The sequence below is a fragment of the Oryza glaberrima genome, chromosome 6 (genome assembly GCF_000147395.1).
Source record: "Oryza glaberrima chromosome 6, OglaRS2, whole genome shotgun sequence".
NCBI classification, from domain to species: domain Eukaryota; kingdom Viridiplantae; phylum Streptophyta; class Magnoliopsida; order Poales; family Poaceae; genus Oryza; species Oryza glaberrima.
The window spans coordinates 9,026,174-9,095,590 of record NC_068331.1 but is presented as its reverse complement, the minus strand read 5'-3'; the positions used below and the strand labels follow the sequence as shown (position 1 = coordinate 9,095,590).

General features: G+C 41.8%; 8 protein-coding genes across 9 annotated transcripts in view; 2 read left to right on the top strand and 6 right to left on the bottom strand.

Annotated features, from left to right (window-relative positions):
• The window catches only part of LOC127776562 (LRR receptor kinase SERL2-like), a 2,271-nt gene extending 2,015 nt beyond the window's left edge, over positions 1–256 (bottom strand). For both annotated transcript variants that reach the window (XM_052302978.1, XM_052302979.1), the window contains exon 1: positions 52–256. In XM_052302978.1, the coding sequence (XP_052158938.1) occupies positions 52–145 (94 nt within the window). In that variant the 5' untranslated portion in view covers positions 146–256. The remainder of the gene's footprint in view (positions 1–51) is intronic.
• Positions 257–7,583: 7,327 nt separating this feature from the next.
• On the bottom strand, positions 7,584–9,754 carry LOC127775664 (H/ACA ribonucleoprotein complex subunit 2-like protein). Its single transcript, XM_052301941.1, has 4 exons — positions 9,532–9,754; positions 9,360–9,429; positions 8,989–9,094; positions 7,584–8,012 (listed from the first exon to the last, which is right to left on the bottom strand). Exons 1-4 carry the CDS (start codon positions 9,644–9,646, stop codon positions 7,851–7,853), a joined length of 453 nt encoding a protein of 150 aa, XP_052157901.1. The 5' UTR covers positions 9,647–9,754; the 3' UTR covers positions 7,584–7,850.
• A 1,564-nt stretch (positions 9,755–11,318) lies between these two features.
• Positions 11,319–26,159, top strand: LOC127775772 (uncharacterized). The gene is made up of 33 exons (XM_052302068.1): positions 11,319–11,666; positions 13,916–13,977; positions 14,106–14,198; positions 14,913–15,084; positions 15,989–16,104; positions 16,194–16,280; positions 16,360–16,476; positions 16,561–16,624; positions 16,699–16,841; positions 17,289–17,336; positions 17,637–17,705; positions 17,814–17,889; positions 18,709–18,839; positions 19,139–19,198; positions 20,274–20,334; positions 20,403–20,467; positions 20,537–20,598; positions 20,676–20,799; positions 20,875–20,932; positions 21,032–21,144; positions 21,612–21,689; positions 21,780–21,842; positions 21,944–22,039; positions 22,134–22,243; positions 22,841–23,030; positions 24,071–24,185; positions 24,279–24,391; positions 24,475–24,552; positions 24,925–24,999; positions 25,077–25,208; positions 25,291–25,344; positions 25,431–25,511; positions 25,663–26,159. Exons 1-33 carry the CDS (start codon positions 11,540–11,542, stop codon positions 25,711–25,713), a joined length of 3,084 nt encoding a protein of 1,027 aa, XP_052158028.1. The 5' UTR covers positions 11,319–11,539; the 3' UTR covers positions 25,714–26,159.
• Positions 26,160–26,944: 785 nt separating this feature from the next.
• LOC127775773 (heat shock factor-binding protein) lies at positions 26,945–28,859 on the bottom strand. The gene is made up of 5 exons (XM_052302069.1): positions 28,721–28,859; positions 28,193–28,246; positions 28,023–28,046; positions 27,903–27,945; positions 26,945–27,442 (listed from the first exon to the last, which is right to left on the bottom strand). Exons 1-5 carry the CDS (start codon positions 28,754–28,756, stop codon positions 27,306–27,308), a joined length of 294 nt encoding a protein of 97 aa, XP_052158029.1. The 5' UTR covers positions 28,757–28,859; the 3' UTR covers positions 26,945–27,305.
• A 2,035-nt stretch (positions 28,860–30,894) lies between these two features.
• Positions 30,895–35,714, top strand: LOC127777998 (uncharacterized). The gene is made up of 9 exons (XM_052304632.1): positions 30,895–31,115; positions 32,009–32,141; positions 33,869–33,981; positions 34,423–34,494; positions 34,585–34,620; positions 34,717–34,762; positions 34,917–35,004; positions 35,096–35,153; positions 35,364–35,714. Exons 2-9 carry the CDS (start codon positions 32,063–32,065, stop codon positions 35,412–35,414), a joined length of 543 nt encoding a protein of 180 aa, XP_052160592.1. The 5' UTR covers positions 30,895–31,115; positions 32,009–32,062; the 3' UTR covers positions 35,415–35,714.
• Positions 35,715–43,429: 7,715 nt separating this feature from the next.
• LOC127777422 (protein trichome birefringence-like 19) lies at positions 43,430–45,257 on the bottom strand. The gene has a single exon (XM_052304010.1). The coding sequence runs from the start codon at positions 45,240–45,242 to the stop codon at positions 43,740–43,742; it is 1,503 nt and encodes a 500-aa protein (XP_052159970.1). The 5' UTR covers positions 45,243–45,257; the 3' UTR covers positions 43,430–43,739.
• A 5,542-nt stretch (positions 45,258–50,799) lies between these two features.
• Positions 50,800–52,508, bottom strand: LOC127775756 (protein trichome birefringence-like 19). The gene is made up of 2 exons (XM_052302046.1): positions 51,852–52,508; positions 50,800–51,773 (listed from the first exon to the last, which is right to left on the bottom strand). The coding sequence occupies exons 1-2, from the start codon at positions 52,302–52,304 to the stop codon at positions 51,006–51,008; spliced, it is 1,221 nt and encodes a 406-aa protein (XP_052158006.1). The 5' UTR covers positions 52,305–52,508; the 3' UTR covers positions 50,800–51,005.
• Positions 52,509–62,361: 9,853 nt separating this feature from the next.
• On the bottom strand, positions 62,362–64,948 carry LOC127775962 (protein trichome birefringence-like 21). Its single transcript, XM_052302279.1, has 2 exons — positions 64,258–64,948; positions 62,362–63,724 (listed from the first exon to the last, which is right to left on the bottom strand). Exons 1-2 carry the CDS (start codon positions 64,780–64,782, stop codon positions 62,930–62,932), a joined length of 1,320 nt encoding a protein of 439 aa, XP_052158239.1. The 5' UTR covers positions 64,783–64,948; the 3' UTR covers positions 62,362–62,929.
• Between the last annotated feature and the right edge of the window lie 4,469 nt (positions 64,949–69,417).

Sequence of the window (69,417 nt, the reverse complement as noted above, 5' to 3'; positions counted from 1 at the left end):
CTCATACCAAACCAAATGCAAGAATTGGAGCAGAGACAATCGCCAACTGGCCTTCGGTGTTGACGCCGTAGGAGGAGAGGCGGGCGGTGGAAGGGGAGGAAGAGACTAGGAGGAGGAGGAGGAAGAAGAAGAAAGGCGCCTCCATTGCTGATGAAGGTAGCTAGAAGACGAGCTAGCAAATTAGCGTGATTAGTGGGAGGAGGGTAAGGGTAATCAAGGTGAGCTCTTTCTTGGGGGTGGAAGAGGAGAGGACTGCCTGTTCTGTGCGTGCGTTTCATATTATAAGTCGTTTGACTTTTTGTCTAATCAAATTTTATTAAGTTTGGCTAATTTTATAGAAAACTTTAACAACATATCAAGTTAGTTTCATTCAACATTAAATATATTTTGATAATATGTTTGTTTTGTATTGAAAATACAAATACATTTTATATATATTTGGTCAAACTTAAAGTTTGACTAGGAAAAAAGTAAAACGATTTAAAATATAAAACGGAGGGAATAGTAAAATTTGATATCTTAGTACTCCCTCTGTCCAGCAATATACGGGATTATTCCCAATTAAGCACAAATTAAGGAAGAGAAGAGAGTACATACATTAGATCTGATTGTGTGAAAAAATGTCTATTTGACACATTGAATATTCTGCATAGAGTACACAATAGAAAATAAACTGGTAAAGTTTGGCATGAAGGAACGAATTTAAAAATGCACCCACAGGTTAGCATTAATGAGTTTGTCAGGGCCTTATTCTTATTTGCTGAAATAAGGGCATGTTTAGTTCGCGAAAAGAAAATTTTTAGGTGTCACGTCGGATGTTTGACTGGATGTCGGAAGGGGTTTTTCGTACGCGAATGAAAAAACTAATTTCATAACTTGACTGAAAACCGCGAGACAAATCTTTTGAGCCTAATTAATCTGTCATTAGCACATGTGGGTTACTGTAGCACTTATGACTAATCATGGACTAATTAGGCTCAAAAGATTCGTCTCGCAATTTCCCTCCCTAACTATGCAATTAGTTTTTTTGGGGAGAATAGCCACTTTAGTCCCTAAAGTTTCTCTATAGGATCAGTTTAGTCTCTAACCTTTTAAATGGTCCAAAGAAATCCTTAAACTTTGTCATAAGGCCTAGAATATTCCTTGGGTCTACCAAAATCATCATATGGATATGCTATGTCATCATTCATGCAAAATCTATGATGAATTGTCCAAATTACCCTTACTTATATCATAGGAAAATAAATATAAGGATGAATTAGACATAACCATAGGAAAAAAATACTTCTCTTTTTTTTCACCCTTTTAAGGTATATTTTTGCTCTTACATTTTTCCTTTTGTTTATTATTTTCTTATGATATATGTAAGGGTAAATTGGACAAATCATATATAGATTTTGCATAGGAAGGTGACATGGCATGTCCATATGGCGATTTTGGTAGGACCACGGACTATATCAGCCCACATGACAAATTTAAAGGACTTGTTTGGACAATATGAAAGATTAAGGACTAAAATGATCCATGAGTGAAAAATTTTTTAATATATATTTAATACTCCATGCATGTGTCCAAAAATTCGATGTGATGTTTTTGGGAAAAAAAATTTTGGGGAACTAAACCAGGCCTCAATTTGTTGTTGTCCTTTTTGCCTTGGTACAAGCAAAACCCTCTATATTCTTGGACAAATGAAGAGGAGATTATCCCATATATTTCTGAACAGAGGGATTACTTTATAAACTTGGGTTCGATTATTTGACATTCTAACCAAGCTGGCATTGACTCAGCTGGTTCCAAGTGTCCATGTAATCGAAGTGACAACAAATAGAGTGTCAAAATATCAAATCTCTCGTCAAAGAAATCCACAGCTTTATTAGATAGTGTCCTTTCTTAATTAGCATTTCTAGGTTGTTCGGTAAAGATTAAGTTTAAATTAGCATTTCTAGGTTGTTTGGTAAGATTAAATTTAAGGGAGGAAAGGTTTCTTTTCATTCCTCTTATTAGTTACAATTTAAAATTTAAATTGCTCGAGTTCCCTTTTAAGCATCTGATTGATATCTATATTACGTGAGATTGTTCAAAACAGGAAAGTATTTGCTATAGATCTATATCTATGCTTCTAAACATGAATTTTAGTTTTTTATATAATTGTAGCTATTGATCTTTGATCCCATCCATCTATTAGGTGATGACCCAGAAAGGCTGGTGGCTTAGGCCCTGTTTAGGGAGCTGAAAATTCTAATTAGTATAGTTGGTGAGAATTTAAAGAAGCTAGAGCTTGTGTATTAATTGGTCCATTTCTTAATTCTATAGCTGCCAAGTCTCAAGATTTGGAGTGAGAATGTCAACTGTTTAGAAGAAATGGAGTTTCTGACTGTAACTGTAGCATTATTAGTATGTGTTTATTTTCTTTATTTTGCAACTTGGCTCCCATGATCCAGCTTCTGAGTTCTGACCCCTCTATCACGGACACCAGCACTCCTGCTGCCAATAATTAACAATTTGCCACTCTTACACGAGTGGTTCTAAATAATTTGTCACTGGACCCATATGTCATAGACACATGAGAATTCACATATCATAAACGGCAAGTGACAAATTATTAATTGACACATCTTAAAAGTGCCAGATAATTAAATGTCCCACTAGCACTAGTACTGCAAAATATGTTCAGTTCTTGTGAAGCATATAATGATTAATTTGTCCAGATGCTCTACACTTGAGTTGGTGGTTTTGCTTTTCTTTTTTAATTATTATTCTCTCTATGCGAGCTCGCTGAATTTGATTCTGCAAGGTCAAGGTCATGTTCATCTTTTAAAAAAAAAGGACTGGAATTTTTTTTTAACCAAAGTGCCTGTAGCTATTGTGATTTGTCAGTTGTCTCAGAATCACAGAATAATATGGATGGACCGTAAAGGAAATAGCTCAATTCTCATAGTAAACTTATGCTTTTCAAAGGGTTCTTTAGTAAAGTTTAGAGGCAACTAACTTAAGGACTCTTTTGTAACACAATATTTCAAAAACATAGAAATAGAAAAAAAAACATAATCCTCATCCCAAAATATAACAATATAGTATTATCTGTCTAGATTCGTAATATTATAATGTGTCTAATCCGGTACTATATTGTTACTCCCTCCATTCCAAAATATAAGGCACAACCACCCTTAATCCAAAGACCAAGAAATAATTAATATCTTATAGTTATCATGAATCACCCCAATTAATACAATACATGTACTACCTTCGTCCTATAAAAATTGTATTTCTAGCTAATTTAGGACAAAATAGTAGGATTGAAAAATGACACAATAACCTTATTTAATGAACCCACTGCATGCAAACATTTCATATATACAAATGATTAAAAGGAAGTTTGAGAGAATTAACCCATATAATTAGCATACTTAATAAAATTATAAGCATTAGCAGCCCAAATTACGTGGGATGGAAGGAAACTTATATAGATGAATCAATTGGTTGGGCCCCACATGGCTAGAAACACAATTTTTGTGGGACAAAGCCTTGGAGCTAGAAATGCAATTTTTATGGGACGGAGGGAGTAACCAATAGAATTAAAGATCTTGTAAGTATAGGATTTAAAATAATAATAATTTAGGAGAGAGAATGTGATAATTAATTAATTGCATGCATGCATACCTTATATTATGAAACCACTTTAAAAAGTAGTTGTACCCTATATTTTGGAATGGAGGGAGTATATTTTAGAATAGTGAGAGTAGTAGAATGTTGCACCTTGTGTAGCTGTGTATTCCTACAGAACCTTTTTTTTTTCTGAGAGAGGTTCCTACGAGACAAAGGAAACACATGAAAGCTCCAAATAGCTATTTCCATGGCATACATGATACATGACACTAAAAGAGAAAAACATGAGACCTTAACTTATTCATTGTTTCAAAGGGCTCTAAAAAGGAATTCTATCCATATGATTCAAATCCTACAGAAACCCTTAACTTTTGCTTTGTTCCAAAATCCTATTCTTTCACTACCAAAGGGACCAGCTTCCTTGACTTTGTGCAATTTGCAGTTGGGTTGACATGTGGACCATAGCAAAGTGAGTCTCATATAATCAGTGTCTCAGCTGCAAACTGCACAAAGTCAAAGAATCCATTTCCCCCACCAAAGGCCTCAAATAATTCAATATTAGATTTCTCGCTTTTAGTTTATTGTAGGACACTTTTTGCAACAGTTGAATATGATTAGGGTCGCACGATATGGAACTTTCTTTTATTTCTCTTCTTGAATCAGAACCTAAAATTTTCCTTTCGGAGTTATTTGTCCTTATTTGACAAATGGTTCCCCTCATTTTAAAACACTAGTTTATATCTCATGTTTTGCTGTGGAATATGTGGATTAATAGATGCCATACAATGTAGGAATGATAGATGTACATGTTTAAATAATATAAAAATGATATGGTGATAATGATTTGATATTGCTTGCATATTGAGTCCTGACAAAATTATAAATGATATGTCATTTTTGCATGATATTAAAAACTCTAGATAATAATTGCTAGTGGGTGATGATGTGCCATACTTGCATGTTAAGCTTTAGGAGTTAGTCAACATCAACTTTATAGTAAGATACGATTTTATAATAAGATAGGATAAGCTAACGTATATTAGCGACAAAAGCTAATTTATGGGTAAAACTTTTTTACATATGTACTTTTAGCGGCTCAAAAGCCAATGTTGAAAACAAACTACGATTAAAAAAACATCAAATTAGCTGCGTCTAATAAGATGTAGAACAAACAATGGAGCTATAGAAAAAATGTAAATTTGTCGAATCTAGTAAGAGTAACATTTTTATTCAAAGAGAGTTGTTGATTCAGAATTGATTTTAACATTGCCAGCATTTTTATATACTAATTTCTATTGTACTTCCCATGGTAAAAAGATCAATTGCAAGTGATCTTCGATATCTTATCTTCTAAAGCCGTCAGAACCGCCATAATTTGATTGGTACATGTGGTGCAGTAATTTACGATTGATTTAGCGCGACTCTCGTGAAGTAAGGGCACCCGCAATTGTTATTTATAGGCTCTCTACAAGAGATCCATGTCAGTATATTTTCCTACTTGGAACAGATTAAATGAAGAGAGAGAGTAAAGCTACCTACTAACCTGGAGATAGTCTATAGAGAAAAACGAGGCAATGGATGAGAGAGCTATAGATACCCGTGCAGACATACTATTGAGGTGGTTTACTATTAATCTAGTCTATTGCTGAGATGTACATGTTTTATAGAGAGCACCTTACTTTACCATTGCGGGTGCTCTAATCATCGCACCTGGTTCGGCTTCTCAATTAATCTGGAGTTCTGGATAGTACGCCAAAAAAAGAATAGATAGAAAGGAAAACGTACTCTGATACATGCGCTGGTTCCTACATCTAGCTAATGTTTAGGGCAACATATTGGCTTCGACTGTGGGCTCAACTACAAAAGTGTGAGGAAGATGAAAAATTCATGTCTGTTGCATGTCGTAACCTTAAGTCAACGGTTATGCAACTTTTTGCCAACTATGGATGGAGATTCACCAATAGACTGGAATAATGTTTTCCTTGTCATGTTAGGATTTCTTTTAATTTTGGTTGGTGTGCTTGTTTTATTTTGGACTGCGCCTTTTTAATGTGCTACTTCTTGTAATAATTGACTGTAGCTCTCCTAAGCAAAGGCCGGATGTTCCATTGAATTATCTAAAAGCCCTCGTTAGGCACAAAGCTGGGCTGTATAGCTCAATTACGGGCCCTTCGGCCAAACAGACAAGGAGGAAATGGATATATAAGAAAGAAGTAGAAATAATTTTAAAATATCTTCAGACAAATACAATACGTTATGATTGAACCAGATATTGAAACAATGCAAGTATCCTGGCCACATTGATGTCCTATATTACTATATAAAAATATTAATTAGAGAAAACTGAATGTACTCCCACCATCGAAAAATATAAGAAATATTTAATTTGCTTCGTTGGGACAAGCCTTTGATCAAGAATTATTCTATGAGGATATAATTTTCTGACACAAATTGACGTCATTATTTTGATATTTAAAAATACTTATAGTCATGATTATGTTTTTTTATCACCTAAATAAGTATATTAATAAAGTAATTATTGGTCAAAATCTTGTCCTAAGAGTACAAAATATTGGATCAAACTTTGTAATCCTCACAAAGATTTTTTTTTTAGAATATATACTTTTTGCTAATATTGCAATTTCTAAGTAATCATATGCAAAACTTTTAGGTTTTATAAAATCATTGCAATTTTCCCCAAAAATACCCCTTTTTTCTTTTTTTTCATAATAGAATCCACAATCATTTGTCAAAGTTAAATAATGCAGCTTCCACTCAACAAAATTATTTACAAATAATAAATTACCATCCTACTGCGATTTGTCTAAAAACTCGAGAAGCACAAAATTAAAATCCACTAATACGTCCCTGTGAAAGTATAATTTCTATTGGCATTAAATTAACTTGTGTAAAAATTATAAAAGTATTTTAATCTCCTATATATGAGCACTAAAGAATATGCATAGGCTATAAACTAGCTGCGTGCCAAGTGGCGAGTTTGTTTTCTACTTTATACCAAATAACACACCAAACTTACAGCTGGCTTCCGGACTAGGCCTGGTTTAGTTCTAATTTTTTCTTCAAACTTTCAACTTTTTTATCACATCAAAACTTTTCTACACACATAATGACACAAACTTTCAATTTTTCCGTCACATCGTTCCAATTTCAATCAAACTTCCAATTCTGGCATAAACTAAACACACCCTAAACAAACTGAAGATCTTACCAGCATAGTAATCAAATTCATAATCAATCAAAAGGTGAATTCAGAATCTGTATTTACTTGGCAATTCGCAATGCCAACTTCCAAGAACAGGCATCGATATACGTTCCCAGTATCGACATACCATCAGAGTATCGATGTACGACAAAAGTCAGAAGCAATTGCTGAAGTATGCATCAGACAGATTGCAGATTACTCCCTCTGTCCCATAATAGGTGACGTTTTTGACTTTTTATTTACAACGTTTGACCATTCGTTTTATTTGAAAAACTAGTGCAAATATAAAAAAAGATAAGTCATATGTAAAGTACTTTTGACAATAAAGCAAATGACACGAAAAATAAATAATTATTCCAAAAAATTTTAAATAAGACGAATGATCAAACATTGACAAACAAAGACGGAGGTAGCATCAAACATCCAAAGACAGCTTGCACGACCAGATGCAAAATCTGAACCATTTGCTGCCTGCACGTACGAATTCGGACATATTCCTGCAAGGACAAGCACCTGAAGACAAGGTACTAGGCAAACAAGAACAAAGAACACGTAAGCAGGCAAAACAGCCTCTCCATAAGAGGATAAATTCAGTCGCAGTGCAGCCTTGACAAGTCCCAATCAAACACGCTGCAAATTTCGCATTCAGTGCTTTGATCTGCACCTCTCAGCTGCTGCACCTGCGCAGGACCGACCCATCGATCCATGATCTGTGAGCGCGCCCACCAAATACAGGAATACAGCATATTTTCGTTAGAAACAAATGCAACATGCCAAGATCTGGTTGTTTCGCACAAAATGATTTATAGAGGAGCTAATTATAAATGATCCAGGTAAGGAATCAATTAGTCCAAAAAGACAACATCCGATAGATAATCTAGCAGAGGAACTATTGTCTCCTACAGGCACTCGAAAAACATCCGCCATAGGTTGATGTCATGCTGACACAGTACAAAACAGGGCTGTGTGCTGGAAGTGGATGTTGATTCTGATTTTGTAGCTACAAGTACAGGTAGGAACTTCAGAACATTGAAGACGTGACCTCAGCAACTTCAGACATAACTTGATCGTAGTCCGTCTTAAGTTTCTCCTTGACATCTTCCTCAAGCTCGCCCTTGGCTGGCTTGGTCAGAACCAATACACAACAGGTAGGCCTCTTGGTAATCCCAGCTGTTGCGAGATCCTAACACAATGAGGGGATAAAAACATCAGTATCTCAAGTTACTCCTTGGCTTCGTGAGCATCGTTGGTGGTCACTAACTATAGCAGTGCAAACATAACAAAAGGCATTACAAATTTCTACTTTATTTAATTCATTTCCCATTTTTGGTGATTTGTGGCACAAGATGTTGTTGGCTTTATTGGACAATACAGGTCTTATTAGGAGCTGCATTGATCAAATTAATCAACATTTCTATTTTTCACAGGGACGCTTGAAGCAGCACATGCTTTTAATCTTGGGTTGATATCAGAATAATTTTGTTCCAGACCTTCTCAGGAAGGGATCTTGGTGTCAGTGCAGGGAGGGAGCAAATATATTATTGTTTTAAAAGTAGATAATTTCAAAAGAATACTTCACGATACTCTAGATAATCACATTAGAAACTAGTCAGAATGTAAATCCAATACTCACAGAAGTCTTTTCTAACTACCTTTCATGGTGGTTGGTTTGTTTTTGGAGATCCCATGTATCCAAAACACTTCTCAACTCCTATCTATCAATCCCTACATGGTGTCTTGTGCTACATGTAGTGATTACAGTAATAATGTTTTTTATTCTTAAAAGAAAAGAAGAATTTTAGAACATGATATGTGCGAATGGGCAACAAGGTGAGACTTCACTCATTCCTAGGTGTTCATGGAAATAACTCTAATTTCACGAAGTACTGTTTCATTTCAAGCTAAGCACACTCAAGGTAGCTCACTCACTGTAAAGCACCAGCAAATGCATATTCCCCATTGCTCATTCAATAATCAACATGTGAAAGTCTGAAGCACAGTAGTCTTAATATAATTGAACATGACTTGTTTCATTTAGTCTATACAACATAACCAATGGGAAATATGCTGCTGCTAGGGCCATCTGTGCTGTTCCCTGCCAATAGATTACAAGGGATTGATGTCGAGAAGTCTGAAGTTAAAGGGCAGCATAAAAATACCTCTTTCGACGGAACATATACATAAGGAATGTTGGCTTCTTCGCAAAGGATGGGAACATGTGTTATCACATCAATGGGAGAAATGTTGCCAGCAATGATGCACAATCTGCAAACCCAAGCCATAAACAAAGTGGTTAGTGAACTTGCCGATAAAACTAATGATATAGTCCATTCATACCGACCAACTGAACTTGCGGGAAACAAACAACATCAGAGTGCATTCATATCGATAATTCGATTAACAGCAAGGTTCCTCTGCGATTACATTTCACCCATCGTATATTTAGCCAAACTACTCGCTCTATTGTACCATTAAGCTACAAATCGATGAGTAAAAAACGAGATGAATAGCACAATCGGAGAACACGCACCCTTTCTGCCCACGGCGGATGCTCTTGACGACCTCCTTGACTCCTCGCTTCAAGCATTTGGCCTCAGACGCTGCAAATCGAAAGGAAATAAATTGTAAAAAAAAAAACCGCAGAATCGTTCGAAACCAACAGCAGGCGCAAACGGAGCCGGGAAAGGAGAAGGATTCGGGACCTCGGCGAACGAGCTTGAGGGTTCGCTTGCAGAGCTTCTTGCCGGCGAGCGGCTTCGCGATGGGAGCCAGCGCCACGGGCGTCTTCTTCTTCTCAGACTCCGTGTCGCTCCCCATCTCCCTCCTCTCCGGCTACTTCCTCCTCCTCGCCGCCGCCGCCCGAGATGCCGGCTCGCGCGCTTCTCCGCAAGCTGGAACGGCGGCTAGGGTTTTTTACGGCTCGAGCAAGCTGGGGGGGGGTTTAAGGCCGAGGGTTTATAAAGCAAGACACCGCTCTGACCGACTTGTGGGGGCCACAGTTTGGGCCTTGTATAGATGGGCCTCATTTCAGGCTGATTAGCAGTCGTAAAATGTCCACTTGGGGTCCCTTCTGTATAGATTCGATCTAATTTGTATCCACAACCATAAAACCGGTATAGTGACTCCTCCCACTATTAAAACTGTACAAAATAACTTTTAGGACAGTATTGATGGTGGTATTAAATGACATGGCAATTGATCAATTCCTTCTCTTAACAACCCCCTCCTCTTGACGACAACAAGGCGACAATAAGGCTGCGGGAGGTTGAGTAGAGGCAACGGAGTGGTGGCGGGGTGACAGTATGGCGATGACGAGTGGCGCACATATTAACAGTAGAGGGGTAGTGGTACAGGTGTACAGCTTTCATTGAGGGAGAATGACCCACGGCTAGTAGCGAGCGCGAAGGAGGCCCATGGGATGGAGGTCGAGGTAAGCCGACCATCGGCATATGGAGATTGCCCTAGGGGGTCGGTGGTCGCTAGCCATGGGTCATCGATTTTCCAAATTGTTCGAGCTTCTCCCTCTCACTATTGTTGACATCCTAGCTCGTCTCCGTGCAGCTTTTTCTCCGCAGCCAACCCCCCTGACGACGGGCGACAAGATCGAGACGGCTACCTTCCCGATGATAGGACAAATCGAGGGGCTGAACCATAGAGGTGGAGCTGCTGCTCGTTGTGTTAGATCGAGCACCTTCTTCCTTGGCGAGGCCTTGGGTGAGGCGGAGATGGTTCGATTGAGCCACCGTGTCGCGTCACCTAAAGCCCATCCCCTCCAATTATCATCTCTGTCGTGGCACACTAGTGCTCTTCATCTCTTTCGCTCAACTAAAACATCATTAGAGCTCGCACAGCCGTGTGCAACACCACCTCCTTCCATTGTTCGTTGTTGCCAGAGCTATTCGATCCATGGTTGAGTGGTCGAGAGAGACAGGGGAGAAGGAGGGAGGCGGGTGAGCTCGAGCTCGAAGGGGCTTGTTGGCCACCACCGTGTGCCAAGCGAATACGAGCACGAAATCACCATGGTTGGCAGGCTGGGGAAAGAAAGATAAGGGAGGAATATGTGGGTCCCTGCTGTTCTTATTTTTTCCTCTTATCACTAACATGTGGGTCACATAACTGTTTTTTTAGTTTTTTTCTCATATAGCTGCCACGTCCACGTAAGAGAATTAAGTCAATGTGACAATGTCAGTAAAACCATCCTCAAAATAGTCGAGAGAGTCATTTTGCAATACTTTGAGGAGTTGATATACCCGGTTTTGTGATTAAGAGACATGAATTAAATGGACTAAAACCGACAAAAACAGGGACTATAACTGGACTTTTTCCTTTAGCAGTCCTACCCGTATGGTGCCTAGGCCCATTAAGGCTGTACCTGACCTGCCGCCAGCCTGTCATGGGCCCCACCAGCCATGGAACACCGAGCGGTGGGCCCACACTAAACCTTCTTTCCTCCCGACACTTGACTCTCTCGCTACCCCCTCTTCTTCTCGGCCGCCACCACCTCGTTTCCCCCTTCTCCTATAAAAACCCTAGCCAAAACCCGCGCGGATCCCGCCGCCTCGCCGCGTGATCCCTCCCCATCCGAAACCAAAATCCATCCCCGTGAAGGTTGCGCGGGAAGCCAGCGAAACGGGGGAGCGCGCGCGCGCGCGCGCGGGAGGAGGGAGCTCGAATCCTAGGCGGCGGCGGGCAGGTGGGTCGGTGGGCGATATGGCGGCGGGCGCGGGGGACGGCGACCAGAGGTGGCTGGTGGAGTGCCTGACGGCGACGCTCGACACCGCCCGCGACGTCCGGGCCTTCGCCGAGGAGTCGCTCCGCCAGGCCTCACTGCTCCCCGGTTCGCCACCTCTCCCCCCCTACTCCCCTCTCCGTGTGTGTCCGGGCGTTTGATTATCGGGCTGAAGATGAGTTTTGTTTCGGCCATTCCCTAATCTTGAACTGTTAGCGCCTAATGGGATGCTTTGGTAGACGATTATTTAGTCTGTAAAACGTTGGCTGGCGTCCTTGGGCGCCGGCTGCGTGGTTGACGCCACTATTGCTCCAAAAATTCTGTTGGCAGATTGACATGCCCATAAAAAAAAGGGAGCTGAGCTCAATTTTAACTGTGACCGTTGTAGCTGTCCGCGCCATGATGTTTGCGGGCCTTAATTGCTTAAGAGGATGTCAAAATGTTGTTTCTTTGTGGCAACGTGAAGGAATACATCCGCCTTCCTTTTTAAACCTGAAATGATTAGTGGTGTTCTTGTTGCTCTGTTGTCCTGGTTAGTCTTCACTCTCTTTAGTGAAATAACTATAGAGAACTTCTGTTTTCCTTGCTGGATAAACAGAACATTTTTTTAACATAAACATTGTAAACTTGTTGCCTTGCTGTACATATTAAAAGATTCATGCAACTTAATTGCACTAAACATCAATCTCATTGTAGCCTTTTAACTATTTAGTACCCAATGCCAGATTTTTTTTTTTGCTGGCCCGGCGAATATGCCAGCCGAACTTTTACTAAGAAGGAAGAGATAGTTTACAACAGGCTATCATACACACGCCAGGGTAAAGGAGCCCCTCGCGCCCACTACTGCTACAGGGGCCGAGTTACACGGACAGAAACGTCGATACTCACAATGAACTTAGCAACTCTGCCGACTTCCATGAACTTAGCCACCATTCCTCTTCAATGGCTGTGCACAGGCGCACGAAGTGATTGATGCTATTTTAGTTTTGGCGAAATTGGTTCTAGAGAAAGTTCACGTTTTTGGTTCTATAGCACCAAAAGTTACCGGTTCACTTTAATAGTACCGTAAGTTTTCGCTGTTTCCGTTTTTAGCACTTCCGTCAATTTTGTGCCATTCTGCTATTTGCTTTGACCGGGATTGATTCTGCAAACTGCGCCAATTGAACTCCTTGCCCTTATGTGTGGCCTTCTTCCCTCCCAGTCCCAGCCTGTCCCCTCTGCTTGCTGCGATGCAGCCCTCGCCTATGTTGCCACTGCCGCCGCTGCTCTATCACGCAGAAGCCGTGGACGGCGGGAGGGTGTCTCTGGCGGCCTCACTCGTCCCGTCGACTCTACTGCCCCGTTCGTCGCTTCAGCCTCACGCTGTTGCCGCCACCCAGTCCATCAGCAGCACCTACGTCTCCAGCAACCTTGCCCTATCAACATGGCTCCTACGTCCATGCCTAGCATGAGCCCCTCTTCCAACCAACAGCAATCTGGCGACATCATCCGTCAGTCGACAACGTGCACCTCCTGCTAGCTAGCACCCCATCGATCACCAAACTCTTTTTTGAAATGTTTATTTCCTTCCTGCAACAGAATATAATTGCTGTTCAAATTGATAATTTGCTGGCTGCAAAAGAATGCCTTTATCGATTTTCCATGTGAGAGGAGATTAGACTAACTAGCAGATTAAGCTTCTTTGTGTTGCCGATTGTTCATGTGCCAAGACTTGAAAGTTGAAACAGCACCGACGATTCAGGCGTATGGGCAGGCAGCGGTGCACAAAGCAATGCCAGAATGAACAGATGGTGATAGAAACATAAGCTTTCTCGATTAACTCCCTCCGTTTTCCGCTTGCATGCGTGGCTGAGTCAATCGTGGTCAAAGTGAATGGCAAACGACAGAAAAGTGACGAAAGTGCTAAAAGAGGAACGAAGGGAACTTTCGGTGCTATTAAAGTGAACTGGTAACTTTCGGTGCTAGAGAACCAAAAACGTGAACCTTCGGTGCTCTGAAACCAATTTTTCCTAGTTTTGGCCACATCAGAAGTGATTGATCAGACCATTTTTTGGCCACATCAGAAGTGATTGATCAGACCATTTTATTACATGTATGACAAAAACAGAACCATATTGTCTGGCTCTATAGCATCCAGTCCACGTGCTCAATCTTGGTAGCGTCTTATGGGTTTTGCTCTATTGGTAATTGGCCTATCAGTTTAAAGCAAGTAAACTTGTGACCACCCAGCTGTTGGAGCAAATGCTTTAAATTGTTTGTTATTTTTCCATTTTTTTAATGGATAAAGTGCTTATTCCCACAGATTAATCTTATACAGTCAGTTAACAAGGCCTGCTTTTATTGTAATTTTTACTCAGGATATGGAGCTGCCCTCACAAAAGTCACAACCAACAAGGAAATCCCATTTGGATTACGTCAGATATCCTTAAACCATTTAATGAAGTTATTTTATGCCCAAAATTTGTAGCACATACCCTTTCTCTGTTAGACTTGGCTTTTGCACATTCTACTTCAATTGTTGTTTGTTCGTCCTTTACTCCTCGGTACCTTGCTGCTGTCTTGCTAAAGCAGTTCATCAAACAGCACTGGCAGGAAGACGAAGAGAATTTCATGCCTCCTGTTGTTTCTGCCTTGGAAAAGGTACCATCATGCACTTTCAATCCTCTGGATAATACTAATTAGACTCAGTCCGTAACAGGCCCATGGTGCCATTCTTTTCTTTTCTCCCTTGGATTGTCAATACAAATTATAATTGATGGGCGTGGTGTTATCTTCTCGCAGCAAGCACTATTTTCATGTCAGAAGATTGTGAGTAATGATTAATGAGACAAGAGGTCCACATTAGTACTACAAATATTCCACATGCATAGCTTGAATTGCTCATATGTTTTCATGCATGGTATTCCTTCTGTTCTAATCAATGAAAAAAATTTAAAAAATGGTATAAATTGCAAGGACCATGGTGTCATGGCAATAGGGTGCCGCATGTCATGGTACAGCCAGCCTGCATGTCAGGCCCAGCAGCTTGTGGACAGGGAAGCTCCTACTTGCTATCTGTTTAGTTTGTTTCTTAGGCCTTGAGCCATTTCTGGATATGATCAGTTATTTGATTAATTAAGCATAATACTGTTTGGTAGGGCCATTCCATCTCTATTTCAGGTTGCTGACAGATCATTGTATGACAAACAAGAATTAACCAAAGACACATTAATCTGGCTATTTCCCTACCCTAGTAGTTCACTGCAATCTAATTCTAGCATGCGGCACTGACACATGGGCTTACTATGTAAATTATTGTTTTCTAATATGATATATTCTTATCGCATTATTTTGCTTCTAATTATTTATCATTAGGTGATTATACGGCAACTCCTCCTTACATCGTTGGATGATTCTCACGGGAAGATTCGTACTGCTATTGGCATGGCTGTAGCAGCTATTGGGCAGCAAGATTGGCCTGAAGACTGGCCTGAGTTACTTCCCTATCTCTTAAAGTTAATTTCTGATCAAAGCAATGGTTGTGGAGGTATAGAGAATTCTTTTGCTTCCCAATATTTTTGAAACCAGGGTGTGCAGCTATTTTAGAGGCCTTTTTAGAGTCATTGAGCTTAAACTTAGAGCTGCTGGATTCCTTCCAGCATAGCTCTTCCAAATAGGCTGTTTTTGTCACAATTTCCTGGACAAGCTGTAGGCCCTGGCTGAGATTTCAGCAGGTTTAATTTCTTTAAATAGCTAGCTTCTAAGAGAAACTGGTGGAGAGGTGTAAGATTCCTTAAGAAACTGCCCCTTTTGTGAGGGTTTTGTCTTGCTATGTCTTTCATCTGAAGCTTAAGCAATAGGAAACAACCACAAACTTATTTGTCTAAAGAAGTTCAAATGGCATCCCTTAAAGCGAACTATTCTATGTTGCAACAGGCTATATGTAGGATTGACAATAGTATGAGAATTCTTGTTTCTGGATTGACTTATATAAATGGTGTTCTATTCAACACTATTAGGAAAAGTTGTAATTTTTTAACGGTTTTGTCCCTCCACCAAAAACTACAGGTGTTTAATAAAATGAAAATTGCACTCGTCTACTTGTTTTGTTGTTGTTATAGTGTTTCCTTCCTTTGAAAAGGATGGTTACGAATCGAACAAAAAGATCCACTTCTGGCATCTCCTTTAAGCTCTCCTGTTTTATGCTTCACCATGTTGGTGGCTGTGTCAGCGTCTGACACTAGTACCTAGTTTACACTACTAGAATTCTAGTTTTAGTGCTATATAGTCTAAATAAGAAAAAAATATCTTAGGATATGGCCCTAACACTGACTACAAAGATGATGAAAATATTCTAATTTTGGAATTTGTACATTCTTTCTCTCTCTCTCTGAAATCAGTTACATGAATTTAGTAATTACCTATTATAACTTTCAAATTACTGTCTGTAGTTCGTGGAGCATTAAGATGTCTAGCTCTTTTATCGGATGATTTGGATGATACATGCATTCCAAAATTGGTGCCAGAACTTTTCCCTTCATTGTACAGTATAATATCATCTCCTCATGTAAGTCTCATACTGTTTAATGTCTGTTAAATTTCTTTTATCTAACTGCTATGGATGCATTTATTTGTTTATCCAATTCTGAAAAGCAGCTGTACGAAAATTCTCTTCGTGCGAAGGCCCTTGCAATAGTCCATTCATGTATTTCCATGCTTGGATCAATGACCGGTGTATATAAGGTGGATTGTCTTGTTTATTACTCTTTCTGCTTTTTCTACATATTAGTAGGAAGCAAACTAAGGTGATCTGTTGGTGCAGAGAGAAACAGTGAGTTTGATAAGTTCGATGCTTGATCCACTCATGGAGCAATTCTCTGCAATTTTGAATTCACCGGTGCTGTCCCATAATCCTGATGACTGGAACATGCAGATGGAGGTATACGTCATATAATCTGTGTTGTGAGGTTGTAAGCATGCATTGTTAATAGTTGCTGAAGCTTTTTGCTTGTCTTGTGACCAGGTGCTTAAATGTTTACTTCAGCTTGTCCAGAACTTTCCTGGGCTGCCTGAAGCCAAAATTTCTGGCAAGTGCAAATGACTTGTTATGATTTGTTACTCCCTCTCCCTTTTTTATGACGAATGGGGCAATTTTTTGCAGCTGTTCTTGCCCCATTATGGCAGACCTTTGTCTCATCCTTCAAGGTCTATCAATTGTCAATGATTCAAGCCTCAGAAGATGTGGATTCTGTTGGGTATGATTCTGATGGTAGTGAAAGAAGTCTGGAGTCTTTTGGGATTCAGGTAATATCTTGCATTTCCGTTTTGTTGATACTTCCTTTTCCTGTTGTTACGTTTTTTAGATAATGGATAATCCAGCCTTTACTTCAAAAGAAGCTACAACCACTTATTACAATGTTCATAACTGAACCAAAAGCAAATGTGCATACTAATAATGAAAGGTGACAATAAGACAATAAGACAATCCTGTTATTACTTATCACCGAATTTCAGATTCTAGATTTCTTTCACCGCCATCATTCCTGTTATTTTAGGGAATACGCAAAAGACTTGCACACCTTTGTATTAAGATAGAAAAAAAAAGCCAGATGCGACGGTCGAACTTATGGGGATTGATCCGCCCAATAGTTATTACAGACTATGCATCACGGCAACAATGACATAATTCCCTTTATTGTACTCCATTGTTTCATTTGCTTTCATATCTCAATATGTTCTTGTCCTTTTCAGTTATTTGAGCTATGGATATCAATTGTGGGGAATTCACGGTTAGCAAAGGTATGCCATTTCAATGAATATTATGTTCATTTTTATAAAAAAAAACAAATACTGCCTCTGTCCCAAAATATAAGGAGTTTTAGGGTTGTACACGGGTATTAAGAAAGTAGGTGAAATTAAATGTGTGAAGGTTGTGATTGGTTGAGAAGAGAAGGTAGGTAAGAAAATTAAGAGGTGGAAGGTTGTGATTGGTTGAGAAGAGAATAAGTTGTTATATTTTGGGACAAATGTTGAAGGCTAAAAGTTATATTTTTGGACGGAGGGAGGGAGTACTAACTATTTTTTGTGCTGTTCTACTAGGTCATCGCTGGGAACATTAAAGAGCTAGCATATTATACTATAGCGTATCAACAGATAACTGAAGAACAGGTACGAGCTGGCTGAATCATCATTAATTCATCTTACTTTTGGCAAATTGTGTTTTTGGTTGTTTTTGCTTGCAAACGTTTATGTGTTTTCTATTCTTTTTGTTTCTAGTTGCAAAACTGGTCACGTGATGCTAACCGATATGTTGCTGATGAGGACGATGTGACTTATAGCTGCCGCGTGTCTGGTATGAACTATAACATTGTTTAATTTTTCTTAACTTGGTTGGATGGATTTTAACAGTGTGATGTGCCGACCGGTATGTTGCTGTGTAAAGTCTAAAGGAACATAAGATTCATAAACAGAACAGGTTAAACTAAGCAAATAACAAAATAGAGTATCATTACTGTAGTACTCCCTCCGTCCCAAATTATAGGGCGCCCCCTTTTTAAGGAAAATCAAACTCGGTAGCTTTTGACTAATAATCATACTAACTATATAGACTGCCTAAGTATTATGCATGTTATATCACTAGATTCATATTTTGAAGTACTTTCATGTTATGCTAATTTCATATTTGTTGGGATCATAAAATGGAACAAAATACTGGTCAAAGTATGTTATTAAAGACTGTGTAAAAAATATATGCCTTATAATTTGGGACAGAGGGAGTACTGCATATATTCCCTCAGTCCCAAAATAAGTTCATTTTCACCTATCTCACACATACAAATACAAACCAAAAAGACTAGAATACCCCTATTTATCAAACCCAATGCAATTATTCTCCATTTTATCTACTCCCAATGCAATTTTTCCCTATTTTTACAAACTCCGATGCAATGATTACTTAAAAATGAACTTATTTTGGAACAAATGGGAGGAGCCAAAAATGAACTTATTATGAGACGGAGGGAGTATTAAGCTATATGCTCTGAGCCTCCGATCAGGTACTCGGGAAATATTCTCTTGATGTATTTGCAAGACTCGCATTCTTCTTTACAGTTTACTCTTCAACAGATATTTTTTTCGAAATGTAACATGTTTTCCTCGTCTTGGTTTTCAGGATCTCTTTTACTGGAAGAGATAGTTACCGCTTATGATGAATACGGAATAGAGTCAGTTTTGGAGGCTTCACAGATGCGTTTTCATGAATCGCGTGAACTAAAGAAAGCAGGTTCTACTGACTGGTGGAGAGTAAGTTTTTGATTTTTTAAATTATTAAGAAATCAAAACTTTGGACTTGCTGCTTATAAACAATGTTACTCTGCTTATCATGTTCCTCGGTACTTTTACCTTCTGGGTTATGTGCCTTGATTTTAGATTATTGCACTTTCAAAAAACAGAAGAAGCACCTTCAATGATTCTTCTTTAATTATTTCTTGTTTGGCAATAGGCCATATTTGAATTTATTTCCTAACAAATATTAAATCCCAAGTATGTTCATAGTGTCCTTAATTGACTTATCTGATTTACCCTTTTCTTTTTTGTTCCAGCTGCATGAAGCATCATTTTTTGCTCTAGGTTCACTTTCCGAACAGCTCTGTGAAGCACAGGTTGGATTTTAATTTTATAATAATGAGCAATTTCATTGACTCACACCTTTTCTTTTGGCAAACGTGCCCTATAATTTTCTCTAGTTTGCATATATAAAGAATTGTGCCATTTGGACCAGGCATCACATTACTACTTGTTATCTAAGAGCTTAACATATCGTAATTCAGCTATTCCATCAGTTTGACTACTGTACGTATGATTTGGATTTTGGAGTGTTCCAATGTGGTATGATGGTATTGTTTGCACTAGAGCTGAAAAAAAGAGAGGGGGCAGACATCCTGAATCTGAGGGAAATACTAACAAATCACTTGATTCAGTTCAGTATATACTGCCAACTTTAAATATCCTATCGCATCGTCATGCTAACTAACATCAAGCCAAAGTTAATACACAGTAGACAACCTCAGATCTGACTGTATTTAAGAAAAGCAACTTGTGCTCATGGCAGATAGTTGATAGGGTTGGAGGACGAAGAGAAACTATGCACCATATGTCCATGCTCCTTTAGTTCACGCGAGCGGGTTGTTTTCTATATGATTATCTTTTTGTTGGAATCGTTAGGATTGACGCACTGACTTGAGAATTAAGCAACAATAATGAATTAATATAGGCCCTCGAAATGTTCAACCTCCAAGCCTGCTGTCTCGCTGGATTACTATTCGTGCACTTTTCACCCATGCAGACAGCACCCACACATTACTGTAAGCTGAAATTTATTGTAAGGGAAGAATGGATTGTAATTTATTTACTTGTTTTGAGGGTCAAGTTATACATCTATATAAGGATCCATGGTATTTCTCCTGAGATGCCTCCATTTCCACCATCTACCCCTTGTCCCCCTTGCCATGAACTGGGACTTTGGATCATGGAATGCTTTATGTTGACCATTTTCTTAACATAAGTCAATGTATGTTTTACTACCTCATATGACAGTCCAAGCTGATGTATTTAACAAGCAGCCATGATTTCCTAACTTAAACAAGATTCCCCTTGCAACATACTTACATATTGAGAAAACACATTGATAGGATTTATGGCATTTTATTATTCACCATGTGAATTCTGATTGTTTAGGATTCTGGTTACAACGTGCGAGATTTGCTTGAGCAGATGGTAACTGACACTGTGGGAACAGGTATCTTTCTTTAGTCTGAAATGAAGAATTGTTTGTTCATGTGCTATTACTAATATTATGACTTTTAGAGGTGCACCAGTACCCGTTTCTTCATGCACGTGCATTCTCCATTCTGTCTAAGTTCTCTTCAGTGGTAAGTTTCCTTTTTTTATGTATTTATTTTCCTATATGTCCAGCAAGCTGATTTGGGGAAACGTATCAGATAAGCAAGGAAATCTGCGAACAGTATCTATGCAGTGCTGCTCATGCAATTGCCTCAGATGTGTAAGGCCAAGAATTTATTCGTCTTATATTTCTTGACTCAAGGGCGAATGATTTTGCCTGACATATTTGTTTGGCAGACCTCCCCCAGTTAAAGTTGGTGCTTGTAGGGCACTGGCGCAACTTTTGCCAGAATCTAACCAGAGCTTGAATGTGCCCAACATTATGGGCATACTCTCATCTCTTGTTGATCTTCTGGGGAAGGTAAATTTTAATTTAAAATTGAAAACATTACCTGCCTTGAGTTTTTTGAAATGAAGACATGCTATTTTGTGGCAGGCATCTGATGAAACGCTGCATCTTGTTCTAGAAACCCTCCAATCAGCCATCAAATCTTGTATGTCAGCATGTGTTCCAATGTATCTTGTGGCAAACTATGTTTTGTGTTGCACATTTTGCCTTTTTCTTGGTTGATAATTATCCGCTTGGTATGTAGGCGGTGAACAGTCAACATTAATTGAGCCAGTCATCTCTCCTGTCATCCTAGATGTTTGGGCCCAACATATTGCTGATCCATTCATCAGCATCGATGCTGTAGAAGTGCTAGAGGTAAGTTATCGTCAAACTTGGGCAGTACAACACATGACTTTTCTTGAATGCCATATCGATGCTTTTAGTTCATGTTGAAATTTTACACCATTTTACTTCATTTTCTGAACACATGATAACTGATGTACAACAGAAAACATTTAGATTTTTATTTCTGTGTATCAATATAAGTCTAGCATATATTTGTTTTTTTCAGAGGTATTCAAGATTGCGAAAGATGATGAAAATAATATTTTATTGGATGAATAAATGTTTCTTTAAAGCAACCAAAAATAATTTTAGGGCAGGCTGAGTTTGAAACAGATTATTGAGTGCATTGTTCTGCGGATTATTTACTTGATTTTAGGGGTAAATTAAATATTTTTACCTTTTGACAGCCGAAATTTGGATTTTGAACTTTTTTTGTTAATTAATGTTCTTGATTACCTTAAAAGTTACAACCCACTAAACAGGATTCTAGTTTTTAGGCCATCAAGAATGCTCCTGGATGCTTAGAACCACTTGTATCACGGATTCTGCCAACAATTGGGTCCATTTTAGAAAAGGTAAGACACTTAATTCCAGTTTCATATTATTATTACCGTCCTTCCTTCATTTACCAGTGTTATGCAAATCTAATTTATGGCTCATCCTAGCCCAAGATCCAGCAGAATGGTCTTGCTGCAGGCTCACTGGACCTGTTGACGATGATACTGAAAGTATGTCTACACATTATTAAGTTCCATGAAGTTCAACACCAAATATTTCTTATAAGCAGTGCTTGAAGTTTCTAATCGGCATCTTGCAATTCATATTTCAGAATGCTCCAACTACTGTGGTTAAGGCGATCTTTGATACATGTTTTACATCCATTATTCAAATCGTTCTTGAAAGTGATGACCATGGAGAGATGCAGGTAAATGCTTACATGTGGTTCAATCATTGAAGTCATAATTGATGGTACTTTTGTGGAGATATACCTTTAATATGACAAATTTTTGTCAATTTAGAATGCGACAGAATGTTTGGCAGCATTTATATCGGGTGGGCGGCAAGAGTTGCTTCTCTGGGGTGGTGGACAAGGACGTACACTGAAGATGCTACTCGATGCAGCTTCAAGGTGACGTCAAGACTATAGATATTTGATTCATTTCTGTCATCAAATCTAGCATTATAGAGTACATAAGAATCAAATGGCTTCAATCTGTACAGCCTGACAAACTTCACCATCCGTCAAAAGGAATGCATAAAAATTTAACAATGTGGCATCAATCTTTGTCCAGAGCTAGGAGCTCATATATGCTTCTCTCTGAAATTTGATCTGCATGTTAACAGCCAAGCATAATTTCAAGCTGAATCAAAACGTGCCATTAGGCAAATGCAAACAATTAAGCGCTTCCTACACTAAAATGTAGTTCCCCAGTAAACGTACCTGCATCTTTGTGGACTTGACAAAGATGTACTAAAAGGAGCAGCAATCAGGATTTTTCATGTGCCTTCTTTGGATATGTTGCTTCCTTTTGATGAACCAATCAACACCTTCCGTTGAATATTTCCATGCTATCCCTATAATAGGAGGTGCAACACCATCTCTCTATCACACACACAGAGAAAGAAGGGGGTAAATAGTTGGAGTACACCCCTGCTTTATGCCTTAAAATTTGTTTTGGTACTTGGAAGGCATAACCATACAAACACCTCTTCAATGTCTTTGCAGGCTTTTAGATCCTGCGTTGGAAAGTTCAATATCACTATTTGTCGGGAGTTATATTTTACAACTTATAATACATCTGCCTTCGCACCTGTCTCCCCACTTTCCTGAGCTTATTGCTGCTATTGTGAGACGTATGCAATCCAGCAGCATTACCGGATTGAAGAGCTCTCTTGTTGTTATAGTAGCGAGACTTGTGAGTTGCATCTCTCTCTCTCTCTCTCTCTCTCTCTCTCTCCTGGTTAAGTTATTTGGATTTCTTACTACTAATGGTGGATTATAATTCGATGTATTCACTTTAGACTAAGTTTGATTAGTGTTTTGGTTATCTTAGTATCTTACATGGTTAATTGGTTATTATTTTAATTATTATTTGTTTTAGTCCTGGGTCTCTTTTCTACCCAAGCACAGTAGGATTATGTTCCTATCATCATTACCTAATAACTATCACCCTATGTTTTCTAGTAAAGTGCATTACCAGTCCCTTAACTTGTCCCATGTGTCATCTTGGCCCCTAAACTCTGATAATTCAGTTCCAGACCACCTGAACTTGTTATATGTTTCACAAAATGTCTAAACCTCCCAGTCAATATCCCCTCTCACCCATGTGGCACGTTTGGCTGTGCTTTTGTGGCCATCTAGCATCTCCAGGCCCGATCCCGTGTTGCACCTCCTTGGAATTGAGCTGGTACAAATCTGAATGTGTACTGGGTACGAGTGAACTGCTAAGTCTAATATTGTGGCTCTAGGACCTGCAGTCGTCGCCTCCTTGGTGCTGTGCCAGTGGTGAGTCCTTGAGCTTAGGACAGTCGTGCTATGCTGAACTCCTAGAGCTCAATGTGCTTGGGCAAAACTGATGTGTGCAAAACATCCTAGAGAGGTCAACAATGGTCACTTTTTAGTTGCACAGAGATGGTGGAGATGGTGCGTGGAGGAAGCGGTGGCAGTGGGGTTTGGGAGATAGGAGAGCGGGTGGTCAGAGATGTTATAGTGAAAGACTCAGGCAAGCATGTATTGGGTATGCCACATCGTCATCTGAAGCTATTTTTATTTGGATTCTGGTGAATTACTTACCAAATTTGGGGGCATTAGAATGCTGCATCTTCGGAGTTCATGGACATAATGACGCCGTGGGACAAGTTTTTAAGGATTGCTAGTGAAATTTACTCTTGTATTTTGAGTGAAGGGGAGGGAGGTGGTGCTTCAGGAAATTCTAACATTTATCACCTGCTACAGGTACATCTGAGTGCACCAAATGTTGATCAGTTTATCAACCTCTTACTTGCAATTCCTGCTCAGGGTTATAACAATTCACTTGCTTATATCATGTCTGAATGGTCACAGTTACAAAGTAAGAGCTCATAAAACAGAATGTCATTGAATCAAACAAATGTGACCTTTTTATTTTGTTTGTATAGTAAGAGCTTTTCAACATCCTGTGTAGGTGAAATTCAAGGAGCCTATCAGATAAAGGTTACAACCACTGCATTAGCTCTTCTCATATCTACTCGTCATCCTGAGCTATCTAGGATTGAAGTCCAAGGGCATATTATTAAGGTAATACCATAAAAGTTTTGTTTGCAATAGTTCCTACCTTGCTTATTAGCAGTTCCATGGGTGTCTTACGTACAAAAATTCAGACTAGCGCAGGTATAACTACACGGTCAAAAGCTAGGGTGGCTCCTGATCACTGGACCAAGATTCCACTCCCAGCTAAGGTAAACAATTATTATTTGCCATAATAATTCCTCCAAAGTCCAAAATTCATTCTTCTTAAAGAGCTATCAAAGCAATTTTCAATTCCAGAAGGAGATGAATCTGCACAAATATCGTTTTAATATATTTTGTTTGTACATAATGTCTACTGTTGAGGCAGACCTCAATTTTCTTTTCGCATGTTACTGTAGCATTGGCTAGAGACCATTAGTTAGTTTAGAGACAAGGTAAGATTTAGTTTTTCCTTTATTTTTGGGATAAACTACTCAAGGGTCAAGTCATTGCCATCTAAGTATAAGGATGGGGTTGTATTTCTTTTCGTCGAGCAAGAATGAAAATACTTACCTGAGCATACCTGAACATGGATTATGCAGATCTTCTCACTGTTAGCAGATACCTTGGCTGAAATTCAGGAACAAGCTGTTGGTGATGAAGACGATTGTGAAGAGGTTGCTATACTTCTCTCGACACTGAAAATTTTAAACTGGACTGTGTTTTTTTTTCTTAGCATTGATTGTCAATACAGGATAGTGACTGGGAAGAGATTCAGAATGGTGATTCTAGTATTCCACATGATATGATATACTCAGCATCAGTTCCTTCAAATGCTAAGCCATCAGTTGAGCATCTAAATGCAATGGCAAAAGTTTTTGATGAGGTAAGTCAGTGGCTTGTCATGCTACTTTGTAATGTTTTGTTGTATAAATTCCTTTATATTTACACCTAACTACATACAATAGGATGACGACGGAAGTTATGATGATGACCTGGCAAAAGCTGACTCTCTTAATGAGGTTTGCCTTCGCAGCAAAGTCCATCTAATATAAATAAAGATAATACACATACAATCAAGTAACGGAATTCTTTTTTCCCCTTACAGGTGAAGCTGTCGGACTTTCTAACAAACATCTTTGTCAAACTGTGGGAGAGTGATCGTCCGCTTTTTGAATATCTTTGCCAGGTAACACTCCTTTGCTGTTTTCTTTCATCATCTTTGAAAACATAACATTTCATGGGTGTATTATTTTCTTCTTTTGCTTTGCCAAATGCTAATTGCTATAAATCCCATATATGAATTCTACATCAATGTTGTACTGTATTATCCTTTTCAGGCCCTAACAGATTCACAGAGGACTGCTGTGGACAAAGTTTTGAGGAAATAAAGCGCATACATGATTAAGATATCTACATTGGGTCCTATTCCACATTAGCCATTGGGTGAGCTTTGATGCTTAGTGTAGGTTTATCGATTAAGAGTTCTGTGTACAATGTGAGGCCAGTCCTCGAAGGCAGGAGTTGGTGGTGTGTGGTTTTGTTAGTGTAGGTTTATTTATCCAAATTTGTCTAGATCCGAAAGTGAACCAACTTAGAAAATACAAGCAAAAATTTGCCATTTTTGTGTTCATGTGACGTGTTGGATGGTGTATTGTTTGGATCCATATGTTCGGTTCGTGAAAGAAGCAAGGAAATTTTTTCACAGCGGTCCACCCGTTCAGTGCTTTCAGGTCAATCGGAGTTCTGTTTCATGAAATTTATGAACCTTGTGTTTTGGTTTTGATGAGCTGCTCCCAAGGGAAATCTTTTTAGGCTGCGTTCCTTCCCATTCCCAACTCCCCCTCCTTGTTTTTCGTGCGCATGCTTTTCAAACTGTTAAACGGTACGTTTTTTGCAAAAAGTTTTTATACAAAAGTTGTTTAAAAAACATATTAATTTATTTTTAAAAAAAATAGTTAAAACTTAATTAATCACACACTAAACGTTGCTTCGTTTTGCGTGTCGGGGAATGCTCCCGAACACAGCCTAATCATGAGTCGAACTTCTGATTTTTTTTTTTTTGAATTTAGATCATGTTTCACAAAGTTTTATCCATATTTTATCAAATTTAATGTAATATTTATAGGTTTGACAATGTATATCCTGGTGTATGTAACTTATTTGAAGGCAACCTGGTGTAAACTGAAAAAAAATGTGTTAAACCTAGGGCATCTTTGGATTGAAGCCAATTCTTGCCTTACCAATTATTTGGTAGTTTTGAGTAGCACTAGTTAGCTATTTGGATTGAGGCCAAATCTTACCAATTCAATAGGGTTAGAAACAACAAAACCCTACCACAAAATATTGGTAGTGCCAAAACTTGCCCAAGATTTGGCATTACCAAAATTTTGGTAGGGCTTCAAACCAAAACAACCCCTAATGTAAAGTGTAATTTACTCATTTGATAAATGACCATGCAAGACTAGATCCCGAGCTCATCACGGATGGGTGCTCAGGAAAGTGAAGATAACCCAAACTTAATCGATATTAAGATTGCCAAGAATCTTAAGAAATAAGCACATCACAACTCACAAGGAACACATCATGCTATATCCTATGCTCGTAACATTAGTTAGGAAATTAGGAACCAATCAATGACATAGGTAGCAACCAGCTACAGAAAGTCCATGGTTTCATCCGGAAAACACGCCATCCATCTGGTGATCAGCAAACGAAGAAGCAAGCGCATGAATCTAAACAAACCTATTATGATCATTGCTCTGCGCAGTACAGTACAATATCCACAGAAAAGTTCACAGTAAAACATGCTACATCTATAAGAGAGATTCTCAACTGCTTCCACAAATCTCAGATGCATAAAAAAAGTGCCCTGCTAAGAGATCTTACAGCATGTAATTTGTCAGTGATGAATGGCTGGAGATGTCGATGCGGAAATCAAAGCTGGAATGGCATGCTACCATTTCAACTGCTTCTGTTTCTTTCATTCGGCAGAGCTACCCGCAGGCTTCGATTCTTCGTCCTTTGGCTTAGTTGGGGTAACACCTTCAGTGCCCATCTCAACCTTGAGGTCATTGATGCTCTGCTCCAACTCATCAATTCTTGCGCCCATTTCATCTAGTGAGCACTAGTTAAGGACTATGTACAAAAGCAGGTAGATATGTTGATAGTACGATCTTGTTTATGTCAGGAATTCAACGAAAAAGGCAAAAGCTCAGGAACTCCCAAACCCAGCAATTTCTTTTCCCAGTTATATGTATTTAAACTGTTTCAGATACTCGATCAGAACTGTTCCAGTGTACTGATCGAAGGCACAAATATTATTCTTTTTAAGGATTTCAAGTTACTACCAAACTCAGGAACTTGGACTTGTGCCTCTTTTGTGTAGTGACTAATGGACAGATGTCACACATCAATAATCTAGGGCGTACAAGTAAATAAATACCCAAGAGTATTCTTACACACTCAGAACTAAAGGTTTACTATGTTAATATTCTTCCTTTTAAATGAATATATTCTTCCTCTTAAATAAATGTATTTAAAGAATAAAGTGCATAAGAGAACTGGTTTAGAAGGATATTCTTTGAAATGATGTTCTCTGACATAGATTGGAACCTGGTTTGCTGCAAGAAAGTTACAATTCAGTAAAAGTAAAGTGATTGCATGAAATTTGCATCGCCCCGTGAACAAAGTTACTCACCATCTGCATTAGAAGATTTTGCACCTGCAAAATAAATAGTGGGCAAAACAAAAATAAATAAGTTGCCAAGAAATGCACTAGTAAGTACAGCAGCAACAACAACAAACAACTCAATTTATACAGCTCAAAGAAAATTTAATGTGAACTCAGAGCAAGATCTTAATGCTCACGAAAGCGGTCATATCAGCAGTGCTTTGCGCCGAGCCATCCGAGTCCTGATCAGCCTGCATTAGAATAGGGAATGGGATGAAATCATCAGCCCAAGTATACCACCATACGCATCACAATTCACAATCATAACATCCGACGAAACAACACAAAACAAAGAGCTGATCCATCCCCTAGTCCTTCACAGATTACAGCTACGCACTATGTATACAGATGCAATCTGCTTTGCGCGTGCACCAAATCTTCGGTAGCCAAGAATCGCCAGCACGAGGAAACCTAAAACTGCCCACGCCGCATTCGCCAAAAGCAGAAACTGCCCACAGCCCAAGCAGCTGTCACACGATGCGGAGGAGGAATTAATCCCGCAACCCGCAGAGGCAGGCGGGCAGGTCGTAATTCAAGCAAGAACCAGCCGGAGGGTGTGATGCCCAGCCCCATTTCCAAGAAATTTTGGCGAAAATCGTCTTCCTCGAGCGCTCGGCGACGGCAACGGGCGGGGCGAGGGTGGCAGCGGGGAGGGTGCGGTGTACCTTGATGGGGATGCCGCCGGAGCCGGGAGCCGCCATAGCCTTGCCGCCGGCGATTGGGGGGGGGGGGGGGGGGGGGCGCCGGCGCAGATCCGCTCGTGGCGAGATGGAAGTGGGAACTGCGCGATGAGGTTGGGGGGTTTTCGAAAGTGGGCCTGCGGCACATGGGCCAAGAAGGCGCGTTGCAACGGATATTATAAGAGATAAAAGCAAAAACAAAAAAAAAGTTTATAGCATAGTTAACTGATTAGGTATATAATTGTATATCTAAAGTAAAAGCATTTAACTTGTGATGTTGAAGACAAACTCAGACACCACCACTGGTATCATTTAAAGTAGTATAGATAACTGTAAATTTACTCTTAAAATTACAATATAATCGTAGTAATACAATATAATAGTCACATTGAAATTTATAGGTAACTTAAATGTAACTTTCACAAATTTTGAACCATTATATTTGTTTTAAGATTCATACAAACGAGAAATGAAAAAACTACAGCACATGCATATGTAAGGGGATTTGGTTTCACGACCTCTACTTTACGGAAATAGCTTATTACTACGGTATTTTTAAAAGTTACACACAAATTGTAATGTTATATATAAGTTATAATATAATTACATTAGGATGATAAAATACATCTCATAAATTTTTATGAGGAAATTTGTGAAGAATTGCATAGGCAATCCCTATTAATAACTATTAATCTCTAGAAGGGATACGTTTTTTTTTACTAGTATATAAGAATGCCTCTGAGATTCAATCATAAACCACTTTGCCCCGGTTGTATGTAAACCCCCTTCACCCCCATCCCCTAAAGTGGTAAAGAAGAACCTCACCATTATAAATTTGCTGGATGATACCATCACAACACTTTAAAAAATTAATCCATGCAATGCTATCCATCTTTTATGTGTTTTGAATCTATTTTGTCTAATGTATTTTTATGTCGCATACCTTTTAACCCTAGCCCTAAATCCAACACCACTATCCCAAATCGATCCTCCCAATCTTGCCCCATGTGAGCGCCTAGCAATAGTGGCAACAACTGCTAAGCAAGCTGCAACTACTACGTCGGTGGCGGGCGCGAGGTCTGGCAGCAGCAACTTGTGGTCCGACGACGGTGACGAACTCAACACAAGCCCGCTCTCGGCACGAGAAGATCCAATTGCGGCGGTGATGGCGGTGAGGTGCGATATGCGGTGACCTATTGTCCAGTGACGGTGACGAGCTTAGCGCAAGCTCGCTCTTGACGCGAGCAGATCCAGTTGTGGTAGTGAGGTTCTAGCATAAGGAACGGTGTGCCTGGTAGCTATGACGCGCGGTCCGACAGTGACGACGAGCTCCACGCTACCTGTGTCAATGGGAGCTACTGATGCTGACGATGGAGGGGATGGGCGGCTACTGATCGGAACAAGCGGTCATCATGGATGATGATCCCTCCTTGCCAGCTCCATTCGCCACTGTGGATGCACTCAACGTGGCTAGGGACGATAGATCCAGTGGCACAAAGGGAGCATATTTGGATGACAGCGCCAATGAGCAATGCTGAGGGCGGCGGTTGCCAATGGTCGTGAATAGCAACCCGACTCTTCCATCGTCTTTGTTTTTTTTTTTTTTCAAGTGTAATTTTTTTGTACACGACGTTCAACCATTTTGTACAACAATTTGTTGGAGCAACAATTTCATACTTTAGATTTGAAATTTTGCTTGGATCTGAAGCATCAAATTGTGAAGTTGATAGGAGTAAGGTTGTGTTATTGTTCAATGCTTGAGTTGTAAGAGATATGAGTATTTTAGCCTATATGAAAATACTGTAACAATGAAACGATTCAGAATGGTTTTCAGATGTATAAATTAGCATAGATCTGATTTTGGATGTTTGACATTGGCATGATTCCAATTACATTAATACTTCCTCCGTTCCATATTATACATAGTTTGACTTTTTTTTCCTAATCAAACTTTTTTAAGTTTGACCAAGCTTATAGAAAATCTAATAACATGTAAAATATCAAATTAGTTTTATTAAATCTAGCATTAAATATATTTTTATAATATATTTGTTTTGTGTTAAAAATTATTCTAAATTTTTCTATAAATTTGGTCAAACTTTAAAAAAGTTTAACTAAGAAAAACCAGCAAATTTATAATAATGTCAATCAACCTTTTCTTTCTTTTGGATACAAGCGAAGCATATTCCTCCGTCTTCTCCCCGCTCGGGTGTCGCTCTCCTCCTCGTCGCCGTCGCCGGTCGTCGCCGGTCGCGGGTGGCGCGCAACCCGGAGTCTCTCTCTCCCTCTACCTCTGCCGGCTGCTTACCTCGCCGTGGGCTTCAGCTTCCTCCTCGATCTCCGGCGCGCCTCCATCTGCAGATCGGCCGGCTCCCCCCAGGTGCGCCCCCTCCCCCCCGACCCCGCAACCCCCCCCCCCCCTCCTCCGCAGCCTGCCAGATTCTCCCTCACCGGCAGAAGCCACCTCGGCGGCGAGCGCAACTGCCAAAACCCTAGATCGAAGCGAAGCAGGGCCTTGCCTCGCCCTCTCCACTCAGGATTTGTACCGCTCGCATTCGCATCGCGCGCTCATGACCTGGAGTTCATGTTGTGGAAGTAGACGCATCGTGGCAAGCACCACCCACGCGTTGGCTTGCCCCCGTATCTGCGGTTGATTGATTCCTGTTGGGTTCGGTTGGTGTTTGCTCAGATTCGAGGTGACAACGTACCAGCAGTGAAGAAAAAACATTGCGAAGAAGTGATCCTCGTTGCACCAAGAGTGTAAATAATCTTTTGATCAGCTCCTAGAACAAACAATAATCACATGTGTTGGTCTTGGTCCCATGGGCAGAACTAGAAAATCAATCCAACCAAGATGAGTTCATAGATGTCTTGGATTGCTCATGCTTTCGTGCGTCAGATAAATCAAGCTGCATACTTGGGTAAAAGAAGATCATGTGCTCAACATCTTATTGTTCTGCTAGCAGTTGTGTTGAATCTTCCTATGATTGGCCGAAACGTATTATGAAGCTCCTGATGCTTCTGCTCTCCCAGTTGTTGGTAAAGAAAGTGATGCTGTTGGTTTGGCTAGCTGTCTAGTTCCTTCCAGTTTCTTTTGTTCCTAGCATGGGCAACAGTAGTCAGCAATCATATCAAAATTAGATCAAATGCTTGTTACTTGTTGAGACATTGAGATATAATGGATTATGGAGATATTACTCCATATGACATAAATACATATTAATTATGAACATCTATTTCCAGTTTTCTCTAATTCTTTTTGTTTTTCTGCAGTGTGTTGAAGCTTGCCCTTGACACTTAGCAACTGCAGAGTCCTGCTGGAGAGAGATGGGGTTCATCGGCGACACGATAGAGTCGATCCGCTCGATGCAGGTCCGCCAGGTGCTGGCGCAAATCATCAGCTTAGGTGCAACCTTGCCTCTTTTGCCTCAGTGATTATTTTGCTCACAGATAAGTGGATTGGGTCCACTACTTCTTGATTTAGGCTTGGGTATTTACCTTGTGATTCCAGGAGAGTTTCTTTGGGAGTGGTCTATTCTTAGTTCTGGTGGGTTTGATTTCGCTGGTAACGCTTGGGTAGGGAAGTCTTTTGGGATTCTTGATCTAGTTATATGAGCTCTATTAACTATTCCCTCTGATCCATATTATAAGACTCTTGGGTTTGTCCCAAGTCAAACTACTTTAAGTTTGACTAAACTTTTATAAAAACATAGAAACATTTATAACACCAAATTAGTTTAATTAAATCCACTATTGAATTGTAGTATATTTGATTTGAGTTGGAAATGCTGCTATACTTTTCTATGAAGTTGGTAAAACTTAAAGAAGTTTGTCTTAGGACAAACCCAAAACATCTTATAATATGGAATGGAGGGAGTAGATTTTTCTAAGGAATCATATGGATCTGGGTAACGAAAATGGATTTGGAAAACAACTCTTGTTTAATGTTAACTGTAAAAATATACATGTTCTATAGAGGAATCTTTTCACATATGAGTGGGTTTTAACCTTAGAAACTTGTTATTCCTTTTTTTTAAAGCTAGGGCATCAGGGCCCCCATTTCCATTACCAGAAATGAGATAGTGCTACAAGTTCTTGCTGAGTTACTTAAGCCTAGAAAACAAAAGGCGAAAGGAAGATAAAGAAGGAAAAACAAAAGGGTCTAGGGTTACAGTTTAAGATCTGAAGGATCTCCCGGCATGACAGCAAAATATTTAGCAAAACACACAACTATCCCTATTCAGCAGTGCACACCACAGGACCCATCTTTCACTTGATGTCTTTAGCCCTCCAGTCTTATGATCCCCGTCCCCCAGCCTAATTTAGAGTTGAAAATGTCACTTGCCACTTGCCTTATTAATCTGGCCCCCAGCAGAAGTTTTTCTCGATTTGCCTCCAATGTCTGCAACACAGCCCAGGTTTCAATCCAGTGACAAGTCAGAAAAACTACCTCAGTAGGGTCTTTTGGGAGTTTATTCCTCAAAACAAGCATTGTTCCTAAATTTCCAGATGGCCCAAATAACTGCAGCCACCCCTACAACCACTGAGTGTTTCATGTTCTTCTCAAAACCATTCAACCATTGCAGCATTGCCCAAACAGGTGTTGTATACTCACACCAAGTTTCAGATTGAGTGCATAAATTACTACATTCCAAATCAATTTGGCCATTGGACAGTTAAAGAACAAGTGTTGAATTGATTCCTCCTCATTACAAAACTGACAAAAGATTGAGTTACAAAATGTGATATTAGGCAAAAGGAGCACATAGAATTTACTCACTCTGTCCCACAAAGCTTCACCTTTTGCCTTCTTCATTTGTCCCACAAAGACTTCATCTTTGAAGCAATCAGTGCATTTTGGAGTTTGAGAAAAAATGAGGGACATATGCATTGAAGTTTGACAAAGTGCGGTACGAATACATTAGAGTTTTGAGAAAGTGAAGGGTATTATGGTCTTTTTGGTTTTATTTTGGTATGTGTGAGATAGGCTAAAAATGAATTCTTTTTGGGACGGAGGTAGTACTGCTTAGTATGTTTTTATCAGTTAGGTTAGACTTCTGCTGCTCTTATGTTATATATATTTATTGTTGATGCAACAGCATATATGATAGCTTCAAATGTTTCTCTTGGCAGGTATGATTGTTACCTCTGCATTGATCATATGGAAGGGTTTAATAGTTGTAACAGGTAGTGAATCTCCAGTGGTGGTGGTTCTTTCTGGTAGCATGGAACCTGGATTTAAAAGAGTAAGTTGCTTCCTTAGACTATATAAGAGCCATATTATACTTATATTTGTGCATTCGCAATCTTTGGTCTTTACATACAGGGATTTACAGTAATATTTGTTTTTTGTGCATACGCTGAATTTCTCAGTTATAAGGGACAAATCTAAATTTCAGAAGTTCCATCTGCAACAAATAAAAAAGGGAATTTCCTTTTTTTTAATAAGATAGGACGATATATGGTTTCCTGTAATTTATATTGGTTTGCAAATGGTGAACAAATGCCTTGTTGCCTTATTTTACATTCCTTAAAACTTCAGGTTCAATTCATTTCCCAAAATTTTCTTTAAACAGCAATTTATTCCCATCTGTTTTCAACTTTCACCAAGAAGTCACTTTTTACCCTTTAATGCACTGTATGCATTTAGCATTGGTGTTCATGAATGAATTGTTATCTGCTTTCAGGGTGACATCCTGTTTTTGCACATGAGCAAAGACCCTATCCGCACTGGAGAAATAGTTGTTTTTAATGTTGATGTAAGTCTTACTGAAACATTGTACATCATGAATTACTGGATTTCTATATCTCATTGTATTGTATTTGGCTGTTTTCTGCTTTCTATGTAGGGCCGTGAAATTCCAATTGTTCACCGTGTGATCAAGGTAATAAATTTCAAGTCATTATATTATCCCATTTGTTTCAGATGTCTTTTATGATCTTTCCCCTATATAATGGAGCTTATCATTCTCTTGGTATAGGTTCATGAACGCCAGGAGAGTGCAGAAGTTGACATCCTCACAAAAGGTATCCATCATTTTCTATTTGAACACCATAAGTTTCTCACCAGTGGTTATAGTGGTGACTGGTAAAGCACTGGCAGTAGTAATCACCTGCTAACAATGTATAACATACCGTGGATACAGCAATGTTTGTTTGTAACTGATGAGCTGCCTTTCAGGTGATAACAATTTTGGGGATGACCGACTTCTGTATGCACATGGGCAGCTTTGGCTTCAGCAACATCATATTATGGGGCGAGCTGTTGGGTGAGTGTCCTCGACTTTGACAACACTTAAGTGCCTTCACACTTAATGAAATATATTTTGCCTGATCTTATGTTTTGTTATGCGAGAACAGTTTTCTGCCATATGTTGGATGGGTTACAATTATCATGACTGAGAAGCCAATTATTAAGGTATGCTCATCCTTTCTCAGTATACTGATTGACCTTGAGATTAAACAGTGAATGCCTGTTCATAGGCGACAGCTTGTTCTGTCATATAACTCGCTCCTTCTCTCTATCAATGATAGCACAAATATTAAGCAGTACCATTGCAGCTCGATAGGTCTCTTAAAACTTGGGATGCATTTCTGAACGACTGATATACGATTTCTCTTGCTGCAGTACCTTCTGATCGGCGCGCTGGGCCTGCTGGTTATAACATCAAAGGAGTAATAAAGATGCGGCTTTTCAGTAGAGTAGTGGCCTCTCTGGTCACATGGAAGAAGCTGGTATTTGTTTCACCATGTTTCCAATGGAAGATGCGAGGGGTTTATTTTTAGGGTAACTGTGCGACAATTGGCATTGTATTTTCCAGCGGTTTATCATGTGGCATCCATCTTTCAGTGGTTTACAGTTAATTGCGCAAGAAAATTTAACGTAACTTTTGGCTCGCCAACTAGTTATTGGATGCTGACTTGGATACAATGTAAGATGAATTCATAACGCAATCCTTTGAGGCAAGTATAATTTTGATGTGTTGTCTGTGTTTGGATAAAAGAAGTTCGAAAGGACGTGGTCTCTTTGACAAATTTGTTTACTTCTGGTAAGTGAAATGGTTTACATTTTTACAATTGTCTGGGTGAGCTAAAGCATATAAGAATGATTTGACCGACTGGCCTTAAACCATGGCCTTTCACTCCTTGTTCTTGGTCCGCAGTTCTGGAGTGCAGGCTTTGAATGTCAAAATTTCAGGCTGTCGTTCAAACAATGCGATGCTTTGGCGTCAAAACAACCAACTGAGACGCCAACTGAGCTGGCCCTCTTTGGGGAGCTTTTAGCTGCTGCAGTTTAGCTTTTGGTCCAGATTTTGAGAAGCTGGAGTTATAGAATCTAGAAAATAAACTAGAAGCCAGAAGCTGGGAAACCCAGTTGTAGAATTTAGAAAATGAACTAGAAGCCAGAAGCTAGGAAACCCAGCTTTTCTAGATTCTCAGAAGCTAGTTACCAACTAGCTGTTTCTCAAAATCTTAAGCTCCTTCAAACATGCCCTTAGAGTCTTGTGATAAAACTCCGGATTTAAGGCCTAGACTCGGCAAGAAACTTGTTAATGCCTTGAGATTTAACGTGTGGACGTATTTAGTGGTCAAAGTGTGTAGTGTGCTAGTGCTATATGGGGTTGATCCTTTAATCTTATTTTTGTAAGGGAGGACAAAAACTTTACCTCGTATATTAACAGAGTAGGAGAAAATTATACAACAATAGACCCAGAAAAAGAGTCCTTAGGTGATAATCTCTCAAAATTCTGAACTCTTGGAATCTAGATGGTCCTGCTTGCACCATGCTTCCGCTTCCTCCTTGATCTTTGCTAGGATTGAGGCTGGCGTTGATGCTTTGCGGCGGAATATTCTTGTATTAAGTTCACGGACCCAAGATACCAGAATCACCAGAGTTCTAAGTGGTTGGTTAGGGTTATTGGGGGACTCGAGCACGAGATTCCACCAGTGTTCGACTGAGTGACAATCATTCCACTTGTCCACTTGTAGGTCCATGCCGATCCCCATCTCTGGATCTCTGCCCATATTCTCCTTTTGACCCTACATTTTGCTAGTAGGTGAACTATAGATTTGTCGACCGTACAACACAATGGGCATACCTTTTGATTTTGCCACCCTCTTCGCTCCAATATGTCCACCATTCACACTTTATTTTGGATAACGAGCCAGGAGAACTTGCACTTCGGAGGTGTCCATAATTTCCAGATTGATTGGTTGAAAGCAGTTCTCGCGGCCTCGAGGAACTGAAGTCTATAGGCTGATTTTGCCGAGCATTGTCCATTTGCCGTGAGGTTCCACTGAATGCGATCCCGTTCCATCATTTAGAGGGGTCATTCTCCAGACCATAGACCAAAGTCACACGAATTGTTGCAGATGTTCCGCCTTCTGAGATTCATAGGATACCAATGTCTCGAATCCAATTGCTTTCTTGCATGGAATCGTGCACCGTTCTTTTTTTTTTCATTTTGAGGCTGTGAAAATAGCGTGCAATCCTATGTGGGATTTGATTTTCTAGCCACTTCGAGCTTCAAAAGCGTGTTGTTTTGCCATTCCCAACTGTTATGATCGTTGCCGCCGCAAATAGTTCCCTGTCGAGATGATTGCGTGGGACCACAGTCCCTACCCATGGCTTCTCAAGTGCCACCCACTCATTCCAAAGCCATTTAAAGCCATAGCGCCGAAGCAAAACAATGTAAATCCATGACTCCGAGTCCTCCAAGATCTTTTGGCCTACAAACCCTTGCCTAGTTAACTTTGCATTTCCCTCCTGGGATGCTTTCTCCTCCCACCCAAAGGAATTTTCTCCTTGTTTTGCCAATGGACTCTAGGGTTCCATCGGATAGTTTTAGTGCCGTTAGGTGATAGATGGGTTGCGCCGTGAGGACGGATTTTGTTAGGCAAGTTCTCGCGGCTGCCGACATTAACCTCCCTTGCCATGGCGCCAGTCTTGATCTGCATTGATCTAGCAATGGTTGCACATGTACCTTCTTTAGTCTGCCGATCATGAGTAGCAGTCCGATGTGTAGATGTGTGCCATGACACACCCATGTATAGGCGTGAGCATGGTGTTGGAATAGTAATCTCTACTATTATAAAAATTGAAGTTGTTTTTGCCGGTACTTTTGGTACGTCAACTGTGTTTGAATTGGTTTTTAAGTTCAATCGCTTTTGGAAATACAAATCCGTGTTTGAGTCAGTTTTTAATTTTGTTAGTTTTTAGAAATATAGATGGAGTCGTATAAGAAATATCTTTAAAAATCTTGCATGCTAACTTAAGACGATCGGATCCTAATTGCAGCTCATGATTTTGTAAAAAGAATATCCAAGCGAATTTCCGCAGTGAATTTTATCTTAGCTAAACCGTACAACAATAATAAGATTAAAATAGCCTTCACCCGTTGCAATGCACAAGCATTTTTCTAGTTATTGAAAAAGTTTGATGGTGCTTGTTTGGTTTGGAGTTAATTTTTTCCCTACTAAAATTTTAGTACTACTACAATCTTGATAAGTTTTTGCACTACTAAAAAAATTTGGTAGTATAGATTTGAACTAGTGTAAACAAAAAAATTAATACCAACAAACTAAACATTTAATTAATACTACTAAAGTTATTAAAATTTTTGGTACAACAAAATTTGGCCTCAATACAAGCTTGACCATCCTAAATATAACCTCTAACTCTAACCACTTTCAAAAAAATACGGATATTTGGTGGTGTGGTAGTTGTCGGCGTGCAAAAAGTCCCCCATAATCATTGCTTCCTCTGTCCCAAAGTACATGACATTCTAGGTTGTTTTGCATGTTAAGGTTGTGTTGACGCGAGTTCACGAGTTCACTGTTAACAGGTTAAGAGAAAAAGATTATAATACCCCTTAATAAATAATATATAGTTAGATGTGAGATGGTGGTTGGGGGTAGAATGGCAAAAAAATGAATTGAAAGTGGTTGATGTGACAAGTAGTATTTTCAAGTGACAACTATTTGGGATAATTTTTTTAATTCTAGAAAGACAAGTATTGTGGGACAGAGAAAGTACAAATAATCTTACTAGTACTTCCTCCGTTTTAGGTTATAAGATGTTTGGACTTTGTTCGAAGTCAAACTGCTTCAAATTTGACTTAGTTTATAGAAACAAATAGTAATATTTTCGACCCAAAATAAATTTATTATAAAAATATATTTAATTATTAATTTAATAAAAATAGTAATATAAATATTACTGTATTTATCTACAAACTTAGTTAAACTTGAAGTATTTTGACTTTGATCAAAGTCAAAATATCTTATAACCTAAAATAGAGGGAGAACTATGATGAATATGGTTACGATACAAATATCGCTCAACTAGAGAAGGATGGATACGTCTCGTATTTGAAAAGGACTTAAATATAGCTAGTCCCCTGAAAATTTACCAGATATCAAACGAGATAATATCAACTAGGAAAATATGGATCTACTATCTCGTACTATTTGAAAAGAGTTTCTCACTTATATATACAGACCTTCGTTTATTATGTTCCGTCCTGTTTCCTGGTGGAAAATCATACGTTCCTGCCGGTCGGTGTTCCTATTCTTCACCGTCTCCCATGGCGGATTCATCCCAACAGACGCATACGATCGAAGAAGAAACCTGACAGAGTGAGGGAGCAAACAGAGGCGATCGAAGAAGGAACACATGTGGATCACGCGGGAGGATCACATATTTTAGGTTGTTCCTGAATATCCGGCGGTCGGGAGCCGGGCCCTCGGGATGGCTCTCGCCGCCACTCAGTTCGTGTCCGTCTTCGCGTACGCCAAGTCGCCGTTGCTGCTGCAGTCCACTGGGACGCCTTCCCGCGGTGGCTCATCGCCGCCCTCGACGCAGGCCCCGTGCTTGCGGTGGCCGTCCACGTCGTCGTGGTTTGCCTACTCTACCTCGATCCCGGCCACAACGGCGTCCGCGCCGCCAACTTGGTCACCTGGACCTACGTCGTGGTGCTGGCCGTGTTGACCCGATGATGGGTCGTCCACGTCGATAGGCGCCTCTCCGCGGCAGATTTCGTGCAATTCCAAGGAGACACCATGTACATGCTGGCAACCATGTGTTGATGATCATCGAATTAACATGCAGATTCTATCCAATTGGAACTGGGGCAGCCATGTGTATAATTTTTTGCCCTCTCTCTCGATCGATCTGTTGCTTGCTGTTAGGTTTTTCGTTACAAATCGATGGACTCAAATGGATATGTTAGTGCTGTTAAATAACTATCTATTTCTAAGTTTCCGAACTTCTGCCTTGTGGATGCATGGCCTGGGTATACTGTTTTGCTTCAAGTTAGAGAGAGATTTCCAGCACACGCGAAACGAGAAAAAGTATAATTAATTAGATGTTCATATTTATAAACTTAAAAAATTGATTTATTTAAAATTTTCAAATACCGTGAAGGTATATGGTTGAGTATTCCTTAGACCAGAAGGATGATATAAGGGTTATGATAGAACGAGAGCTAGGTTTCGCCCTAAGAGCAAATTGTGGGATGTCTTAGGAAAAAATCTGCCATTTTTGGGCTGTAAATAAAGATGTGGATTCATCAATTATCTTGGGCTATAAATAGAGAGGTGAATGCTAGAGATAGAGGCGTCCATTGTAGCTCTTTGTGTGGATGCAAGAGTTAGAGGTGTCTGGTAGCTCTTTGTGATAAATGGTCTTTAGAGCTTTTGAGAGTATAAATTCAAATACCATGAAGGTGTATGGTTGAGTATTTTTATTTCATCTCTTTTGTAATCGAGATCGTTTGAGATGTGCAATACAATTTCTGTTTCTACAATTTATTTTCTTTCAATTTGATTCTGTCAATTTAAATTCTGCACAGGTATTGTGTTTCCTCCTAATTTTCGTGGTGTGTGTTTTTCTTTCTACCTCAAATTTTTTTGATTTTATTTTCATGCGATGATGAAAAAGATGAGGTTGAAGTCATCGAATTAGCAGAAATTTTTAGCACTTAAGAGGTTGAAGTCCTCAAATTAAAATAAATTATTTAAGTTTTTTGACAGAAATTTTTAAGTTATTCTCGACTTTCTCCTAAATCTGGCTATCGGTTTTTTAAGTCCTTCTAGCATATATTTTTTAAGTTATTCTCGACTTTCTCCAGAATATGGCTAAACTGATAGCATCTAAGGAAATTTTTGAAAAAATAATTTTTGAAAGAGTATTTCGAGAAACATTTTGAGGGCGCTATATTCAACCCCTATATAGCCCCTATATAGCGGTGTTGATCTTTCAATTATTTTGTCATATTACTTATCGATATATACCCTCTGTAAGTAAAATTACTCTAGCACTTTCTCACTACTAATGAAGCTTTTTCAAGAAATAAGTTTTGAAAGAGCACTCGGAGGAAAATTTTGAGGGTGCTATACTCAACCCATGAGTATCGATCTTTCAATTATTTTATCATTGCCAAGTTGTGGATCGTGAGTTGCCTTATGGAATAGGAATGCTGGTCTGCTTCATGACATTTTGCTTTGTTGGAATAGGAATGCTGGTCTGCTTCATGACATTTTGCTTCGTTGTCTTAAGCAGTAAACTCACTACTGATGGTAAGCATTCACTACTTATAATTAAATGCTAGGCTTGATGATTTTTACAATAAATTGTAATGCATAAAATTTTCTCCTATTAATCGTTGTTTAGTAGTATCAAATGATACAAAGTTATTAAAGGGGTTAAACGCGAACACACATATACTCCACATCAACCAAATATCTTTATGCCTCTTAATAATAAATTATAGTCTATCAATGCTAATAGAAATATCGATTCCTAGATATTTTAGAATTTAATAGCTTGAAAAGTTATTTTGCTTTATAGGTTGTGAGCATTATCAATGTCATTTTCACTATCAATCTGCTAGATATGTTTATCAAAAAGTATAAAAGCTATAAGGATTTTAGTACTCAAAACAAGGGTGAGATTTGAGTAGGTCCTACCAACTTTGCCAGAGGGTCACATTTTTGTGGTGAAAGATTCAATTTTCATAGTTATGTTTATTTTGAAGTTATTGATGGTTCAGCTATATATTTACTTTTTTTATATCGATGGTATGTTGATTTATAAATTTAATTACAAAAGACAAGTGACTTTGAGGCAAATGATTTGGGTGCAACGGATAACATTCTTGGAACGGAAACTATAAGAGAAATATAGTTTGTTAAATTATATCTTAGTCAGAAATATTATATTAAAAAGTCTTTACCGTTCCAATATACACGATGCAATATACATGATACAAAATCAGTGATTACTCCCTTAGCTTCTTTGTAACCACTTTTTTTTTTCAATTTTTTCATAACCATTTGAATATGACATGTAAATAATGATGAGATGTCCTCAAAATTCAGCAATATATTTCAAATTAGACCGTTACATAAAAATTCCATGTGCACTGGTGTGCGTTGGTTATACCATGTAAATTTCCTTTAATTTTCATTTTGTGGGATGCCACGATAAATTTCAATTTTGTTCCATTTATTCATTTCTTGCCTACATGAATCTGTTATGTAATATACTCTGGTTGTCCTCGCTAAATTGTTTTCGACGGAATGATTCCAACAAAATTTGATTCTTTATTCATAATATTAATTATATATTCCTCTACGATGAGAATGGATCGCTTTAAGTATATATGAGGTCTGCAAAATGTTTAGTTGAAGCAAAATATATCATGGGAAACATGCATTTGTACATGCACGATTACTAATCTTAGAAATGTCTAGATTTGGCCTAAAAGATAAAATTCCATAATGGTCTTCCCGTTGCAAAGCACGAGCGTTTTTTTTCTAGTAAGTGTACTAGGCAAAACAAAACCTTGCAATAAAAATCAAAGAATAAAATTTTAACAATAGGCTCATAATATAATATATGGTTGAATTGACCGTTGACATCGATCATTGATAAATTTTCCCCTTTTTTGCATACTCTCTCCATTTTAGGTTATAAGACTTTCTAGCATTACTCATATTCATATAAATGTTAATGAATCTAGATATATATATATATATATATGAATGTGGACAACGTTAAAAGGTCTTATAACATGGAAACGGAGGAAGTATATAACAGGAAATACCCACCGCAATATATGGGCCAAAATAGGAGTACAGACCGTACTGGGCTCACGGACTTTACTGGCCGAGAATGGACCCAAATACCATGTTAAATCAGGCTTAGAGAAACATTTGATCCAAGCGCACGGGATATATGTAGAAGGAATAAGTTCATCTGAGGTCCTTTGCCAACGAATCCGATTTTCATCCTTCAACCAGAAAACCAGATACAACGGGGTCCCTCAACTGTCAAGGGTGCAATATGGGTTCTATGACGGTTTGGACAACGGTTTTAGCTTACGTGACACCTACGTGGCAAAATTGACCCGGTCTTCATCTGACGTGGCATTGATATGGTAATTTGATTTGAAAATCTCTACTATTATAAAAATTGAAGATGTTTTTGTCAGCATTTTGGTACGCATCCGTGTACGAGTCGGTTTTTAAGTTCGTGGGAACACATATATGTATTTGAGACAGTTTTTAATTTCGTTCGATTTTGAAAATACAGAATTAGTTGTATAAGAAATTTATTTATAAAAAAACTCGCATGCTAACATGAGATGATCAGGTTCCTACCTACAACTCATGATTTTCTAGTAAAATATATCCAAGCGAATTCCACACTGAATTTCACATTAACTAAAACATACAACAATACTAAAACCTTAACTAAAACATATAACAATAATAAAATTAAAATAACATTCACCCGTTACAACGCACGGATATTTTTTCTAGTAATAAAAAAAATCATAAACTGAAAAATCTATACTCAGGTCAATATATCTAAGCATCTGATACCATAACTCAAGGAGGCAAAGACCAAAAAAAAAAAGAAGCAAATCCAAGGGAAATTTTCATCTACATTGCTCCATTTTTGTCGGTGCTTTGCTCAGTGTCACGTCAGGTAGCGTTGTCACGAGGATGCGATTATGTGAAGCAGCAGGTCGTTCCACACGTCGATCGCTCCGGGCAAGCACCAGTGCAGGCAGTCGATCTCGAATCCGTCGTGCTCGCCGCCGCCATGCCCGTGCCGGTCCGGGTGCCCGTCTGGCCGGAGCAGCATCATCCGCGTCACGTCCATCAGCCTCAGCCGCGCCCGCGCGCCGCCGCCGTTCCCCCTCCTCGCCGCCGCCGCCGCGGCGAACTCCTCGACCTGCGCCCGGTAGAACTCCGCCTCCGTCGCCGCCATCTCCGGCGCCGCCGCCCCGTCCTCGCTCTCGTTGACCGGCCGCGTCGCGGTGCACTCCCCGCCGTCGAACCACCCGCCGTTCTCGTAGTGCGTCGGCGCCACCGTGCGCAGGATCGCCGTGCCGTTGAACCCGTCCAGCCTCGCCAGCGCCCCGAGCACGGCGCGGAACGCCGCCCGCTGCGCGTGCTCCGGCTTCTTGACAATGGCCGCGGCGGTGGCGTTGTCGTCGCCGCCGCAGTCGTGGCAGCCGACGACGCGGCCGTGCTGGTAGTACACGGCGGGGCGCGCGAACCAGTGCGACGCGGAGAGGACCACGTAGTCGTGGCTCTTGGCGGCGGACGTCCACCGCTCGTCGGGCTCGTCGAGGTGGAGGTCGCTCGGGCCGGCGAACACCTCGCCCTGCCGTTCCGGCCCGACCGCCTCCGGCGGGCCGCGCATCAGGCGCCACCGGACCTGGAACGGCGTCCAGAAGTAGGCGACGGCGAAGCCGTGCGCCGGGAAGCGCCAGCGCTCGAGCCCCGCCGCCGCGTCGCGCGACCTCGCCGGCGCCTCCACCTGCGACAGGGCGCACACGAGGGACGTCACGTGGCTGCTCGCCAGCGAGTCGCCGACGAACAGCATCGACCTCCCGCGCACGAGCCGGAAGAACCGCGCCGCATCGAACGGGCCGAGCGGCTCGCACCCCTCGCCGCCGGCGCCGGGACGCCACCGCCACCGCAAGAACTCCATGCTGGGCCTCCCGTGCTTCATGCAGTTCTGGTAGTCCTGGATGAACCCGCACGTCGCGTTGGTGTAGTACGGCGCCGCGCCGGCGTCGCGCACCCACTCGCCCCGCCCCCGCGCCAGCGCGGCGTCGCAGGCAGCCGCACAATCACCGGCGCCGGCGCCGGGCGAACGGAAGGAGCCGAGGGAGAAGACCGAGAAGGTGGCGGCGGCGAAGAAGAAGAGGAGCGCGACGAGAGCCGGGACGGACGTGGTGGCCTTGGCGGCAACGGCGTGGCGGGTCCGGCGAGCCCCGGCGAGGAGGCCGCGGATGGAGAGGCGCTTCATGACGGTTACCGACGAGGCCTCGCCGGTGGCGTCGCCGTGTCGCCGTGTAAGTAGTGGGAGGTCGCCGATCGATCGAGCTCCACTGACACAGATGTGAAAGTCAACGGCGGGGGAAAGTGGAGGAGACGTGGTTGATGGATCCGGACGTGGCGAGCATGTGAGCGCGCGTGCGTACATTCTCTCGAAGTGCCCCGGTCAATCCAACATCTTTTGTACAAGTATACGGGGCTATCTCGTGCATACGCACCAGCAACTGAGATGGCGCCCCCACCCGGCAGACAAGTTTTTTTCTCTCTTTTTTTTTACGATTTTTCTCCTATTTTGGCACCCCCTTCCCTCGGAGCGTTTTTTTTCTGTTTTTTTTTAATCTTCAGCGTACGTGTTTTTAAGGAGGTGTTTGGTTGCCCACCACACATTGCCACAATTTCTTTGGAAAGTGTTTGTTTGACTACTAAAGCTATGCTTGTCACAAGCCAAATCTCCTCCCACCACAATATTTTCCAGCAGAAATGTGGCGGGCTTTTTCCCCGCCACAGCCATCCGTAGCGCGCCATATCGGCGAAAAAAATCACCAACTACCGCGATAAATTCACCCCCTCGCCTTGTTCAACACAACAAACCCTATCTTACCACATCTCTCTCCTTCCGCCATGCTCCATGGCTGCCATTCCACACCGCCGTGCTTGTTGAGCTCACGGGCAGAGGTACTGCCTTCTCCCAAAGGCAGTCTTCCTTTGGCCTTCTGCCTTCCGATCTCCTGTCACCACCAATAGATGGCACCTGTTGATCTCTGGTTTTCGATGTGTGTGTGCGCATATCTGAGTAGTTTCTAAGCCCTATAGAAGCAACGGAGGCAGTGGAGGCAAAGGGACGCCATGTACATCTAAATTGGTAACTCCTATTTCCAATAAACTATAGGTGTCATGTTCATTTATCATTTTTAAAATAATTCTCTATTTTCATAGGGATGCATAGGAGCACTATAGTACTGTACTATTCTCACCATACTATTCTCACCACTATAGTATTGAGGTATTTCTATCAATCTGTGAGAGGAATCCAAACAACTACCACAACTTCTTGCCATACATTCGTGGCAACGATCCAAAACAACAGCCACATTGATTTTGTCACACCTTAGTCGTAAATCAAACAGTCTAATTTTGCCACAAACTCTGGCTAGCCTTGTACTTAAGCTTAAGCATGGCAATGTGTGGCCTAGAACCAAACACACCCTAAATCTTTAAGTTGAAAGTTTTCAAATCTTGACTTGAAAATCTTCTAATCTAAATTGGAAGTTTCAAATATGGAGTTGAAAGTTTTTAAATTTTGAGTTGAAAGTTTTAAAATTTGAGTTGAAAGTTTTCAAATATCAGTTAAACTTTTTCAAAATTGAGATGAAAAGTTTTGAAAATTTGACTTAAAAATTTAAATTTCGAGTTGAGAGTTACAAAATTTGACCTCGAAGTTTAAATATTGAGTTGAAAGTTTTCAAATTTTAACATGAAAGTTCATAATTTGACTTGAAAATTTTCAAAATTTCGGTTTATAGTTTGAAATTTTAAGTTGAATGTTTTAAATTTTTTGTATGACTTTTAGTTTTTAATAAAAAGTTTTAGATTTTATTTGAATGTTTCTTTCACGTATAGATTTCTTTCAATCTGTTACTCCTAGTAAAAAAAACCTTAAAAAAAGAAAATATTACCTTAATTATCGTTATATCCAAAACTAATATGATTAGTTACGATAAGATTTAGCGCCTCCGGGAAAAGATAAGGTTGTTGCCGACTGAAAAAAGAAAAGTCAAAAACAAAATGTGTGGCTATGCTGGTCCTTATGAGCCTGAAACACGCGTCACCAATTAGCTTTGTCGCAAGTATACTCCTACTGACCCCTCTAAAAAAAGTATACTCCTATTGATAGTTCATAAGGACTCAGGACACTGACTCCATCATTTCGGAGTTTACTCTCCCTATCCCATAAAAAAATGTTCCTACTATGTCAGATGAAATTAGTGAAGAGTAAAAATAAACAAAATACATCTTATTATTGAGAAAAGTAATAATAGTGATATGTAGGTAAAGGATATTGAATGGAGAAAACTTCTCGTTTTATGTACCAAGGATAAGTATAATGGCGGAAGTTGGTTTTTTATGTGACAAGATTTAAACTTTAGAAGTTGAGTTTTTTTTAAAAAAAAATTGGAACGGAGGTAGTATAGATTTTGATTTGGAAAGATCAAACTGGATATGGCTTTTCTGACGTTAGGAACTTTAGGAAAATTGGAGGATTCAGTTCCTATAGGATTTAAGTACTATTCACTCATTCAGTTCGGAGGAATCGGGTATTAAAATATTGGAGGATTTTTTTCCCTTCGCCTATGATTTTATATGAATTCCATAGGAAACTGAACATTCACGATGACCTCTTTTTCATTTTCCTTTGAGAACTTCAAGACAAATCAATGCATATGACCTCAAAATGAGCCTATTCCAACACTTGTCAAGCGAAAAAAAAGAGTTACATATCATAATCTTGATACAGCGGTTGTGCAACTTTTTATCAACTTTGGATGGAAATTTATAAATATGGATTCAATAATTGAACACTCTTTATATTGTGTTGACAGGTTTTTATTTTTAAGTTTGTTTGTGCTTTAATGGCTACATTAGCCTTTATAAGTTTCATTGGTTTGCATCCGTATTGAGTGTTTCATTGTAATAATTGGCTGTAAATCTCGGAGTAAAGGCCGGGATAGTTTTATTCTATTCTATTATTAAAAAAAACTATTTGTTATACTCAAATAGCGAAAATATTATGTTTTGCTCTACTCCTGTGTTCCGAACAATGTGTGTGCATTTTTTCTATGTTTTTTAATTCTATGTTTTTCATATACAATTCTATCCGATTTATGCATTTTTTTTCTATTTTTATGATTTTGTATTCCTACATTACAAATAAGCCCCTAAACCGGAACTAGGATCCATCATCCAATCCTTGCGTCTCCGTGGGTCGCGGCGCGCGAGAGCACCCCGCGCCGTGCCAGTCCAACTAAAGCGCCCGACACGTCCACGAGGTAGTCGGGGAAGTACTCCGCGTTTCACGGCTAGCCGAGGCCACTGGGCAAGTGGGCACGAAGTCTAAGGCCCCAAAGCCAGTGAATTGTTGGACGTGACAAGGAAGTAAACAGGTTTTTGGTGCACTGTTTCTCTGTTTCCTACAGAAAAAAAGATGATTCTGGTAGAGAGGTAGCAGTATTACTCCATCCATCCTAGTACTTAAGAGTTTTATGTTCAATTTTAATCGTCTATTATATTTAAAAAACATTTAAAAAATAAGTTACGTATAAAGTACTATTCACGTTTTACCATCTAATAACAACAAAAAAAATGTTAATCATACAAATTTTTAAATAAGACGGATGATCAAAGTTAGACATGTAAACTTATGACTGCTTTTAAAATGGAGCTCACGGTTGTTCGCACGCCATGGGGAGTTGTGTTGCTATTCAGGTTGGTTCGCAGTTCATACACCAGACCAGGCCTACTGGACTGTCATTGGGAGGTGCTCGATGAGGGCGTTCATAGTGCAGTGAGGTGGCATTCTGTTCCAACCATCCACGTCAGATATTCCTCCCCAGATGCATGCGTAGCGTTCCCAATCCAAGCATGTGGAGCCAAATTAAGTCACCGTTCTTCGTCAGAACTTGTAGGCAGGCCATGGCCCCATGCGACGCCCCCGCATCCCGTATGAGGCGGCGGCGGTTGCCGGCGAGGCCACCGCGTTGTCCTCTGTTGACGAAAAAATTGAACACACCGGCCTGAGAGATCTGCTTAGCTCCAGTGCAGGTCCAAATCTTGATGAGATGCGGGCGTGCCAGTCAGTTTGATCCTGCAACTGACAAGATATGCAAATAGTAGATCAAAACAGCCGATCGGCTGACAAGCCGATGGAGTAGTTCCAGCCGATAGCCGATAATAGCCAATGCCGATACCAGGCGATAGCGATAGGGTTTAAGCAATCCTATATGTCCAATGTAGATAATGATATAGTGGCAATCAGCTAATGATGATATAATAAAATAACAATATAATCCAATATAAACTAATCGGCTAGCAATGATATGATAAATAAGCATCGATCCGAAGGTTAAAGCACACATCGGCTGGAGGTCCGATGTCATGAAATCCTCAAGATTAGATAGATCAATGAAACCTTTGTTGTCATCGGCTAAATCCAACTCATATGTATATGCAATCCTTATGAGCCGATGCAACGTTCAGATAACTCACTGGTTGAAATCCCGATGAAACCCTTATTGGCAATCAAAAAGTAGGCTAGAGATTATGGTTCTAAGCACGACTTAGTAGATCAAACTTAACTGATGCAGCACTAAGTATGAAAAGAAACACAATACCTAGACAATCAAGCCGTTGACTGAGTTTTCAGGGTGGTAGATGTCTAAGCTAATCTAATCTAGCAACGCGATTTAGCCGATACCGGCAGAAACCCTAAAACGAGAAGCAGCCGATAGAGCTAAATTGATATGCTAAGACTAGATTAACAGAGACATATGATAAATAGGTAGGCAAATATATCATCCAAACCAGAGCAATCCAAGAGGTCGAATGTACTGATGCAGCCTTGAATGACGCCGACGTAAACGATACAATTGCCTGGGCCGGCGGAACATTGGACTTTCCCCTTAGCCGGAGATCGAACACCGATGCAGCCCCGCGTCAGGTGCCAAGTCCCGCCGGACGATAAAATAAAAGTAGAAGTAAAAAGGGTGGCGATGCGCCGAATTATATTGATCGTAGCGATAGATTACATAGACCCCGGGTGTACATATTTATACCCATGGGTTGATACAAGTCTTTGTCGGACAAGAAAGAAACTTTCCTAAAAATAAAAGGAAAAGATAAAGTCCTTATAGAACACCAAACACACTTTCCTATAGATAAAAAGGAAACTAACAAACTATTCCTAATTAATAGATAACTTGCCATGCCGTATTTTCTTTGAACTCGGTCTCTTCTGGATAAGCTTCCTTTGATAGATCAATTTCCTTAACTGAATATAGCAAGAATCCGATAACTGACGACTTGACAACTCTCATCGGCTTATCTCAGGACTTCAAAGCCGATGCTGACTCTAAGCCGATGACTACTCCAGGCTTACCAAAATTCACTGTAACATCCTCAAAGCGGTGCCGTATCGGATTTGGCGAGCTCGACGGGGTGGTGACGGCAGTAGCCAAGGGGGGAGGGGGGGGGGGGGGAAGGAAGATGGCGGCGGCGATGGCCTAGGGAGGAAAGGGAATATGGCGGCGGCAGCGGCCTATGGAGAAAAGGGAAGATGGCGGCGACAATCTAGGAGGAGAATGGAATATGGTGACTGCGGCGGAAGTGAGCTTGGGCCAAAATGCATTTTGACGCACTGCTGCTGCCCTGGTACTCCAGGTGATACTAGTCAGCGCTGGCATATGACAAAACTTGTGCCATCCATCCAGTTGGCATCCACTGCAAACCGGACGCGCGCCGGCGCACGCCATCCATCCATGCGTGCGTGCATTCCGTTCGTTGCTCATCCTCTCCCGTCCTGTTCCGCCTTTGCACGATACGACGGAACTGCCGGGTTTCACTCGTCGGTAGCCATCCGATCGTACCGTGCATTCCTTTCCGAGAAACAACATTTCCAGAAAAAAAGACCCACCCCATCCTAGAAAAAGAGTTGCTCCCACTCAAAACTCACGGATAGAAAAAAGCAAGTACAAGTAATAAATTCCTAGTGCACCGGCAGGGCACTTGTCTGTGAATATTGGAGGGTACTTCTATGTCATAGTTAAACACCATATATAGAATTTGAGGGGTTAAATAAACTTATTTCTATATGAAAATTTTGAGAGAGAAAAATTACAAAGATGAACCAGAAAACTCTTCACGATTGATGACGCAGCAGCATCTGGAGCAGCATCTCGTTCCACACATCGACGGGTCCAGGGAGGCACCAGTGCACGCAGTCGTTGTACAGCGTCACGTTCTCGTGCGCCCAGTGCCCGTACCGGCTCGGGTGCCCGTCCGCCCGCGCCACCATCGCCGCCGTCGCGTCCATCAGCAGCATCCTCACCGCGCTCCCGCTCGCCGCCGCCGCCGCCTCCGCCCTCCTGAACTCCTCCACCTGCGCCGCGTGGAAGTCCACGTCCAGCCCGGACATCCGCGCCTCGCTCGCCGCGGTCGGCCGCGTGCGCCGGCAGTCGCCGCCCTTGTCCCACTCGCCGCCCTCGAAGTGCGACGTCGGCGACAGCGTGCGCACGATCACCGTGCCGTTGAACACGCTTGCGGCGGTGAGCGCGCGCAGCGCGGTGCGGAACGCCAGGGGCAGGGAGTAGCGGAGGGTGAGGTCGGGGACGCCCGGGAGGCGGCAGCTGTAGCAGCCGACGAGGCGGCCGCGCTCGTAGAACATGGTCGGGCGGTTGAACCAGATCCCCGTGGAGACGACGACGTAGTCGAAGCCCGCCACGGCGGTCGCCCAGGCGGCGTCCGGCTCGTCGAGGTAGAGGTCCCACATCCCGCCGGCGGGGTCCGACTGGTTCGCCGTCACGAGGTACGGCGACCGGAAGACGGCGACGGTGAAGTTGTGGGACTCGTACCGCACCGCCCTGAACTCTGGATCCGCCGTCTTGGGGACTTCTCTCGGATTCTCCACCTTCAAAAGAAGAAAAAAAACAAATGACATTTCGACGCGAATTTATCCTGAAATGTGCGAAAATGTTTTTGTTGTTACCTTGGAGAGGAGGCACAGGAGAGACTGCATATGGTTCCTGGAGAGCGAGTCGCCGACGAACGCCATGGACTTGCCCCTGAGGAGGTCCAGGAACGCCGCCGCGTCGAACCGCGGGAGCTCGCAGCGCTCCGGGCGCCACCGCCACCGGAGGAAGCCGAGGTCGGGGCGGCCGTACTTTATGCAGTTCTGGTGCTCCTGGATCTCCCCGCAGGTGGCGTTCGTGTAGTACGGCGCCGCGCCGTCGTCGGCGGCGGTGGCGGGCACCCACTCGCCGCGGAAGATGTCGCAGTCAGCCGGCGCGGCGCGCCGGGCGGCCCTCGGCAGCGACGCGATGCTGGGCTCGAACCTCCGGAGGAACGAAGGGCGGCTCGCCGACGCCGTGAGCAGCACGACGACGGCGAGCGCCGTAAGCGACGCCGCCGCCATGGGGTTGACGCGCTGAAGCAGCTTCATCGGCGACAACCAGCAATGTGCAAGCAAGCAAGCAGCTCAGAGCAGCTCCAGCAGCAGAGACGCCGCTCCGCCGCCGCCGACGCTCGCGCCGCCGGCCGCGGGAGAGAGAAGGGGATCGGGGGATTTTCTTTCTTTGTTTTTTTTTTGGGGTTTGTTTCGACCGACGCAGTTGAATTTAAAGGGGACAGAGGCGAGCAGAACCAGTTTGTCAATTGTTAAATGTATCAGATTCTGCTCATTCGAAAACATTTGATTTATATAATATATGGTCATTTTCATAGCAGGTTTGGTAAGAATTTTAATCTCACTACATAACATACAATATAAGGCCCTTTGAATCGCATGATTGAAAAAAATATAGAAATAGGAAAAACGTAGGATTTTGATAGGAATTTAGGTGTAAAACAGAGGATTGTAAAACGCAGGAAAAACACGGGAATGACCGTTTGATTGAACTGCAGGAAAAACGTAGGAATTGGATGAGAGAGATAAACTCAAAGGAAATTTATCAAGAGGTTGAAGCTCTTACTAAATTTCCTTCAAAATCTCTATAGGATTGTCCATTCCATAGAAATTTCAAAGTATTGGATAGGATTCAATCCTTTATTTCAAAGGGCTTTACAGGAAATTTTCCTATAGAATTGAAATCCTCCAAAATTACTATATTTTTTCCTCCAATTCAAAAGGGCTCTAAATAAGGCTGTGTTTAGTTTACACTAAAATTGAAAGTTTGATTAAAATTGGAACAATGTGACAGAAAAGTTAGAAATTTGTATGTGTAGAAAAGTTTTGATGTGATGGAGAAATTGGAAGTTTGAAGAATTATTTTGAACTAGACACGGCGTAAGTCGATGACATATCAAGAGATTTATTTAACAAAAAATGGACCTTCAATGAAACGTGAGATATAAATGGGCTTGTTCGGATGCAAGTAACAGCCGGTTGACTATATGTCAGCGTTGTACTAGGCAGCGGAACGAAGCCATTGAAAAGAACAATGAAATAAAACTTTGTATCAGCGGAATAAAATTTCCTATTAAAAATGCGCTAAATGTTACAATCAAAAATAATAATGAGTAGATAAAATTTAAGAGATATAGAAAGATATAAATTATTTAATACTTCTTCATTTATGGGCCTACAATAAATAAGGACAGTCCAAACCCATCACCTAACTAATTTCCATAGCATTAATTATACTGTCACATAAAAAAGCTGAGGTGGAAAAGAGTTTTTAATGAGAAGAGAGAACATTTCTCATGGAAAAAATAGCTCTACACATAAACCAAGAACAAGAATAAAAATAAGAGAATAGCTGGATGAAAGAAGAGTGAATAGAGATAATTGAATGAAAATTTATTATGAAGAAACCACCCATTAGATATATAGTTGTCTGACATGATATCTATATATATACATGTTGAGCATGAAAACTATTTGCATACTCCATCCGTCCCATTTTAAGTATGGTTGTGGGGTTTCTATGTCCAACGTTTGTCCATCCGTTTTATTTGAAAAATTTACGAAAAATAAAAAAAAGTCACGTATGAAGTAATATTCATGTTTTATCATCTAATAACAATAACAATACTAATCATAAAAGAACTTCAAATAAAATGAATGATTAAATGTTGGATATAGAAACTCACACTACTACATCGGCGTCGGGGGATTTTGTTTCCATGCGGTTCGTAAGTGGAACCGCACGGGAAAATAGGTGGACCGGCGCCGGATTATCGCCCGCACGGGAAAATACATTTTCCCATGCGGGCGTCTTAATCCGATTCATTATCCCGTGCGGTTGATTTAAGAGGACCGCACAGAAAAATCGATTTTCGCGTGCGGGCTTTTTAAGTGGACCGCACAGGAAAATATTTTTCCTCCCTCCTTTCCCTCCCACCCACTTAAAATTTTTACTTATCCTCTCTCCTCCTTTTTTTCCCTTTATTCTACCTCAACCACTCCTCTCTCTCTACCTTATCTCTGTTCTCCCCCTCCTCCCCACACGCTCGCGCAAGGCGGCTGGGAGCGGCGCTGCCCTCCCCACGCCCGGATCCAGTGGCGGCAGCTGCCCCCCGCCTGGATCCGGCGGCGATGGCGGTGGGGTGCCCGGAACTAGGGTTAGGGTTTCCATTTTGAAATTTTATTTTTTTTTGGATTTTTATTTTCCCGTGCGGGCAACATAAGCACCCACATGCGAAAATTGGATTTTCGCGTGCGGCCCGCACAAGAAAATTGCGATTTTCCCAGACGATCTGTTCTAGACGGGCGAATCTACCGCACGCAAGAATCAAAACAACCGTACGCAAAAATAATTATTGTAGTAGTGTCATAAATGCAGTTAAAATGGGAAGGAGAGAGTAGTTTTTTTGGTTGGGTTGTCCTAGTGGGCAATAAATTAATTTTCAGATAATTTTTTAATGTTTTAAGACAACTCATCTTTCAGATAAAGGTAGTAGCGTAGAGTTCAAAGAATGATTTTTTTCATAACAAAATGAATATGTATACTATTTTTGAACTTTAAAAGTTACAAACATAGTGGTAATTGGAAAGTTTCTACGTACCTTTAATGACCCATAATAAGAATGATGAGTAATAAATCTACACACACTAGCACTACAATGTTGATATCGTAAATAATGAAGTATGTGGACTTTTGTTCCTTTCCAAACCGAAGCCATCAAATAATGAAAAAATAAAATCATAATGAGGTACAAGATAATGACAAATATAACATGGAAATTTTATAACGGGAATGATTTTTTTTTTATTTTTTGAGGCTTTAAAGTGTATGGTGGGGATTAACTTTTTTTTAATTCCCATTGCAATGTGCATGTATTCAGCTGATATTACTAGTATGATAATAGCATCAGATGTAGGGGTGGCAATTTTCCCAGTGAGGCTGGGAAACAGGGGCGGGGATGGGTGCTGATTTCGACTCGCGGGGAGTCGGGGTCGGGGGCCCGGCCATGGGCGGGGACGGGGGCGGAGTAGGATAGCCACCTATGAGTGACCCGTGGAGCCCTGAGGGTGTATATTAGACTATTAATACTACCATATTGCAAGCCCAAAAAACCTACGTAGCGTACCATGTATAAACCAAACCCTAATTTCCCCATCTTCTACCCTATCCTTTTCTCACCCACCCAGTCGTCACTCTCCACCACCACTTGCGCTTCCTCTGGCGGTGGCCAGGCTACGGCGTCGGCGGCCAAGGAGCGAGCGATGCTGTCAGTGGCCAAGTCGCGGGCGGCGGCGGCGACCAAGGTACGGGTGACGGCGGTGACGACGACCATGGTACAGGCGATGGCTTCGGCGACCAAGGTGTGGGCGGCTACGACGGCGAAGGAGCTTGTAGTGATGGCATCGTCAACGGCTAGGGGCATGGCCAACCGCGTCGGTGTCGACATGCGGTTCATACGCAGCGGCGGCGGCGCCATTTCCGGCATTTCTCCTCATCTCGTGGCCACCTCGTCGCTGTTTGCCGTCGGTGGTGCGGGGCCCCGCTCACCCACGGGTCCCCTGTGGGGACTAGGACGGGTGATGTTTCCCACCTGACCACCTCTGTGGGGCCGGGGCTAGGGCCGGAGTGAGAAATCGGGGAGCGGGGGCAGGGGCATTCTAGCTCAACCCGCCCCTGACCCGCCCTGTTGCCATTCTTAATCAGATGGATAGTTTATCAGGGTATGAAGTAAATTATGGAGAGGGAATTTTTTTAATGCCCCTTCACATGGAGGAGCTAGCTCCTTTTCTTTTAAGACCAAAGATACATAGGTCTAAAGGCTATGTTTGGCGGTCCCTCTTCCCATCTTCTATCCAGTTTAGCTAAACACACTTTGTAATTTTATGAAACATAATTAAGAGAGGATTAGGGATAGGACTAGTAGGACTACCCGCCACGCATGAGACATGATATAGAGTCGGTCTAACGAAAAGTATTAACTTTATTAGACAGTATTTGGGTCGGACCAGATCTTTTTTATACTTGGGTGCACTGCGCAAGTGCAGAACCTTTACCTGGCTGATAATCCAAAACAGAGTGGACATCAGATAGACTAGCAACCAGAGGCTGGCCCAACGGATCCACATGCCCTTTATGTCACCAGACTCAAGAGACAGCTCTCCACCTGCTAGCATTCTAGCAGAATATAGATATACAAGGAGAATCTGGAATGAAATTACGCAGTGGACATGCAATGACCACCTAAGACCTTCTAGCTGGCAAATAATTTTGACGGTACATGAGTGGTGGGAGGCCACCGTAAGCATACGGGAAGCATCTAAGAAGGCACTACGCACGTTAACCTTGCTTGTTAACTGGGAGATATAGAACGAAAGGAACCGGATGACTTTCCAACATAAGGAATTGTCGGCGCCAACTCTGCTAGCCAAAATAAAGGAGGAAGCAAAAATATGGTGGCTGGCAAGCGCAAAAAATCTCGCTGCCTGGTTGACAATGTAATTGTCTGTAGTTAGGGCCGCGGCCCTGGTTTTGTTTTTTTTACATTCTTATTTTTGTACAGTTTCGTCTCCTCTATTCAATAAAATTGGCGGCGTCGTCGATTCGATCAAAAGAAAATATGCGCCGGCCCTTACTTGAATGCAACTTAAATGTTACGAAAAAAAGGGGAAAAGAGACTATTTTACATATATCGGTGCTGTTCGTTTCCACTAGAAGTGGATAAGATTTTGGATTTTCGTACCACGCTTTTTAAACTGTTAAACGATGTGTTTCGTGTGAAAACTTTCTATATGAAAGTTGTTCTAGAATACCAGATTAATCCATTTTTTAAGTTTGTAATAATTAAAACTTAATTAATCACACGTTATTACCACCTCGTTTTACATGAAACACTTGATCTTCATATTCAGGAGATTCAAACACCAGCATCATGTGATATAATCTGGATACAAACAATATTAGACTCGATCTACGTGTATACTGTATGTTCTAAAAATAACGTTTATATTGTGTTATTAAAAAATCGTTCTACAATTGGAGAAACCATAATGAAAGAAAAAATAAAGCAACGAATTGAATTGTGCCCGCACAACATGAATATATATATTTTTCTCCAGTTTAAACGTGCATGTTTGTTTGTGTAGTAACTTATCGGTCCAATCACTAAATATATTTTTGGTGTCAGCGCTCTTAAAAAACTTATCGGTTGGATTGTTTCACTATAGCTAATTATACATAAACCGTAACACACTTCTTAGCAATACAAAATAATTTATAAATAATAATAAATAATTAACGGATACTATACACTGGTGGAGAAACCATCTTTGGTCGGTCCACTAAATTCCACAATAGTCTCGGTTGCAATAAAAACCGGGACTAAAGATCATTTTTAGTCCCGGTTCAAAAAACGGTAGGTGATGTCAGACCCTTCTAATTTCTTTAGTCTCAGTTGATGTTACCAACCGGAAAAAAGATGGCATGCACGGAGAGATCGAGGCGTGCGCGTGAATCGGATCGAGATACATGTCTCATCCTCCCTCCCGGTTCTATCTCCTCCTCTCCTCACACCCTATCTCTTCTTCTCCTTCCCCTTCTCCTCTCCTCCCCATTCTCCTCTCCTCCGAGATCCCCTTCTCCTCGCCATCTTACGCGCGGAGGATCCTCTCCGCCTCCCCCTCCCCTCCTCCTCCCTGATCTGCAGGCGGCGGCGCACGGCGGCCAGTGGAAGGTGGTGGCCGGGCGGTAGGTGGAAGAGGCGGCTTGCGCGGCGGCGGGCGACGCGCCAGATTTGTTTTGTTTTGTTTTTGTTTTTGAGAATTTATGATCCGGATCTGAGATGTATTTGATTTGTGTGTGGTGTGAATATGTGATGAATTTTGTAGAAGTTGTGATGTAATTTTTTTAAGATTTTATGATGTATTTGGAGATGATCGATTTGAGGATTTGGAGATGTTAGTTGATTTGAGATTTTGGGGATGGGGATGAAGTGAAATCAATATATTAAAAACAATGAAGAAAATAATAGAATAAAGAAGCAACTGGGTATCAGTCTGGCTCTATCTTTAGTCCTGGTTGGTAACATCAACCGGGACTTAAAAAGTCTATATCTATAGTCCCGGACTAAAAATAGATTTTTACTCCCGGTTATTTCACCTGGGACTAAAGATAGCGACCTTTAGTCCCGGATTCGTAGTCCCGTTTGGAAAACCGGGACTAAAGGGGGTTACGAACCGGGAGTAAAAACTACTTCTCCACCAGTGATATATATTAATATATGTATTTCACTTGTGGAGAAATCATCTTTGGTCGGTCAAACAGATTTCACAATAGTCCCAGTTGTATTAAAAACCGGGACTAAAAACATCTTTAGTCCCAGTTTAAAAGCTCAGGGGTACTTTTCAATCTTTAGTACCGGTTGGTGTTACCAACTGGGACTAAAGATCCCGATTGGTAACACCAACCTGAAAAAAAGTTCGCCATACGCTTTACCTGCCGGTTGGTAACACCAACCGGGAAAAAAGATCAGCATACACGGAGAGGCGTGCGGGATCGGATCGAGGTATCTCCTCCTCAACTTTAACTCCTCTCCTCTCCTCAACCCTATCTATTCCTCTCCTTCTCCTCTCCCTCCTCCCTCCTCTCTCCTCCCCACAGCATCTACTGCAGCGGCGGGGCACGGAGGGCCGGCCGGCGGCCTACGTGAGGCCGGCCGGGTGGTGGCCTGCGCGGCGGCGGGCGGCGTGCCGGCGGCCTGTGCCAGCGGTTTTTTTCTTTCTTTTTTTTGAGAATTTGTGATTCGGATATGAGATTTGTGTGTGATGTATTTGATTTGTGTGTTATGTGAATCTGTGATGAATTTTGTAGAAGTTGTGATGTATTTGAAATGATCGATTTGAGGATTTGGAGACAATTCGGAGATGATTGATTTTGGATTTTGGGGACGGGATGGAGTGAAATCAATATATTAAAGGGATAATTGCATCCAGGCCCTCACTTTCAAATCCAATTGATGTTTTACCCTCACTTTTTAGAGTTTGCAGTTTTACCCCCACTTTTTAATCTGAACCAGCCGTCTACCCCCACTTGTAACAGTCGTTTGGTGGGTCCCACGTTTTGTGTTAAAAAAATACAAAAGGAAATAAAAAAAGGTTTGAGAAAATATGAATTTACGTTTGTACCCCTAAGGGAATGGATAAGGACTGAGTCCTCCCAAGCCCCAACTCGTGCGTGCGTGAATCGGGGACTCGAGGGCGGGCGGTGGCGAGGGCGTGCGCGGCGGCAGCGGCCGTGGCGAGGGCGGGCTGGTGGCAGCGGCGGCCGCGGCGAGGGCGAGGGCGTGCGCGCTGCGGCCGCGGTGAGGGCGTGAGGCGGCCGCGTGCGGGGCTTCGACGCGGCGGCGGCGGGTAGCGGCGGCAGCCGCGGCGAGGGCGAGGGCGGGCGGCGGCGAGGGCTTGCGCGCGGGCGGCTGCTACGAGGGCGTGAGGCGGCCACGCGCGGAGCTTCGACGCGGCGGCAAGGGCGTGCACGGCGGCGGCCGCAGCGAGGGCGAGGGCGGGCGCGCGGCGGCGGCGGCGGCTGCGAGGGCGGGCAGGCTCCTCACTGGCCCTGGCAGCGGCTACTGTTGTTGCTCCCGTGGCCGCTGGCTTCCACGCTGACTCGCCGAGGCGTCGTCGTCGTCCGCCTCCGCTTCCACGCAGGAGTTCAAGCTCTCCCCGACCGCTGCCCTCTCCCCTGCCTCGAGTACGCCGCCATCGAGAGGTCCGTACGGCCACTTCCCCACACCGCGCCTCCTCGTACTACGCAGCCGGCGACGACCCCATCCTGCTCGACATCGATGGCGACGACAACGCGTGCTTGTGTCCACTTGGTTGCAACATTTATGTCCTCCATCTGCACCATGACTCACTTTGTATTTCTCATGATTGTTAAATGCTGATGCTCAAGTTATAACTGATGAACTGATGAACTCTGTTTTTCGTAGATGAGCTTCTTCGTCATGAAATTCTTCTGTAGCAACTTTCCGGACCTATCGAAATTTTGTTCAAATTTTGGTCAAATTTTGTACTTGGCTAGTATTTGTTATTTTTTTGTTGAAAAACATCACAAGGGATGCTCATATTTGAATTATTTATAACAATCATACAAACTGAAATCACACGGTAGGGGCAAAAATAAAAATGCAATAACCACCAAGGGTATAAATATCCTTTTACTCTACAACTAACACCGTTAAACCGACTATTAGAAGTGGGGGTAGCCGGCAGTTTTAGATTCAAAAAGTGAGGGTAAAACTGCAAACCCTAAAAAGTGAGGGTAAAACAACAATTGGGTTTGAAAGTGGGGGCACAGATGTAATTGCCACTATATTAAAACAATGAAGAAAAGAAAAGAATAAAGAAGCAACCATATCTTGTCTCTGGGACTAAAAAGGCTCTATCTTTAGTCCGGTTGGTGTTATCAACCGGAACTAAAAATAGACTTTTACTCCCGGTTACTTCACCTGGATTCATAGTCCCGGTTGAAAAACCGGAACTATAGGGGGTTACGATCCGGGGGTAAAAACCACTTCTCTACCAGTGTTTCTAGTGATTGAATAAACAATATAAAAATAAAGTATAATAAAATTATTATAAGATATTAAAATCAAAATTTAAAATTTATCATCGTAGTCATTCTTATGAAATTTTGCTATTTTTTTCTCCAACTATTGGTTGGATCGCGTGCATATGCGCAGGTGCATATACGCACCTTGGTGTAAAAAATGCCTTGGCGTTTGGATCCTGTGTCCACTGTCCACAGATGAGTACTGTAGATCGGCCACGTGAAGGCAAGGGGATCGATGATGGTGTCAGACTATCAGTACAAGTCTAGTACTATTAGTATTTTGATTAGCGCCTTTGGGGAACATTATCTTGAATTGAGAGCTACTAGTAAGCAAAGTACTATATATTAGGGCAAATAGGCAAATAATGCACATGGCATAATGCAAAAGAAAATTTTGTGCCTTTGATCGAAGGGAAAAAAATAGTATGGTTATTTAAGCAAGCTTAATACTGTAGTCAACCACTAACTACAAATTATATATAACCAATCTAATAACATATTTATTAATAGTTACTTATAAATGTATACTATACCACTAATATTTGGTCTACCTTTTACACACATAATGTCTTATAACATGTGTTATAGTTGGCTATAAATTCTCTTCCTCTTATATTTTTATATGTGTTTATAGCGGGTTTATATTTTTATATGTGTTTATAGCGGGTTTATAGTTTGCTATTCTATTTGCTCTCAATGAACTAAACTGGTAGTACAACTACCTATTCCCACCAGTATTAAATTAGTAAAGCAGGAAAAAAAACAATTTAAATGGTCTCATCTCACAACAGTAGCACCACTGCACCAATACCTCGACACCAAGCGCGTACCGGAAAGAACCTCAAACAGTGGACCTAGTAGTTAGTAACACCATTGGTGCACCCAGAACACCAAAAGCACCTAATTAACTACTTAACAAAAGAAAAAAGAATTCCATCGCACTAGCTACAGTTCAATTTTCTGTCAACTCCGTTTAAACTTTGTCTCCTTTACTATCTTCTCTCTCCCTAAACCGTCTTAAAAAAGTCTCTCTCTCCCTGTGTCACCCCTCGCGCGGGTGACTTGGGGCAAACCCTAACCGTCGCCGCCGCCTGCACTCCCACCCCCTCTATGCCTTGCTGCCGCCGGAGAACCGTGCGAGGAGCTGAGATGGCAGTAGGGCCAAAACGCGGCGCTGCACTATCTCCGACACGAGGGAGACAGAACGACGTGCGGCGAGCCGGTAGCCACAGGGGACGCTCGCCGGCAAGGAAGGGCGGGGATCTACATCGCTGTGGCCGGATCCGGTGCTCCCGTGGCCGGATCAGGGCCGTGAGGCGCGACAGGCGGCGACGCAGAGAGCTGCGGCGCGGGCGAGCGGTGTGTCCCAGCGGCAGGGCAGAGGGTGAGCAGTGGCGGGCGGTGGCGCAGAGGGCTGTGGCGCGAGCGGTGGAGTCCAAGTGGCGGGGCAGAGGGTGTGCGGCAGCAGGAGGCGGCGGGGAGGGCTGCTACACGGGCGACGGCGCAGCGAGTGCAGGTGGCGGGGCACTTGGCGCGTGGAGTGCGTGAAGCAGCCGAAGGTCACGGATCCGGCGTCCCTGCCCGCCACGGAGAAGAGCCGGCAACAACGGGCGGCCGGAGCGACTGTGCGAGGGATGACGCCGCACTCGTAATGTGTCCAGTGCAGTGCATGGTGGAGGGTATCAATAGGTATTAGCTAGTACCAACTGGCACCGATGGGGTACCAGATCTGGTACTGACGAGCGTTAGACCTGGTATGAAAATGTATCAGGATTGATATCTTCTCTTCATCCCAAATAAATTAAATCGTGTACAAAAGTTGGTATTTTTGATAGAGGAAGTGTATATTACATTCGTATCTCGTAGGGTAGGTATAAGATCGGACACCAATGTGTATCATATTCTGTGAACTCCACCATATACCATTGATACAGATAATGTTTGGTTGCTACTTCTATTTGCTAACAGTTCGAAGAGCTAAAAATATGAAAATTACACTGTCTGTTTCCATTCTTTAATTTCAGCAGCAGCATATGTACTCAAGAAATCAACAAGATCAAACAGAAAACTCTCCTGATCGGTGATGATGCAGCAGCATCTGGAGCAGCATCTCGTTCCACACGTCGATGGGTCCAGGCAGGCACCAGTGCACGCAGTCGTTGTACAGCGTCACCTTCTCGTGCGCCCAGTGCCCGTACCTGCTCGGGTGCCCGTCCGCCCGCGCCACCATCGCCGCCGTCGTGTCCATCAGCAGCAGCCTCGCCGCGCCACCGCTCGCCGCCGCCGCCGCCGCCGCCTCCGCCCTCCTGAACTCCTCCACCTGCACCGTGTGGAAGTCGAGGTCCAGCCCAGCCATCCGCGCCGCGGTCGGCCGCGTGCGCCGGCAGTCGCCGCCCTTGTTCCACTCCCCGCCCTCGAAGTGCGACGTCGGCGACAGCGTGCGCACGATCACCGTGCCGTCGAAGCCGGCGCCGCCGGCGCCGGCGGTGAGCGCGCGCAGCGCGGTGCGGAGCGCGGCGCGCAGGGAGTAGGTGCGCTTGAGGTCGGCGACGCCGGGGACGAGGCAGTGGTGGCAGCCGACGAGGCGGCCGGCCTCGTGGAACATGGTCGGCCGGTTGAACCAGTTGGCCGTGGAGACGACGACGTAGTCGAAGCCCGCCACGGCGGTAGCCCAGGCGGCGTCCGGCTCGTCGAGGTAGAGATCCCACATCCCGCCGGCGGGGTCCGACGATTGGTTCGCCGTCACGAGATACGGCGACCGGAAGGCGGCGACGGTGAAGTTGTGGGACTCGTAGCGCACCGTCCTGAACTCTGGGTCCTTCGTCGTCGATACATCTTTGGGGTTCTCCACCTGCAAACAAAAACGGTGATATTTTTAGGCAGATTAATCCAGCAATTTGTGCAAACGTCATTTTTTTCTCTTCGATTACACCGTACATGCATATGCACGTATGTCACAACATACGTAACACAATACTCATACTTATATTTTCACGAATACGCCTCCTACCATATATTTACATTTAGGAGATGAAATCAATGAAACATCCCAACTCTCAATAAATTATTTGAAAGTTATCTACATTTACATAATATCCGTAGATACTATAATTTAAAATATAATGGGTGTGTATGAAGTGAGTATAACTTAACTGATTAGGTTCCTTGTTCTTTATAGTGGAGACAGTCCACCCAAATTTAAATCTTAGATTTGACATAGGTGCTTTTATTTACAGTTAATTATTCTTTCAGTAAAAAAATCTAATGGGTGTGTGAAGTCATGTGTCCACCACACTTACTTGTGCTTTCCCACAAAACATCACATTTTTACGCGGATTAATCCCGTAATTTGTGCCAACAAATGTGTCAAAATGTTTTGGTTACCTTGGAGAGGAGGCACATGAGGGACTGCATATGGTTCCTGGCGAGCGAGTCGCCGACGAACGCCATCGACCTGCCCCTCACCACCTCCATGAACGCCGCCGCGTCGAACCGCGGCAGCTCGCACCGCTCCGGCCGCCACCGCCACCGCAGGAACCCGAGGTCCGGCCTCCCGTACTTCATGCAGTTCTGGTGCTCCTGGATCTCCCCGCACGTCGCGTTCGTGTAGTACGGCGCCGCGCCGTCGTCGTCGCCGTCGGTGGCGGGCACCCACTCGCCGCGGAAGATGTCGCAGTCCCTCGGCACCCGCGCCACGACGGCGGTGGGTGTCGGCGACGGCGGCGCGCTCCTGGAATAAGCAGGAGGCGCCGCGGACGGCAGCGACGTCGCGACGACGGTGGGCTCGTACCTTCGGAGGAAAGAAGGGCGGCGCGAGCGCGACGACGCCGTGAGTAGCACGACGACGGCGACGGCGAGCGCCGCCGTGAGGGACAAGGCGGCGCGGCTAGCGAACAGGAGCATCTTCATTATCGGCGATGGCCAGCAACGTGGTACAGATTACAGAAGCAAAACCAAGCAGCTTTAAGCTAGCAGCAGCAGCAGCATTGCAGCAATGGCGTCTGCGCCGCGGGTGAGCAAAGGGGGTGAAACTGAGACTCGTGCTGCGGAGCTAGCTGAGAGTCGAGTGGGAGTAAAAGATACTTCCGTAGAGATGGATGGAGCAGGTCATGTCGTTGCTGCATCTTCACTCTTGTCGCATTGTGGCCATTGGTTCCTGGGGGCAGTTGAGTTGGGTGCATGTGAGTGTACTGGGCGTGTTTCACGGCTACACTGTGACGGTAAAGCTTTCATGGTAAAAAGTTAGATCGGAAATGACTCAAAGTCATGATTAGATTGATGGTCAAGTGAGTATTACAGTAGAGTAAATTGCATTATTTGTTAGGTGGGTGTAATTTAGTGCATAAACTTGTAAAATACTCGTTTTAGTGTATGAAATTGTATGGTGCATGTGGAGGAAGGCGGAAAGGACACTACATGGCTAATCTTATTGATTTAGAAGCAGATTAGGATACTATGTAAACATATATCTGAGAAGATTGCTATTAGACATACACCGCTTTAGTAAAAATAGAATATAATATAGTGATAGTAGAAAAAGATTAAAAAATCCGAGCAATGATATAAGGGTTAGAAATATATGAAATTCATCATTTCCATGATGAAGGATAAAGTAGAGACCAAATTTATAAATATTGTATTTCTTATGCATAATCACTACACGTACACACGTCACATCCTAATCAACATCAGCTTCGTAAAATTAACATTACTAAGTTATTTTGGTCCTCGTTCGCACGAACTAGACAAGTTCGTGTACTGAAACGAGCATTTTACAAATTTATATACTAAATTGCACCTACCTAACAAGTTTGTGTACCGCCAATGCAATTTACTCAGTATAGTACCTCCGTTTTCTAATACACGACGTCGTTAACTTTTGAACATATGACCATTCGACTTATTCCAAAAAATTATGTAAATGTATAAGATATAAGTATGCTTATTATAATTACATAACTATTTTTAATATGACGAACGGTAAAACGTGTGACAAATTCAATGGCATCATCTATTCAAAAAGGAGATAGTATAGACTTTCATCGTTTCCTTTTTTCTTTCCGAAAACATTAGGGAATTACCTCCATTTCATTAAAAAGAAAAGAAAAGAAAATCGAAAGTAGGGAAAGTACTACCTTAATAATTGTATTTTTGTAGGATTCAAATTTGTCTCAAAATAATTTTCACAATAGAGTACTAATTGTCCTATCAATCACTTCTCATTCAAATTTCTCCCTATTATATCCTCAAAAACCTTCCTACTTTTATCTATACACCGATTAATGATGGATATCAAGTCTCAGTTTTCAAACCTTAATATATTCCAAAATTATAAGTATTTTGGGACGGGGTAGTACTGAACGTCATCTAACAAACATGGGTCGTTCGATTTCGATTCCGGATGATGCAAACCATCCGATCCTTCAACTGATGAAACCTTCTCGTGATCCTTCACGAAACTTCTTTTTTCAAGGAAGTCCTTCCACGTCCCTGCTAGGGGAAAAAAAATCGCATTTTGTCGTTCACGGTGTTGCTAGCTAGGCTGCGACCCCTCCTCTCCTTGCAGGCGCCACGCCGCCTTTCCATCCCGGGCGCCACTGCACCGCCGTCTCCACATCCCTGGAGCCCCGCCACCGTATCCTCTCCAACCCCATCCCCTCATCCTCCTCCACCCCTGCCACAGCCTCCTCCTCCCCATCCCCACTGTCGTTTCCTCGCCATCCCCATCGATGTCTTCTCTTCCCCATCTTCAGTGGCACTACCATGACCTCCTCCTATCCATCTCCGACAGAAGCTGCAGATCTGGTGTCCTTCCATCTTCTTTGCTCCCTATTCCTCGCAATGGGGAAGGTCAACACCTCTGCCTCCTTTCGTGCTGGTGACTCCAATGCTTCTACCTGTCTCCATCCCTAATTCGCCACTAGGAGGCACGGTGAAGCAAAGACAAAAGGGAGACGCGGAGGGGAATATGGCGGCAGATTGGGAGGGGAGATGGTCATATGGAGATGGAGGCGGAAAGGGCCTCTTCGTCACGTATAGCAACTTGTGCTTCCACTCCGCTTCCACTTACGGCCTCCGCCTGACCGTGAGTACATTTTATAGAACTTGTCTAGCCTCATGTTCAACTTTGGTGGATAACCATATTTTGTTCATCTGAGGTGCGGCGGCCGCCGGCGTTAGGCCCATGGGGGCGGGAGTGGAGGAGGCCACGCCTCTCCACGTCGTCCTTATCTGCGCCTGCGAGAGGAGGGAGCAGAGGGGAGATGGGGAGAGAGGGGAAGAAGAGGAAGGGATTGAGAATGACAGGTGGGGCCCACGTTGACCCCACCATTTTTTTATTATTGTGTGTGAAACTGACATGTGGGTCCCATAAGTTTTATTATTTTTTGGATCGAATTGCCATGTAAGCACCACGTCAGATGAAGACCGAGTCAAATTAGCCACACGTAGGCGCTACGTCAGCTAAAACCTCCGTCCAAACCACCATGGGACCTATAGTGCACCGGGTTTGACAGTTGAGGGACCCATTGTATTTGGTTTTCCGGTGGAAGGATGAAAATCGGATTCGTTGACAAGTTAAGGGACCTCAGATGAACTTATTCCTAACTCCTTATCGTTGCAATCAATCATTGATTGATGCTTATACAAAACATTTCAGTAAAGGGCCATGTTGAACTGGTGATAATTCCATAAATTATACAAATTGAATAGGCTGCCACATTTCCAAATTAAATGGTTAATCCAATTTATTTCCTCGGTTAATTAATTTCAGGTATACCGTGGCAACGATGTTTTAGTGCTGCTGTAAAGAATATAACAATGGACATAACTGTAGTTGGTGCAACTGGAGGATAGAATAAATTACCATGAAGTTTCAACTAGAGTTGCAGTTAGTAACATAGGAGTATTATGTTAATTGCCTCATTACTTTTGGAGAGGTTCATACCAATTTAGTTTGTTTTTATACTATTTCTGAATCAATGGTTTGTTCTATTAACATGTTGTAACCTCGGAATAATTCCTTTCATGGACGGTCACCACCATAGTCTTTGTCTCTATTGTGCTAGTACTGATTTCTACGAAAGAACAGTCAAGGGGCCTGTTTGGGGGAGCTTCTAGCTGCTGCAGCTTCTTCCAGAATCGGAAGCTCCCCCAAACAGTCATCTTTTGGTTAAAATTTTGAGAAGCTGTAGTTGTAGAATCCATAAAATAAACTAGAAGTCTTTCTAGATTCTCAGAAGCTGGCTACTAGTCAGCTGCTTCTCAGAATCTTAAGCTCCTCCAAACAAGCCCAAGGTCTTATTCCCAGCTGCTTAATTTGATTGTGTCATGTCTCTTATCATCCTTCCCTGTCTATGGATTTGGATTTTAGCCTTTCAAATATATATGCACATTATAAATTCTAACGTTTGCTAACTTCTCCTTTATTTCATAAGCCCAAAAGACCAAAATGATTTGGCTCCATGATTGCCTAGAGAGTTACTCTAAGTTCTTTACCATCTATTAGATGTACACAACTCAACATTTAAGCTTAGAACATACTATGTGCCTTATTCTGCATTGGCATTGGAAAAGAAATGTTGTACTCTTTGTATCAGCACTACAGATACAATTTGTTGAGTTTAGATTTGCAATGTTGGCTGTGTTTAGTTCCCTTCAAACTTCAAACTTTTCAGTCACATCAAATGTTTGGACACAACATGGAGTATTAAATATAGATGAAAAAAACCAATTGCACAGTTTGTATGTAAATTTCGAGATAAATCTTTTGAGTCTAATTACACCATGATTTGACAATGTGGTGCTACATTAAAAATTTGCTAATGACAGATTAATTAGGCTTAATAGATTTGTCTCGCAGTTTACAGACGCAATCTGTAATTTGTTTTGTTATTAGTCTACGTTTAATACTTCAAATATGTGTTCGTATACGTCAATTTTTTTTTCCACAAGAACTAAACACGGCCTATAGTCTTTAAATGAAGTAAGATTTCAAAATTTGTAACCACCTTCTTATCATATATAATGGACCATATATGCAGGGTTATTATACGGGCATTTAAAGTCGCGTAAAGCGTGACAACATGGCTAGTTATGTTAGTAAATCAAGAGAAAAAAAACTTCAGAAAATCAGAACTCACGACACCAACAACCACTGTGTCAACACTAAAGACCACACCGGAAAGCAACTCAATCACTGCACCTAACAACACATTTGGTGCACCCAAAGCAACATGTATCATTATAAAGTGCTTTTAACGTAAATATGGTACTCCCTCCGTTTCACAATGTAAGTTATTCTAGCATTTTCCACAATTATATTGATGTTAATGAATCTATATAGATATAACACAATTATATTGATGACTTACATTGTGAAACGGAGGGAGTAGTAAGTAGAGGAACTAGAAATGTATGTAAACAATAAAAATGAGTCAAACCAAGTAATAACTCCACTTAAGGTGATTCTAATACTGAAATCGTCTCAGGTACAACTCTGTCATAATTTTATCATAATTTAGGCTATTTACTAACAACCTAAAC

Bases quoted from the DNA above. Each gene is read 5' to 3' on its own strand.
- LOC127775962 (XM_052302279.1), bottom strand. From the start codon at position 64,782: ATGAAGATGCTCCTGTTCGCTAGCCGCGCCGCCTTGTCCCTCACGGCG. The intron at 63,725-64,257 runs GTAACCAAAACA...TTTTGTTTGCAG, and splicing joins TCATGTGCCTCCTCTCCAAG to GTGGAGAACCCCAAAGATGT.
- LOC127775756 (XM_052302046.1), bottom strand. From the start codon at position 52,304: ATGAAGCTGCTTCAGCGCGTCAACCCCATGGCGGCGGCGTCGCTTACG. The intron at 51,774-51,851 runs GTAACAACAAAA...CTTCTTTTGAAG, and splicing joins TCCTGTGCCTCCTCTCCAAG to GTGGAGAATCCGAGAGAAGT.
- LOC127777998 (XM_052304632.1), top strand. From the start codon at position 32,063: ATGGGGTTCATCGGCGACACGATAGAGTCGATCCGCTCGATGCAGGTC. The intron at 33,982-34,422 runs GTAAGTTGCTTC...ATCTGCTTTCAG, and splicing joins TGGAACCTGGATTTAAAAGA to GGTGACATCCTGTTTTTGCA. The intron at 35,005-35,095 runs GTGAGTGTCCTC...ATGCGAGAACAG, and splicing joins ATTATGGGGCGAGCTGTTGG to TTTTCTGCCATATGTTGGAT.
- LOC127775664 (XM_052301941.1), bottom strand. From the start codon at position 9,646: ATGGGGAGCGACACGGAGTCTGAGAAGAAGAAGACGCCCGTGGCGCTG. The intron at 9,430-9,531 runs GTCCCGAATCCT...TTCGATTTGCAG, and splicing joins CCTCAAGCTCGTTCGCCGAG to CGTCTGAGGCCAAATGCTTG. The intron at 8,013-8,988 runs GTATTTTTATGC...TCATTGTGTTAG, and splicing joins TATATGTTCCGTCGAAAGAG to GATCTCGCAACAGCTGGGAT.
- LOC127775773 (XM_052302069.1), bottom strand. From the start codon at position 28,756: ATGGCGGCTCCCGGCTCCGGCGGCATCCCCATCAAG. The intron at 28,247-28,720 runs GTACACCGCACC...ATTCTAATGCAG, and splicing joins CCGGCGGCATCCCCATCAAG to GCTGATCAGGACTCGGATGG. The intron at 28,047-28,192 runs GTGAGCATTAAG...TTTATTTTGCAG, and splicing joins CTGCTGATATGACCGCTTTC to GTGCAAAATCTTCTAATGCA.
- LOC127777422 (XM_052304010.1), bottom strand. From the start codon at position 45,242: ATGTACGCACGCGCGCTCACATGCTCGCCACGTCCGGATCCATCAACC.
- LOC127775772 (XM_052302068.1), top strand. From the start codon at position 11,540: ATGGCGGCGGGCGCGGGGGACGGCGACCAGAGGTGGCTGGTGGAGTGC. The intron at 16,281-16,359 runs GTGGATTGTCTT...CTGTTGGTGCAG, and splicing joins CAATGACCGGTGTATATAAG to AGAGAAACAGTGAGTTTGAT. The intron at 22,040-22,133 runs GTAAATGCTTAC...TTGTCAATTTAG, and splicing joins ATGACCATGGAGAGATGCAG to AATGCGACAGAATGTTTGGC.